Source organism: Babylonia areolata, chromosome 7 (genome assembly GCF_041734735.1).
Source record: "Babylonia areolata isolate BAREFJ2019XMU chromosome 7, ASM4173473v1, whole genome shotgun sequence".
NCBI lineage: Eukaryota > Metazoa > Mollusca > Gastropoda > Neogastropoda > Buccinidae > Babylonia > Babylonia areolata.
Window position 1 is genome coordinate 26766869 of NC_134882.1, and position 72089 is coordinate 26838957.

The following is a 72089-nucleotide window of genomic DNA, read 5'->3' on the forward strand; positions in this document are numbered from 1 at the left end:
TTATCTATTATTTATTCACCCTTTTTTCTTTTTTCTTTTTTTTCTCAAGGCCTGACTAAGCGCGTTGGGTTACGCTGCTGGTCAGGCATCTGCTTGGCAGATGTGGTGTAGCGTATATGGATTTGTCCGAATGCAGTGACGCCTCCTTGAGCTACTGAAACTGAAACTCTCTCTTTCAACCCAACCCTGGCATTTTCCTGACATGACAGATCCGCGTATGGGGAATAACACTGCAACAATGTCTACAACTTGTCCAATAACGTTTGCTTCCCTTTAATCGTGGTCCGTTTTTCGATCTCTCTCTCTCTCTCTCTCTCTCCTCTCTCTCTCTCTCTCTCTCTCTCTCTCTCTCTCTTGTTTTCTCAGTCATTTCTTCTGTCATTTCTTCTTAATATTTTATTCCACCCTGCCCGCTTTCAATGGCCAGATAAAATAGGCATTATTTGCATATTCTATTGCCACCAGATATCAAAATTAATCAGTTCATTGATTTACCCCCCACCACCCTTTCCGCTGTTTTCACCCCCCTCACCCCCCCCCCCACCCCCACCCCACCCCCACCCCACACCCCACCCCCAACACCCTTATGTCGTTCCGTCCCATCCTCAGATAATTCCCACGAACCTCATAAATAGATAACCTATTGTACGTCCGAGCTAATTCCTCACACCTTGGGGACAGGCCACACATGTCCATTACTCGCTCCAATTGTTCTTACTCTGTGTGTGGAGGGGGGGCTAGGGGGGGGGGGGGGGGGCTGTCTGTCTGTCTGCACGATTCAAATCGAGCATTATCCAGACACGACAGTCCCACGATCGATGGGAAATAACACCGCAACAATTTCTTCAGCTTATCCAAGTAACGGTTGCTTCCCCTTATTCGCGGCACCTTTTTCGTCTCTCGGTCGCGTGTTTGTGTGTGTGCCAGTGTGTGCCAGTGTGTGCAAGCGAGCATGCATGTGCATTGCAGTATCACACGTTCTCTCTGTCTCTCTGTCTCTGTCTCAGTGTCTGTCTCTCTCTCTATCTCTCTCTCACTTAGTCTCTCTCAATCACAGATCACTGAACCGGCTGCGCTTACAAGCACATGCACATAGATGAATGGGGTGTGTGCACTATTATAAATGCCATTCTAGTCAGAAACAAATGACTACTGACAGAAAGCTGATCGAGTGAACAGCTGACGATCAGCCTTCTCCCGGAACTGAGGAAGTTGATCAAGTTGATAAGATAAGCCGTTACATAAAATTATCAGTATATCTGCATTATATAATTGATTTTCCAATATAATCATGTGTATTAGACTATTTCAGCGCCTAGTTTGTACACTGGTGTTAGACAGCAAATTATTCTATCAGTGGTGTAAAAAAAAAAAATAATAATAATAAAGATGAGTTCTGTATGTGGCTTTGCCGGGGGTACATCAGTCACGGAGTCACGACTGGATCGCCACGGTCACAATGGTGACGCTCTAGTCCGACTAGATGTTCGTTATCTTTAAAGACAAAGTCAACAACAACAAAACTGACCTCGCCGCCCCGGGTCAGTAGTGGGGCGAGTTAAGCGACCTGCCCGACCCTTAAAGTTCACTGAGGGTTTGTCACGGAAGCTGTCAGTGGTCTTTCTCCGTCTCAAGTGGTGTGGTCGAGGCGCTGGTCCTAACGTCCCGTGGGGTTCAATTGTCCTAGTTGGCGGTCCGAGGGGGGTCCGCCTTCAGTTCGCTGCCAGTGTCCAGTCAGTCCCCACTAGTGGCCGTCGGCGCCGGCACGGTGCCGTGTGCTGGGCCGGGGGACTCGAAGTCCGCCGGATCGGCTGCCGCGGCCGCAGACGATGGTCGGTCCTCCGCGTCACTGGCTACTAGTGCCACGGTGCCGGCTCAGTGTTGTCCGGCCGGGGTCAGTGGCCAGGTGGAGTGGCCACTGAGGTGGACGGTCCTGGCTGGCGGCCCACACGGCACTGGCACGACCGTGACTCGGACGTCTCGACCGCTGACGTGACTGACGATCCGTCGGACGGAGGGGTGTGCTCGCTGCGTCAATCCAGGCTGTCAGTTGTTGGGTGGAGGAGGTCCTTGACAACAATAAGAACTTGAACAGCAATAATGATGATACTGTAATGATAATAACAATGATAATAATAATAATGAATAATAATAATAATAATAAAGATAATAATTTTTTAGTTTACTGCCGGCGTGGTCAAGAACGCAGATTCTTAGCTATGAAATACAATCAAAAGATTTGTTGCTATGAGATATAATACAAATGCAATTGTCACAGAGATGCCGAGTCAGTTGAAACGGAACGTGACTGACGTCTCTGCTCAATGAGCTTGAAGGCGCTCTGTTAATTATTGTGAGTTATCGACCCTGCACAACAAAGTCGTCTGCACGCTGCACAGATTGCCATCAGAACCAGAGCCTTCAGCACCGTACTTGGTACAATCAATATGGACAACATGAACAGGTTTTGGGCTGGGCTGCATAAGTGATCTTAACAGCGCTTTTCTTCAGCTTAACAGAAGATTGAAAAATCTTAATGGCAAACAAACTCAGCTACGTCAGTCCAGTCGGATGGCTCATCAAGTTGTGAAACCCACTGAGCGCTTCTTTCAGCATGAACAATGTCACACGGCAGTTGAAGACAACTGCAGTAATGTTACATGTACAACAGGTACAGAATTGTTGTTTTAACTGAAGTGGCAGCTCATGTGAGTCAGTGGGTTTTCTTTCTTGTATTTTTTAAATGAAGTGAAATAATGAAAACTGACTGACTGAAAAAGAGAGAAAACAAACAAACCGCAAGCACTTGATTCAGTCACCACCAGTGGGCATATACATAAACTTCGTACCCATTCTCACTCGTACATCCAGTCTCAGTCCAGTCCTAACTGTCCGAAACACTCAATGCCACGCCGCCGCAAGAGCTAGTCGCACACACACACACACACACACACACACACACACGCCACTGTGGCCACCAATACACAGACGAAATGAATGGGGATTCGATGCATGTGGTTACTTTTTCGCGTCATGCTTCTCACTGATTTTCCGTTCAAAGACAAAACCGTGGACGGGCCGGTGTGAAAATACTGAGCAACATTCCCGCTGATATATTACTGATTTTGTGTGTGTGTGTGTCAGTGTGTGTGTGTGTGTGTTGTTGTTGTTGTTGTTGTTTTACGGTTTTAAAAAAATGTTTATTACGATAGACGACTCTTACACACGTGCACCGTTCACCGGCTGAGTTTGTGTGTGTGTGGTCGCGGTGTGTGCGCTTGCCTGTGTACAGTACCCACGGTGTGTGTGTGCCCACGTTGGGTGTTGGTCAGTCATGTGTGTCAAATCGCTTGTGTCTGTGCCGTTTTGTCAGTCGTGTTACTGATTTGACCCCAGTTGCACAGTTGATGCCGCACTCCAACAACTGAATAGACAGGCCGCACTGACACTGTTAACTCGGATTGTGTGCCATTGACTGATCTCAGTCGCAAATCGGGCTGGAACTAAATGGCTTTCTCAGAACTGGTTGATTGTTTGGCCAGCCAAATTTTTTTAGTCAGTAGATTTTACGAATTTTCAGGCATCCTGGGCACTTGTTGAAGTGCATACCGCAACGATCACGTAGATACATGGGTTTTCCATTTTCCATCAAATCCATACAGAATAGCCAAAGTTCACTGTGTTACTCCGACCAGTCAGTGTCTGGAATACGTCGACGCAACAAACAGCTGAACATACGCAGCTTCAGACACTGTCCGGGCAACTTCAGAGACCACTTCAAATCAACCAAGACTGCACATAATCCCGTAAGGAGGATCGGTGGGGTGGAGTCGACGGATGGGAGAAGAAGACAATTGGGAAAAACCTTCTGAAAACAACAACAAAAACACCCAGTCACATTCACTCTTTATGAGCCAAGTAATTAACAAAGCAATACAGTAGTTGAAATTGCAGACAAACTAAATAAAATTCACCATGGGACAAGTGAGAGGATGACTTGATGTATAAAAATGAAACAGTGTTCGACACTGTGCTTCACACAGCAACACCGGGCCATCCTAAAAAAAAAAATTAAAAAAACCGAAACAAAAATACAACAAAAAAAAACAAAAAAACAAAAAATTTTAAAGAAAAAAAAAGTATGGCTGCCTCAGTAAATGGTGGGGTTAAAGAAAAACCGTTACATTGATTCATCATCAATGTTTGTTGAAAAAATTGTTTCACTTCGATCATGATTTTAATTAGTGATCAAGATTACATTGAAATGATCTCTGTCACCCTATCTTTTTCTCCATCACCAACCCTTCTACAGAGAGAGAGAGAGAGAGGGGGGGGGGGGTTATACAAAAACACATAGTAATGATTTGTAAAACATGATTGTCAACTGTGGAGATTGAATGTGGGGAGGAGCTGGTATTCAGTCACACATTGGCAACAACGTGCAGGCAGAGTGGAGGAGAAAACGGTAATAAAACAGTTCATACAGAAGGCAGATCAAGGATGCTTACAAATGTAATATAAGTGACATACAGTTCCTGAATTAAAGTAGCAAATAACGCGCGCGCGCGCGCACACACACACACACACACACGTGGTTACTGACAGCCACAGTGGGTTATTTAATGGTCTCATGAGAAAGAGAGTTTTACATATTGGGGGTAATCAGCTTCTCTTTTTGTTATATGTTGTTTAGATCGCAGAAGATCCAATAGGCACGTTTGTAATCCATGTCAGCGTTTGGTGGGTTTTGGAAACGAGAACATTCCCAGCATGCACACCCCTAAAAACAGAGTATGACTGCCTACATGACAGGGAAAATAAACAAAAAACGGTCATACACGTAAAATGTTACATGTCTGTCTGAGTGTGTATGTGTGCGTGCCTGAAATCTGATTGACACAGGAAACAAATGATGAGCACCTAGTGGCAGCCATCAGTCGGCTCTACCCAGGTAGGCAGCCTGTTGTGCAAATGACCCCATGTTTGTAAAGTGCTTAGAGCTTGGTCTCCGACCGAGGATAGGCGCTATATAAGTATTCATATCAAACAATCAAATGGGAGCAAAATGTGTCGTTTTGATCAAATGAAGACTTTTCACAAGTGCTCCATATTTCTCTCCCAGATGTAAGTAACATGTATACTGACTTGCCTTTGAACTAAAAACATCAGCATAACTATTCACCCCTGTGTTCATTCATCAATAGCCGTGAAATGCTGCACATATATTTAACACCTCACAATACAAAAAAGTCACGCCACACCAGACCACACCACACACCACATCATTCTACACACCGTAACACATGCTGAAATCTAGGGAAGAAACAAGCTTTCATTGTCTTCTGTGTATAACATTTTTCTGTCTTCAAACAAAACGAGGTATTTAGTCAAGTGTTTGTGAATGTATGTTGTTGTTGTTTTTGTTGTTGTTTTTTGCATGTGTAAATTTTGATAGACTCTAAAAGCATAGAGAAGGTAATCAGCTCTTTAACAGGGAAGCTGGACAGGACCTTCACGGTGACAGATGAACTGATATTCAGGGTATGGGGTTTTGTCATCACTGCTTTCCTTCATTTGTGTGCTTGGTCACATAAAGTTTTGTATTCTAGAGAGATGGGTTCTGCATGTGTGTGTGTGTGTGTGTGTGTGTGTGTGTGTGTGTGTGTTTAGGAAGTCATCCTGTTTTTAGTTTGTAGTTGTGTTTGCAGTTTTGCAAGTTATTAAAAACTGTAAAGATGTGTTGCATTTCATGGTCTTATTTTCAAAAGAAGTTGTTTTAAACCAATAGTTAAACTTAAAGTGAGAAGAAATAACACCCCTCCAAAGGAAGTCCTCACTGGTCTTCCTGTTAACAGAAAAGTGTATCCTCTTCTAATTACAGTTTTTATGAATGAATGATATATAAATGTGAAAAGAGTGGGGCATGAATATTAATAGAAGGTGTAAGCAGTCTGTTTATGGAGAATCGAGAGGCAATTTATATGAAATATATCTTAGTTTCAAAGAAAGCATATGGCTCTGTGCCAACACCAAAGATTATGATAATATTTGCAGGCTATGGTGTTGCATGGCAAATTACTGAAGATGGATACAGAGTTTTTTAATAGGTCACAGTGGGAAAGTCTTCAGTGGTACAAAGGATCCAGGCTATTATTTCTGGGTTGTTTTGTACACAAATTTTTTTTTCCTGTAGCATTTGATAGAGTCTCAAGGCCTGACCAGTCCGTTGGGTCCATGTAGGACAGTCATCTGTTTCCATCTTTTGATTTTCACAAAAGCAGGTGTGTGTATGGATCAGTATGCTGGCTTTCACTTCTCCTTGAAACTGAAACTGAAATTTACTACTCCATCAAGCGCAAATGATACATGTGATTTCATATCCCAGATGATAAGTATCATTCACAAGAGTTTCATGCAGTCAAGGTAAATAGTCAGAAACCAGGAACTGATATTCTGATATACAAGGATGTATGGTCACATATATTAAATTGTATTTTATCTTATAATATGATAATATCTGTCTTCAGTATCAGATGAGCAAAATGTCTGCATGAAGCATTCTGTGTGTGTGTGTGTCTGTGTCTCTGTGTGTGTGTGAGCGCATGTATGCACTTGTGGGTGTGTGTTTTTGCATGCACATGTGCGAACATTCCATATAGAAATTATTGCTTTAAGTTATCATTACTTTGCTCATAAAAATTGCAGTGATTTTTTTACTGTTTTTCTTTTGAACTGTGAACAGTGTCTCTTTTATAAGCATGATGCTTTTAAGTAACTATCGTGATAGATAATGGATTAAATTCTTATTGTGTTTCTTGCTAACAACCAAACAGCTCAAAGCACATTACAAAAAATACATGTAATAATTCTACAGGGGTGAGTGAGTGATTGAGTGTGTGTGTGTGTGTGTGTGTGTGTGTGTGTGTGTGTGCCCACACATGCGTGCACATTCATGTGTAAACTATTGTATATATAAAAGATATTAGTGTTCAGCTTTTTTTCTTTTTCTTTTTCTTTTTTTAATAGTCTCAATGTCATTTTAAATGTAAGAATTTTTCTTCAGATTTTATCTTTTTATTGAATGTGGTGACATCTCTTTTATGAGTCAAATGTTTTGAATTATTTAGGTTGTGACTATTTAGGGTTGAGTGGTTTGTGTGTATGTGTGTGTGTTTGTGTGTGTTGAGTTAGATTGTTTAACCTTTGTCCACTAAATGATAAGACACACACAGTGGAACAACAGTGTGTATGTTTGTGTGCATGTGTGAGAGGGGATATAATTCTATAGGCGCACTTGTGTGTGTAGCGGAGGACATGGGGGTGGGATGGCGTTGTGGTGGGGGTCAGTGTAAGTGAAGTTTTATGTGAGAATACCAGTGCTGAAAGCATTCTTTCTTTATGTTAATTTTGAAAATGCTTTTTTTGCTACATTTCTTCTTGTGTATTCTGATGATGAGTCTTTAGTGAGTTTAGTGTTATGTTGTTAACATCACATCAGGAAGGTTCAGTGACAATTTTCTAGTTTTGAAAGTGACTAATAATGACGTATTGTTATTGTCAGCATTGTTATTATGAAGAAAAACAACAACAGACTTACGTTTACCCATTGAAAAAGTGAACAAAACTAAAATTAACAAAATAAAATCTGGATCTTCATTAATGTTTTTCGAGTAATGACCACGTAAGTGAAAGGCAGTCGAAAATCAATTTTAGTTCGTCGTGCACGGTGAGAGAGATGTAGAAACAACGGAGCGAGAGACTGTCAAGCGCCTGTACACATTGGAGTTTTATGACCTCTGTGACGTCACACGATTTCCGCTTTCACAAATAGTCCGCAAAAACAAATAGTTCTAAAGGCCGATGTTTGCGCGAATTTGTCCATTTCATTGAAGTTTTAAAGTCACACGCATTATAAGGTAACAACATGACTTGACATTCCTTTGAAAATTCTTCACTTTACCATCATTTTTTTTGCGTACTAATATGTTTCACGATCTCAGGTTGTAAATACGGACTACTTTTAATGAAGGCTTGACACTAGGCAATATGTGCCCTGATACGAAATTTAAAATGGGATTTTTTCTTATGTGTACCAAAATATTTGGCTACATGGATCACTACAAGCTTTCTGATGTTTTGGAATCATAATTTATTTCTTCAATGGAGTGTTTGTGCGGTGAATTGATCTCAAATTAGGGATTCCACGATGTAGAACTCAACAGAACCAAACTGGGTTCTGAAACCTAGATTACGAAGTGGGACTCAAACAATTCATCAGTTTGAATTCTCCTCTTCTTATTGCTTTTTTGGTGACATTTCTTCACAGGTGCTAGAAAAATCAACATGTCTACATCGAGCAGGTAAGCGTTACCTCAAACGTTTCTGACATTTGGACAAGGTAGAGATGTCGAAGAAATCGGTTGGGGAATGGAGACTGGGACGTAACCTAGCGTGTGCGCATTCAGATTTCGCTGACGATTGTATCTCGAATAGAAATTGGAATACGTGTATCCCCTCGATTTTGTATTGATTTGTATTACATGAAAGAAAATCCGATCATGAAGTTGCTGATCCTTGTAAGGAATATCCCGACACTTGGTTATGGTTGGGACTATCATAGAAGCAGCGACCTCCCGTGTCGGTGACTGCCGTCATGTCTTCATGTCTGGCTATTTTTAGTCGACATCGGGTTACGATAACATGTCCGTCCTATTTTCCGAATCTCGAAGCATGTCAGGTAAAATTAATTTTCTTCTCTTAAGAAAACCCAAATTTTATTTAACTGGTTGTCAGTAAATGTGCTGCTGCTAAACAGGCATTTATCCGAAGGAACCGATCCACCATATTGTCACCTTAGCTCGTGCTTCTGAATGAGCCGAGTTGATGAAAATCACTACAGCAAGCCTGCGTTTTGCCTTGTCTTATAAGAGCTGATTACATAAAATAACCCCTGCGATTATTATCCATTTGGGCATGAAAATGAATATCTTCCAGTATGTTACACCAACAGTAATGTACATGTTAAATTCGTCTTTCTAGAGGTTGATACATCTTCATTGTTGAAATTGGCTCAAAGCCAAGTGGCAAGCAAAGAGAAAGTAAAGATTGGATCGGGCTTGGAGGAGAAAAATCACAGTAGCAGCATCACACACACACACACACACACACACACACACACACACACACACACACACACACATGCACACATTTGCATTTGTAGAAGCATAAGAGACATGTTGATGTTGATTTATAATTTCATGTGTCCACTATTTCTCAGACTTCTTCACCCTCCCTCTCCCTCCTCCATTTTCTTGATTCAAAATTTAGTGTGAGTGTGTTTGTGCATGTGTGGTGTACAATTATAAAACTATGTACAGTCAAGAAAATTTAACCCTTTGACCCCTATTGCATGGAACATAAAGTATCAACATACATGTATTAATCTTGAGTGGTGTCAAATTCATCTAGTATTTGGAACACACACACACACACACGCACACACACACACACACACACACACACACACGATTCATGCATTTTGTATCTATAGACAATATAGTTATTCTTCAGATGTATTTGCTTAAGTAATAAGATTATTAGAGAATTACAACTCCAGACATACCTATATTACTACCATTCATCACATAACATTCAATTCACCATGCATTATTCATTTCATTATCCATCATCTTTTTGTCATAAATAAGTCTGACAACTCTTTGCTTTCACCAGCACTTTATTTGCATGTATTCAAGCAATGACAAAAAGGGTCTTCAGTGTGTCTGAAACATAATGAAAAAGATGATGGATAATGAAATGAATAATGCATGGTGAATTGAATGTAATGTGATGAATGATAGTAATATAGGTATGTCTAGAGTTGTAATTCTCTAATTATAAGGTGTAAACTATTTCAGTCCTTACATATGTACTTGCCATGGTATAGTTAAAGTGACATGCCTGTACAAGACCCATTGGAATTTAGCTGCAAAATTTTAGATGTTAAGATCCATTGGAATACAGTTGCAACAATTTAGACAGAAAGAACACACACACACACACACACACACACACAACACAACACAACACAACACAACACCACACCACACCACACCACACCACACCACACCACACCACACCACACCACACCACACCACACCACACAACACAACACAACACAACACAACACAACACAACACAACACAACACAACACAACACAACACAACACAACACAACACAACACAACACAACACAACACAACACCACACCACACCACACCACACCACACCACACCACACCCAGGGAATATGAAATCTGAAACACAACACACTCATGCAAGCTGCTCTAAATGTGCAACGATGTTACACTGTTCATTAAAAAGAAAAAGAAAAATGAACATCAGTTGTTTTTAAGGGAAAGAGGGGTGTGTGTATATAAAGTGCTCAGAGCTATCTGTTTTCGTCTCCTTTGTTTTGTTTTCGTTGTGCTTTTTTCTTTCTTTTTTTTTTCTCTTTTTTGTTTTTGTTTGTTTGTTGCTTTTTTCCCCCCAACTTGAGATCACTTCCAGTTTAACATAAAATGTGTATCAATCATGCAAATAGCAGTGGGACTTCATCATGGATGTGAAAGATGTCAGAAATGATAGGATACTGTCTATCCTTAAAAAAAAAAGAAGAAAAAAAGAAAGAAGTCTAAATTACACCCCAAAGCTATGGCAGTTGCTAATTCAAATGTAGATGCAGGCAGGATGATGATGATATTGCATAGTGTGTATAATATCATTTGAAGAAAGGCGAGAATTGGGTTATGGATCTTGCTCACAATATCACCTGCTAATGTTTGCTTCCCTCAGGCAAAAATTGTGATATTGACTGAACAAAGCATTCACCTGAAGAACATTTTACATCTGGAGGGAACACAGTAATGTCTGTTCTTGTGCTAGAACTTGAGAATTAGATTAACAGTGTTGAAAACAGTGCAGATCTATACACTCTAGTCCAGTACAAGCAGAATATGGACTTGTCATCATGAAGTTAACAGAACAAAATTATATTCTTATAACTACCAAGTCGCATTCTTCTATAGAGAATTAATCTTTCTCCGTTGAAGAAATCTCTGTTTGAAAATTAGTGGAATAGAAACACTTCTGTTGGAGTGGTAACCATCCAGATCATTAAATAGTTACCCTGGACTTTATAAATGAACCCCTCAGGATAGCATATGATATCAATGGTCAGATAGTAACTTGAGTAAGAAGGTTTGAACAGTGTGCAACAATGAAAATGTTCTGTAAGTTGATGAACTTGTGAGTGTACATACTACATATAACAGCAAAGTGGAATAAAATTTATAGAGACTGGTGTAGTGGCCAAATGGTTAGACTTAGAGTACTGAAGTCTTGCCCAAGTTTCCTGAGTTTGATCCCCACTTTCAGTGCACCTGGTGGTTTGAGGGTGGAGATTTTTCAGATCTCCCAGGTCAACATGTGTGTGCAGACCTGCTTGTGCCTGAACCCTAAATGCAAGCAGAACATCAGATATGCATGTTAAAGATCTTGTAAGTAACCCATGTCAGTGTTTGGTGGGATATGGAAACAAGAAGATATCCAGTATGTTTACCCCTGAAAACCGTGTATGACTGCCTGCAAACCAGAGTAAAAATGGTCTGCAAAAGCCCACACATTCATGTATATAGTGAACAGCCCACAAACAAGAAAAACAAAGAGAGAGAATATGAAAGAATGAGAATAAAGAGTGGAGACTGACCATATTATGAAGAAATCTGCCTGGTTATGATTATGTATTTTGGACACAAACTGACAAAGCATATGTGTGAGCACAGTGCCAAAGTCTGTAGATGTGTAATACGTTGTGTACATGATCAGCATTCAAACCTCGATAGAGAAGTTTGCATAATGGCATGTCCAATAATTGTTTCTGTTTGTATAGAAGAAAATGTCGCATATCAATATCAATTATCATAATTATGTTTGTCGGTTTTGTCACTTTCTTACGTCTTGATCATTACTGAGAACTTGGGATGATCTATATTCTTTGGCTCTTCAGTGGATATTTTTAGAATGTGTACCCACCTATCCAGTAAATGGTAATTAAAATATGAGCGAAATGTTAAAAGAAATATATAATACAGTGCACACAATTGTCATGTGCAGTTCTCAGTAGAAGTTTATCAAAGCAAACAAACAGTATAACAGACTATTCAACAACATAAACACTGTCAATATCACAGCATTCAACTTTCAGGATACTAATGAAAGATAGGGTTAATGTATCTGTGGCACAACTTAAGATCTAATTTTGCTCTGTCTATCTTGCCAGATGTATGCCCTTACAGCCTTAGGCTGAGCTGTAGTTTCAGTTAATGTCATCATGATCATGTCAGTATTTCTATTTGCCTTTAATTTGCGAACAAATGCTCTTCGGCCTCTTGCGATGAAAGCATGAATTAAAATTTAAATACAGTTTGAGAATAAAGTGAGATGGGGAGCATGGTGAGAGTAAGGGGGTGATGATGTTTGAGAATACTTTGATTTATTTCACCTTAAGTTTTCAGTTCTTTGGAAGATCTGAACAGATACATGCAGGTGTACCCACTGTTCTTCTCCATCTCCACCTTTGCAATACTTTTGCGAATGTGGATACACAAACACTTCAACTTCAAGGATTTTTTTTCAATTTATTCTGTGTTTCAACACATAGGCATATATGCACACATTGTCTGTTGTAGAAAATACACAGTGCTTAACCTTTTCAGTGCCAGAGAATTTTGTTTAAAAAAGAAAAAGAAAAAGTGCTCTCTTACCATGGAATTTTGAGGTTTCAGGGGTAATGAATTATTTTTTTTTTAAATTCTGCCACAAAAAACAATAGGAGATACAGAATGAAAGTAAATCCTATAAGTTTATAATGACAGTTACAACACTTGTACTTTTTGTTGTCTTGGAAGTGTATTTTAATGTCCCAGTGACAACATACATGGGTTGGGTCAATACAAAATGTCAGTCACGTTCTCAGAGAGTGAGCTGTCAAGCTTTTCTTAAACTTAAGTGTCCCCCTCTGGAGGAAAAAGGGCTTTGATGATATTCCCTTCATCCTGGTTGTAACTGATCTGAAGTGTCTGTTTTGTCTCCTCTCTAAAGAAATTGTCTCCTCTCTAAAGAAATCAGTCAACTAATCAGTGACAAAAAGTGTTAACATTTTTTTTTTAATGTAAACACTTAATTCCTGTCTATCGTCTTGTCAACCCTAGGTTTTAAGAAAACCAAGAATGATTGGCTGTTGCCATTCCTGGCAGTTGATCACTGTGAAAAGACAATTTACCAACAGGTGCCACACCCCCTCACCTTGCCCTCTGTCTGACTTTTGACCTGTTGTCTCACAACACTCCCCTTTCTCTCCTCCCCCTGTTCTCAAATTATGTGAAAGTACTGAGCCTTCACTGTCAGTAATGGTCACTCATTCAGAAATTATGTCTGTTTGGATAGATGGACTGAAGAAAGTGTTGAAATTGAATGTTGCTGTCAGTTTTGTCAATGTTGTTGTCATCACCTTTGAGTTCGAACCAATCATACTTTAGTTTAAGATAAGACAGATCCCTCTCTCATCATCATACTCATACATAAGCATCATCACAGCTTGCAAAGTTGTGTCATTCTGCCGATTGGGACCACTGTCTTCCCTTTACAAAGTGTCTGACACCTTTTTGGCATGTGAGGCAACCCTCTTTACATGTGCGTTCCAACTAATCCAAGTGGTCCAGTTAGCAAATCATTATTGAGAAAAAAGGGTTCTTCCACCTGATGAATGCTCACTTAAATAACATGTTCATAATACAAAACACATTAAACTAACCATTCAGAGTTTGTTCATGTTCATTTTACCAAACCCAGATGAAGGAAAAACAGAAATACATGCAGCATGTCAGTGGACATCTTTTACTGGCTTTAAGCACTATCTTTTACTGGCTTTAAGCACTATCACAATATGACAGTGGCATCACTTTTTGCAGGACGTCAGCTGACATCTCATACTCATAGGCACCCAACTTATTAAAAAAAGAAAGAAAAAAAAAAAGAAAGAAAAGACACACACACACACACACACACACACACACACACACACACACACGTACAAACAGCTTGACTCTCATTTGCTTGCACACAAAATGACAATAGATTATACATTCCACTGTTTTTCTTTTCATTTCTTGCCTTTTCATGATATTGTTAGACACATAGATGTATTATATGATGTAACAGAAGAACTGATATATGATTCCTGTCAGTCTAAACACAACTTCATGATAAGTTGGTTAATATATTATTCTTAGAACTGTAATACACATTCTGCTTTTCTATCCTGACACTTTCTTGGTTGCTGTCACTTATCAGTAACTGTTTGACGTATTGATTAAAGATGAGTTTCTTGAACAATAATAGAGGATTAAGAAATATTAGTGTGCATCATCAGGAGACTCGGACTACTGAGTGATCATATATTGATAAGTGTAAAGTGGACTGAGAGTGGCACCTCAGCATATACATGTATTCAACAACTGAGGCTTGTCACTCTGATCAGCCATCATGTTTGTAGACTGTTTTAAGTGAAGATTGACCTTTTTTTTCAATATTTGGCATAAATTTGTTTGGCATGAGCCACGAACTGATGAAGAGATTGTAGAGTGAAAGAATTAGAATGGTCCATGCTGATGTGTGTGTGTGTGTGACATGACTTATAAAAGTTGCATGTTTTTTTTCCAGGCTTGAGATAGAACGGAGAAGGAACCAGGCCCAGAGGGAGCGAGCAAGTTTGGCTCAGGTGGCGAGGGACGGAGACAGCTTCCCCCGAGTACCTGTGTTGTTTCAACCTCCCGCAATGGTGTGAAATTTTCTTTTTGTTTTAATATTTTAATTATAAATTCATTTTCTTTAAAGGTATATTTTTTTTTTATAATTATAGCTACACTTAAGCTCATTGTTGTACTGTGTACATGATTTTAAGGACTTAGAAAATTTAGTTATTTGCCCATTTTCCTTTATTCACAAAACTGTTTTAGAACCTGGGGTGATAGTAATATTGCTGTACCTATCATTTAACACGAACTTCAAGCAGTGGAACAATAAATGAGAGCAAAACAGATTTAGCTTGTATTATGATTTATATGCATATTGTATTTTGTATGTAGATGTTTGACAGTTTGATTGGCAGTGTCTGAAACAATAATTCGCAATCAATATAAGAAAGGGGAAGGGGATGCTTAAGGCTCAAAAGGAAGAAGTGTGTGTTCAGGATGCGTGGTCTGCATAGCTTTGTAGTAACACAAGCATATTTAGGAAGCAAAAGTCCTGATACAGGCGAGGTGTTATAGTCTTCATACATTCTTGGGACAACAAAGAGATGCTTGTATTCTTAATCAGTTAATGTACATTCTTGGGACAACAAAGAGAAACTGTCCACCACTGAACAAACAAATTTGAACATCATGATTATGAAGAAAAACATTAAGAGACAGACAACTCTATTACGTAAGGATTTTACATGGATGCTTTATGATGTAAGATGATGTAACATAATGTATTTGTTATTACAATTTCTTTATCTCTTTTTTAAGATATATTTATTATGATTTATGATAACAGTTTGTTCCATGTAATTTTCAGGAAAACAGAGGTGAGGTTGTTGACGACACAACCCAGTTAATTGAATCATTGTTTGGTCCCTGGGCAAATGTGGAGTGGAAATCGGGAAATCCAGTTCTCAAACCGATTGCCAAAGTGAATAACCCCAATCAGAAAGCCAGAGAAGAGAACAATATCCCAGCTCATCAGAATCAAGAGAACTCCAGGGAAAATCGTGCTAACCACCATCGCAGCAATAGTGAGCAAAGAACTGAATTGGCAAACAAAAAACTGCCAGAGTCGAGTAGGAGGTCTACATCCAGTGTAGCTTCCCATTCTGGGAGCTCTCACTCTCACCATCATGCCTGGCGGTCATCAGAGAAACCCAGCCCCATCCAACCTCAGCACACTGGACCGGCCTCTTCAGCAGCCAAAGGCCCCAGCCTGGAACGAGAGCGTCATCACCCTGCAAGGGAGTTTCATGGGAGTGAAAAGCATAAGGGTGATAACCCCAGCTCACACCCTCACTCCAGTGACAGGAAGTCACGCTGGGAAACGGGCCACGTGTCACGTGGTCGCGGGCCCTCAACCCCACCCTGCTCCCCACCACCCAACCACTCTGCGCAGTGTTCCCCCTTACCTGATCGGACTCCCCCACCGTCCTCCACTCACACCCCACCTCCTCCACATCATCAGACCCCGCAGCCACCTCATGGAACCCCCCCACCTGTGCGACATACGCCACCACCTCCCAATCATCCTAGTCCACCACCTCCAGCAGAAGCAGAAGCACAGCGGATCTCTCCTCCCACCTCTCGCTCTTCTGTAACGAAAATCGACTCAAAAATGCACAGTGGAGATTCAAAGCCTAACTTATTTTTGGATATAAAGGTCAGTGGTACAAGTGGTGTACTTATAAGTTATACTATAGAAAATGATATTTCTTGATTTTTCTGTGTGTCTGTCTGTGTCTGTGTGTACATCTGTATGTGTGTCTGTATGTGTGTACCCTATAATTTGGGATATTTTGTTTTATATACCATAATGATGATTATGATAAGTGATAGGGTTGGTTAGGTATGTTTTAGACTGTTTGACATGGCTGTATTCTGATAACATCAAATCAGTCAGGCCCAAGAGATATAGACACCTGCAGTTTTGGTCAGGAAATTTGAGCAACACTCCCAAAGGCTCATCTGTGAAGTGGGTGACCCTTCATTTGGTGGTCCCAGTCTTCCCATTAGATCATATAGCAAATAGTACATTCAGTCGTGGGTAGGTGTCAGCACAAAAATCAAAACTGATGGGGGTCAAACTCAGGTCCACCAGGTTTTTGTCAATCCTCAACGCTCACAACTTAACCACAGTGGCTGATGGTATTTCACAGTTTGTTTTGCACTATTATTCTTATTGCATTGTGAGTGTGTACATGTGAAAGCTGTTGTCCTAGATCATTGTGAACAGTACAATAATCATATACAGTGCTTCTTCATCAGTGTTTTTGTTATGTTTTCATGGAACAGAATTAAAATATGTTGGGTTTGTGTTCAAACTATGTGAGAGAGAACATACAATATACTTTTGTTTAGTTCATGAATTCTCCTTGGCCCTTGGCTCTATACACTAAAAGTAGTTGCAAATTTTGTGCTGGAAATGGAATTTTCATCTATTCTGTTCTCATTGTTTCTGGAATTTTGCCTTTTCTTTTGGTCATCTTTTCCTTTCTCATTTGTTTTTTATTTGCTGGTCCTTTCACTTTTTTCCCTGCAGAAAATCTTTTTTGTGTGTGTATTTTTCTGGACCTATGAATTTGATATTTTATTGCGGGTATGTGTGTGTATTTTCTAATGCCTACGAAGTGCAAGTTGCTTGTTCCAAGTGGTTGGTGTTTTTTTTGTTGTTGAGAATGGCTGTTTTTAATAGATGATTAATTTTTGGGTGTTTTTTTTGTGCTCACATGTGTAAACAAATTGAGTCTTATCTTATAACCGGTGTTCGGTTGTTTCTTTATGTGTTTGGTGGAATCTTGACAGAAGATGAAAAACCAGATTTTGAGAAAAATCATAGGTCAACATCAAGGGCATGTTCTACTTCTAGCTTTTTGTGGTTTACAGGTAAAGTATCTATAGATACAAGTCTTGAGTGTGCTTTCCCTAATTTTCTTTTCAGGTTGTCTTTTCTGTTTCCAAAGGGAACAGCTGCTATTTTGGAAATAAATCTCTTCAACCCAGATAATGGCCATATAAGCAGTGGTGATGATAGAACCTGCCAGCAGGGTTGTATTTTAAAAGCCACATTGATATTCTCACAGTATATTTTGTTCATACCAGTGTTTTTTTATCAACATACTAGCAGCTACAAATATCTTTCTCAAGTGCTTAATGCCAATGCATAATAATTAATGTATAGTCAAAATAAAGCATTGTGTACATTTACAGAAGCATAAAAGAAAATAGAGATATAATGTTGACAGTTTACAGTTAGTTAGAAAGTTACTTGAGATATTGTTATGCTTCTGTATGTGACAAAAACAACAAGCAAACAAAAAAACAAAAACAAAAAAGAAAAAAAAAGGAAAAGGTAAAAGAATATAAAGGATCATGAAATGCAGGTGAGCAGATAATTAAGTGACTGAGAAATAAACAAAAAATTGATCCAGACAGATATTATCACTTGTCAAAACAAAAGAGAAGAAAAAAGAATATGACAAAAAAATGCAATCCTTAAAAGTAGGGAAAGTCACACCTATGCAGTGAATTAAGTCTGCTTCTGTTACTTAAAACCAGTGTGCAGAATGTAATCTCTAATTATGTCACTTAAAGGGTGCACACAGTTGCAGAAATGAACATGAAATCTTAGAATCTTAGAGAACTATCAGTTCTACTTCAGCTTTACTACTGCTACTACTGTAGTGCCATGTTTGTGTGCTTGATATTTTGGGTTGTGGCAACCCTTACCAATATGTATTGATAAGTGTTCAAATCAATTTCTGAAAATGATAATGTGCAACCAAACTTGCCAGTTCTTTAAGTTTGTGAATGTGAGTGTAAGCTGGACCTTTCAGTGTTGTCTGATCATGATGTCCTGTCCAAGCCACTGCCTTTGTTCTCTGTCTTATGCAGTTCCAGTCATTATTATTATTGTTATTACTATAAGTCTGACTATGAGCATTTATGCCTCATCTTGAAAATAAGCCCCAGGCATCAGTTTTATCATCAGCTTTATCAGCTGTAGATTTTTTTTGGTTTTTGTGGGTGATGTTACTATTATACTATTACTAATGTGTAGTATAAATATTCCTTTATTTTTTTGATTCACAAATTTTTGCAAGCATTGTTTGTGGAAATACTTACGCAGATTATAAATGACAGTGCAAAATGGTGTAAAATTGCTCTCCAATTCCAGTGACAATCTCCATCACTTCAAAGCCATGTGATGATGTGACTGATTGGTAATGAACAGCTAAGTCAGCAACAGTAGAGCTCAGTCTTTATTGAACCCAGCGTCCAAAAGCAGCAACCACATATGTTCAGTGCTATGTTAAAATCTTGAATATTAATAAATGGCTTTGGTTAGATATCAGATTGAAATTATCTTCTTTTTTTTCTAATGACATTATATTGGCAGGTTAATCAGAGAATCCCATTATGAGGCTAATTGTACAATGTTTTGTATAAGTGTTTGCAGGTGTGATATTTAAATCTAAGTTTCTGACACTAAAAAAGAGTTCACTACATATGATTTCATTAGTATGACATGTATAAGTAATGGCCATTGTCTAACTTTCTGTTCCAGAGAGAAGAGAGGGGCCAACTTGATGACATATTCAAAGTAAGTTCAGAATCCCAGCTTGACCTCTCTCTCTCTCTCTCTCTCTCTCTCTCTATGTGTGTGTATATATATATATATATATATATATATATATATATATATACACACACGCTTGTTTGTCTTGTGGACTTTGTATTTTATTTTTCCTCCCTCCACTTTTTCCTTCCTTCCAAAAAATGCTCTCCATCCCTCCTTGCTATTCTCTCTCTCTCTCTCTCTCTCTCTCTCTCTCTCTCTCTCTCTCTCTCTCTCTCTCTTGTCCTCTTTCATCTCTTCTTTCTTCTTCCTCTTCATCTGCCTGCTCTTCCCTCATCTGCATGTTCAGTTATATTCCTAAAGTGTCCTTTTTTTGGGTAGCAAGATAATCTAAGTGCAAAGGTTCAAATCCCACACTCACTGGTATTTTTCCTCCTCCACTAGACCTTGAGTGGTGGCCTGGATGCTAGTCATTCATACGAGATGATAAACTGATGTCCCATGTGCAGCATCCACTTACTGCATGTAAAAGAACTCACAGCAACAAAAGAGTTGTCCCTGGCAAAATTATGCAGAAGAATGCACTTTCATATAAAAACAAATACACCTGAAAAAAGGGGGGTTGGCACCCTTCAATGCTGTAACGCACCCCCTGAATTTCACACAGAGGAAATCTGTTGTGAGAAAAGAATAATACAGTACAATACTTTTCCTGCTTGTTCCCCACCCTCCCCACCCAAACCCCCTCTCCCTCCACTCCCTCGTTGAGTACTTGCCTCTGAGAATGAAAAAAAATCTACGGTCTGTCTTGATTTAATAGTTTATACCTTTACTTGTTGACCTGGTTTCTAAGTCAAGCTGAATTCATTGTTTTGTGATGATTCTAATGATGACTAGGTACAGCAATTTGTTAAATTTTGAAAAGAAAAAAGTTGGAATTGTCAATGTGTGAGGGTAAATAAGAATAACTAATAAGGAATAGCAGTTGATTGATGAGGGGTGGTGGTTCTGCTGTGAACAGGAGATGGCAGTGACCACGCCTCTCACTGCTCTGTCTGAAACTCCAGTCTTATGCAAGCCGGCCTCAGAGTTCAAGTTCGTCCCCAGAGATGCACAGGTCAGTTCTTCACGTGTGTTGTTGAAAGTTTTGTGTCAAACCTGTCCTGAACTTCTTAGTGTTCATTTTGTAAGTGCATAGTCTGTCATGCGTTTTCTCTTTCCCTCCTGTCAGTGCTGCATGTCCACCTGTTGTGTCTTCTCTTTCTTTCTTATAATGAAGCAGTTTAGTTTACAGGAAGAATCTCGCACCTCCAGCTGTGACATTGTCACATGGTACAGGGCTCTGAAATTGACAACTGTCTTGTTCAAGTATGGTGATCCTCAGATCAGCTGGCATCCCAGTAAAACTCTTGCCTTCTCACTTGGCTTGTTCAGAACCATGTCACAGTTTTATATTATGCGACAGATGTTTGAGTGGCTTTTTTTTTTCTTCTTTCTCCTCCTTACGTGTACTATCTGTAGCAGCCAGGTGTGTTGCTTTGTGCCTTGATATTGATAGTGACAGACACTTGCCACACATGCATTCACACATAGCCCTGACAGCTGTGGATGCCCATGCAAAGTGATACAGCCTGGTATAAATTTGGCTGAAATTATAATGCACTCTTGGCTCAGGCTTAGGCTGCAACTATCCTGTGAATAGAATATAGTTTAACTAGTGGTGGCAGAAGTTAGCATCCAGTTTACATGTTTTTAATTATAATACATATTTAATAACTGTCCAGGCCCAAATATATTGCATTTCATGACATACTGTCCACCCCTTGGTGTTACATTTAAAGACCAGCAAACAGCAGCAGGATAGACAAACTGTAGGTCTTGAAGTGTTAACATTTGATTTTGGAATATTAGTAAACACCAGTAAATTAGACTATACAATTTGCTTGTGGCTATTTGTTTAGTGTCCTGTCATGAAACGTGCCAGCTGACCCTCAAAAGCTGTTTTCAGGAGTGTCTTGATCACAGATGTCTGTACGAAGACATGGCAGGCCAACAAAGAAATGGCAAAATCCCTTTGACAAGTGACAAGTTACAATTATAATGATCACTATAAGTCTATTACATGATCTATGGAAATGGGTTCCTGTCATCCTGTGCTTGAGGAAAGAAAGACATTCTGTTTGATTGAAGCCTGTACTGCCAGCATTGTTGGATGCCATTGCAGATTGGCTCTGTTCTAAAACAGGAGGCTGGAAGTGACACCTGATGTTATTTCTGTTCTTCCTGCCCAGATATTGTTTCTTGACTCCAGCTAATGTTTTTATACTGTAGTGTTAGAGCTGCTAGCCATGCATGGCTGCATGCGCTGCTCAGAGAAGCAGTGAATCCTGATAACGCATGACTTTTCTCTTGGGCCTTATCCCTGGTTGTATACACCATACAGGGAATAGTCTGTAAGAGGGTGCAGGGTAGTAGTCTCTGAAGGTCTTTTACCTGTCAGTTAGAGTCTTCATTGATAATCACAGACACAGAGCCAGAATCTAAGTAAATCTCCTAACAGCAAAGTAAACCAGCAGTCATTGCAGTTATTACCACACATGGCACATACACATCCATGCACAGGCAATGAATGCACAGCTGGTGAAGATGAGTCCCCACTGATGAGTCATACTTAACACTGACCAGAAATCTTGAGGGATTTGATTGTCCATGCCTCTCTGCCTGTGCTGTAGAACACAACAACAAAAATATTTTGACGTCAAACACACAGAAAGGGAAAGGTAACAGAATGCATGAATGGCATGAAATTTGCTGGCAGTCATATTTTAGCTTGGTTTCACCACACATCATTGTCAGGCTGTGGTATGTCTTTGTGTGACACAAGACATATATAACATAAACTGTCATACAATGATGCAGGCACTCTTTGTGTAATGAAGGGAAAGGGTTGGGAGTTCCAAGTCTTAGTATGTTTAATGGACACCTGTTTTTAATTTAAACTTTATGCACATTGTAAAACAGTATGCTTCTCTTCTAGACTTCAGGGGGGTTTCAAGCAAAATTGTTGTTTCTCATTGAAACCTTAAAATCATAATGTTCAAAAGATGTAACTGGAGAAATGTACACAACTGAAGAAAAAATGTGTACGTAGATTTTGCAGTGGAAGCATGCGTCCAGAGCAAACGTGTGCATGCGCGCACACACACACACACACACGCGCACACAGAGATGTACATGCGTGTATACATATTGTCACTCACAGATGCAAACATATGCACACATGTGCATACATACACAATTCCCAAATTTGTTGCTGGCAATGTTGAACTAAAAGGAGATGATTATATCACAGTATTGAATGTACAGAATTTTGTTTTACAAGGGTGTTGGATTGTTGTGATGAAAATTTATTCAGTTTGATTGTCATAGGGTGGAGCAATTAGGAAACACATGTTTTAAATGATTTGTCAGTCTGTGTCTGACATCAGTCTTGTGTACTATATCTAAATGCTGAGGACTATGCATTCAAATCAATAGGTAAAAAATGTACACACACTGCCTCAGGGAAAGACATGGAACAACAAAAGATCACACACTCTGGGTATGTTGTTCATATTAGTCACAATGACATTTTCAGACATGCAACTTCAATCCCCCACCAACTGCATCCACCCCTTTCCCCTCCCCCAGCTGTCTTGATGAGACTCATTTCTGCTTGAATCCTCAGAAGCAGTGACTGTATTGGGGGAGGGGTTGTGTTAGGGGTTGGGGTGGGGGATGCTGAGTATGCAGGTAGTATGCACCTTTTAGTTTTACAAGACTGACAGTGTGTTGATAGTGTCTTATGTGAGGGTGTGTGTGTGTGTGGAGGGGGTCAGGGGGTGGGGGCAGAGGGGATGTTGTGCTGATGAAGTGTAGGAGAGAAGGCCCAGAAAGCTAGGGAAGGGAGGAATGTGCGTAACGGCACCTGTTTGTCATTGTCAGTGAATGTCTTGCCACACAGTCTGACACAACCATGCCATTTGGGCCCACCACACTTCTGCTGCCTCTGACGCAAGTGTGTAGTCAGTCTACTGCCTGCCTGCCTTACTCTTTGAAAAGTTTGCACATCATCGTGATCATGCTCATGTGTTCAAACCCACTGAGAAACAGAATATCTCATGCTGGTGTGCACTTTTGAGGCTGTTGATTTGAAATGATATTCATGCATCACATGCATGCATGTTCATATTGAGATTCACCCCACACTCTCTCCCCTCCATCCCCCCTCTCACACTCTCTCAGAATATAACTTATACTGTTATAGACATGTAGCAACAATAAGAACTGCAGAGAGATTTACTTAGAAGTAGATTTTTTTCTGGCTTTAGCTCCTGGCTTTGAATCATGGAATAAATAAGAGTGTGTGTGTGTGTGTGTAAAAGTGAGTTTGTGTACCAGCTATTGCATGCATCTTGAAGTGATTGTTCAAGTTAGTGCTCATCATAACAGCAGGGAAACACATCAAGTCAGTGCACAGTATTTTTGGTCAAAGTAAAAAAAAAAAAATTAAAAAAAAACCCCCACCAAACTACTGCATATCTGTGATTATCCGGTGGAGCCTGGTGTCTCAGCCCCCCTCCCCCTCCGCCACCTCCCCTCCTGTCTGGCCCCACATAACACGGACTCACAAAGTGAAGAGAGGTGCCAACACTTGGCAGTCTGTGTGTGTGTGTGCCAGAACACACCTCAGCAGGTTTGGAGGGAGGATTTCCCCCCTCACCTGACATAAGCCGCTGCCCCCCACCCCCACCCTTATCCCCCCATTCCCACCCCATGCTATGGTCGCTATGGCATTTGATATACTAGCCCATGAAAGGAGAGAGTCAGTGGGGCAGTGAGACCAGACCTCGTTGGATGTTTCTGCCTGTCTGCTGTGTTAGATCAGCTTTTGTTGGTTCTGCTGTCGTTTACCTCCATCCTACCTTGTTCCATATTCAGCATTTCATACCACAGATTAATTTGATTAGCTGTTTCACACTGTGCTAGAAGGCCACAGTTGGAGAAGGTCTGTGTGTGTATGCTGTTCATTTTTCTCCCTCGGATGTCCAGGGGGACAGTCAGCAGATTAAAGTTTGCCCATCACTCTCCCCAACTCCACTACCACCACCCATACCCTTCTGCCCCTTTCTGGCCTGGTCTCCTGAGGACAAAGTAAGACAGAAGAATGGGTCCCCATCAGCAGGGAAATATGGCTTGATAATCAGTGTAATTGACACTGCGCGCACCAACACACACAGACACATACACTCTCTCTCTCACTCTCTCTCCCCCCTCTCTCTCTTTCCCTCTCTCCCCCCTCTCTCTCTTTCCCTCTCTCTCTCCTCTCTCCCCCCCCCCCCCCCCCCCCCCCCCCCCCCCCCCGTCTCTTAACCCCCCCTCTCTCTTTCTGTATCCCCCCCCCCCCTTCCCCAACTATTTTCATTCTTTATCAGTGAACTTGCTTTTGAGGTAGCAAAAAAAGAAGAAAAAAGGGAAGACATTGCAGTGGCATATAGTTCATTCCAGGTGCTGTTGAAATATTCTGTTATTGTTTGCTAATAGTGTTATTCTTATATCAGGCAGGGTTGTAGGGTTAGATTTGACTGTAAATCTGGACAAATTGATGGTTTTTTTAAAGAGAGGACATCTTTCACATTATGAAAAATGGTTTCAAGGAAGTTGCGTGGGTGAAGTAACAAATTCATATGATTATTTTGGTCTGCTTACAACTGAGTTGAGTCTTAGGAGTGCATAGATCAATGGAAAGGGGTTGATACAAATTTTAAGATTGTTAAAAAAAAAAAAAAAAAAAAACCAACTGTATATTTTTTTCTATATTCAAGAAACTATTTGACTCACAAAGTGAAACAATTCTAACATTTCTAGCAGAAGTCTGGGGATTGTAAGATAATAATTTAAATAAAGAAATTGAAAAAGTTTGTATCACTTTCAGTGTCATTGCATTCATCCAATAAAATGTCACATGATGAAACTGGTCATTATCAGTTTTGTATAAAACCAAAGATCAAATGTATCAAATACTGGCTTAGATTAATACAGCTCCCATTGACAAGAATATGTAGGCAAGCTTATGAAATGATGCTAAATCAGTTAGATTCTGGAAAAGAAAAGGAGCTTTTTTGTGAAGAATGTTTTAACCACACATGTTTAGATTAGGATTGTCTGTATGTGTCAGGGTGTTGGCTGTGAACAAACATTTCTTGCATATTTTAAGAACAGGTTCATCAACTCAAGATTGGCATGACCTCATTGAAATGTTGGTTTACCTCCTCTTAGAGCATTTTTTAGATGGAAAAATATATTAAAGTGATTGAGAAATAATAAATGGCAGAGAACCAGTTTGGCTCAATTCAGAATAAGAAATGTGAACAAAAAGTGATTCTCTGCTGACATGTCCACATGGTCCCCTTGTCCTATGTGGGGTGCAATTTTCTTTTTATATGTAACTCTGACAAGGGTATTCACAAGAAATGTAAAATTTTAACAAAGAAACTTCAAAGAACAAGTATTCTACTCATACATGACAAACTCTGAAAATGGGGATTAGATTGCAAGCCAGATGCGTCTCCATTGCATGGTATTGTCAGGAAAAGCAATTAGTTATGAAAGCCATATAGTTATTAGATATAATTACTGCGACCCAGAATCTTTGACATGCATGTGTGATCTTCTGCATGTGTATACACCCAAATCGAGTTCAGGCACTAGCAGATCTGCATATATGTTGACCTGGGAGATCAGAAAATTTTCCACCCATTACCCACCAGGCACCATTAACAAGATTCGAACCCGGGACCATCACATTGAAAGTCCAACGCTTTAACCACTCAGCTGTTGCGCCATGAGATATATAGCAATGCACCAACCTCAAAATTCAACAATGGTATTACACCAAACAATATTACAACAATGTGTATCACACAAACAAAAACATGCACTTAGACTTGACCTGGATCTTTCCTGATGTATATTGGGAATAATATCGGATTAAGACAGCTTTCTATATAAATGTGACAGAAAAAATGATTTCACACCAGTCTGCCGTCATGTGGGGAGCATGAAAACAGGACGAGATTAAATTTTGTTTTTTGTGATGCAACCTTTTTGGTCACATGGAATGTCCTACAATTCAGAATCTCGGCAGTCAGTATTTACTTAAGTATTACAAAACATGACCCAGCTTCCACAAATATGCAACATTGATGTCTGTTAGTACTAAGAAAAAGTTGCTGAATGTTACTTTATTTAATGTTTGTTCAACTGTTCATATGTTTGTGTTATCAGCCATTTGTATGCATCATCTCATTGAAATTGGCTTTTCTCACATTATATATCTATCCACTTCTGCCTTGAATCTTGAACATGTTTTTGAAAGTTTTGTATTTAACCATTTTATCCTGCTGTTTGAACTGTATTGTTGAAAGTATTTTCACTTTGCTCTATGCCAGTTATTTTTTAACCAGAGTACAGGAATTGTTGCTTGTAACTACTTCAAAGATAGATGCCACAAAGCAACTTGCCAGCTACGCTAGTGGCTGGCAGTTCACTTTCCAACGAGAGATTCACTTTTGTTGTTTTTGTGTTGTTATGTTGATGATGAAAATTAGGCCCCACACTTATAATAAAAGATATTGACAGCTGAAAGATGATGTGAATGCATGGGGGGAGTCAGTTGGAAATGAATCCTGAGTCCAAGGTATTCAGAAAGCTTCAACATTTGTTGGTGTGCAGGTGGACCAAGATCTGAAGCCAAAACCTTCGTTGCCTGGTAAGTGACACACAGCGTCTTAAGTTTTTTGGTATTTTTCCATTTCTTCTGATTTCATCTGGGGAAAAGATAATGGCCTGTATTGTTCACATTTTTACCAGGAATATGAAAAAAGGTTGTGAGTTAGTTCTTCTAAAGGATTCAGGTTGAAAGAGACATCATATGTCTAAAAGTTGTGTTTCTGTAGACTGGTTTCTTTCAGGAACAGATTTTAAAGCTATAGATTTTAAAGCTATTTGAGTTTATAACTATAAGTGCAAATTTCAAAGATACGTTGAAAACGACAGCTTTCAGCAGTTTGAATGTTTGGGAACACATTTTGTAGTTACTTGAGTTAATGAATGCAGATTTTAAAGATCTATTGAAAACAACAACAGTTTAAATTTTCAGTAAACTTTTATATGTTTGTAAATGCTTTGGAGTATCTTTACAAATTTATAAGTTTATTCATGTGTTCTACTGTTAATGACTGATGCACAGTCATGAACTGTATTAAAATGAAGAAAGAGATATGATCAGCATACTATTTGTCACAGAACCCGAGTATGCCATGACAAAGACGGAAGCAGAACCCACCATTGCATGGTATGTAAATTAGTCTGGTCTTGATGACTTGTTGTTCAGTCAAATGCTGTCCTTAGCCCATTTTTCATTGTGTCTCAGCTAATCCTATGGAAACACCAGTTTTTTTGTTGTAGTAGTTATGTACTTTTTCTTTTTTCCAGATTACTTTAGTTTTTTTTCCGGATTACTTCAGTTTCATTGTAAAATGCAGGTTCCTAGATGTTGAGGTCAAGTCAGTATCGGACAATTGTGCTAAGAGTGTCAGTTTTGGGAAACAGTCAGAACTTTTTTGGACACTGATATGTACACTTGAACAATAATTTAGAAACAAAAACAAACAAAATAAATAAACGAATAAATAAAAAGAAAGTAAGAAAATACAGCCTATAGCATGTTATGTGGAGACATTCCATGTTTAGACAGTTTTGTTTACTGCATTTCAGACCATCATTCATAAAAATGGATTGGCGATGTGGTAGATATTTATCTTTTATTTTTATGCAGAAGCCATGAGGGCTTTGCCTCTTATTCAACATTTTTATGGAGTAGCTGTGTTGGGGGGGGGGGGGGGTGTGCATGTGTATTTGCATGATGTGCTTTTAATTGATTTTTTCACCCAGTTTCCTTTTTTTTTCTTTTCTTTTTTCAAAAATGCAACAGACAGAAAAATTAAATAAATGCCCAAACATCACTTCATTAAAATGTCATTGCACCAGCAACTAAAAAGGAACCAGTTTCATCAGGGGAGGGAAAAAGACAAAAATTGTTTTGTCTTTTCTTCGTTTGCAGCATTCCAGCAGATTTGGAAGCAGATTTGGCAGTTAGTGATGACAGTGATATTGAGGTAAATCTCTCTCTCTCTCTCTGTCTCTCTCTCTCTCTCTCTCTCTCTCTCTCTCTCTCTCTCTCTCTCTCTGTTTCTCTTTTGATCCCTTTCTCCCTTTGTCCCCTCACCCTTTTGTTTTTGTTTTTTCGAATTGCCCCATCTGATTCTGTGTAGTTTCTAAATTTCATTTGTTATGTTTTTATGTTAGTAGTTTATATGCATTAGCATGAAACGGTTACGCCATCAATGTGAGTGTTCCCTTATTGTATGGATTTCCACATTGGCATTTTGCCAACATATGTTGTTGTTTTTTGTTTTTTTACTTTGTTCGGTATTAAGACAATTTCAGTTAAGCTGTCCATGGACTAAGTAACACAAATCAGTTACTCCCCATGTTTTTCCTGTTTCTTGAGTATGTAAAACTTATCATTAACTATTTCATTAACTAAGACCCACAAAAGCCTATGGTCATTTGGAAAGATGGAATAAATTTTGACTTTTTTCTTTTTGTTTTTGTTTTTTGATAATAATCATACAGAAAATGAACTTTGTTCATTGTAATTGATCAGTTTATTTGAGTGTCCTCTCCATCACCCACCCTTACTGAGACAGTCCAGTGTTGTGTCTTTATCTTTGGAGTATCTGTTTCTGTTTCTTTGCTTCAGGATGTCACGCCAGAGGATGATAAAAAGAACCAAGAAAGGGCTACAAACTTGGAGTGAGTTTGTTTACTTCTCAGTGTCTCTCTCTCTCTCAGTTCTGTCTATTGTGTAAGTGTCCATCTGTCTTCCCTGTTTGTCTGTGTGTATTTGCGTACATGTGTGGCTTTCTTTCTGTCTATCTGTCTGTATCTCTCCCTGTTTCTCTCCTTATGTAGACCTGTAATCAAGCACTTACTGGTGCAGTGAGAAGACAGAATTCAACACTGGTATAAAGACATGATCGTGAAGGAGGAGGATGGGATAGAGAGGATGTGTACATGTGCATTTTTTGTTTATAGCAGCTGCCGGGTTGGATGGAGGGCAGGTCAAATCAATATTTGTCGTTTTTCTGTTTTACCTGCTCTGCCTGTCCCCCTTTTTCACTGTCACGCCACCATTCAGTCATTGCCAATGTGCTGCTTGCTTTATGACCTTCTGGAACGTCAGGGTACGCCATCAGGATCACTTTTCAGAAATATATTAGTTTTGACCTCAGTTTTCCTGGGCAAAGCAGAAAGAAAGTCATTATTATTCCATTCATAAATGGGGGTGCGTGTGTGTATATGTGTGTGTGTCTGTGTCGGGGGTTATGTGCCCATTCACTTTACTTAATTTTAAAGGGTAGGAAGGTGTTGTTGCACAGTCATAGCATTGTTTTGACACATCATCATGGACAGGCTTCACAACAGCCTTTTCTGGCATTCTTATGGCCCAGCATGCAAGTCAAAAGTGGATTAATGGGAGGGGTAGTGGTGGTCATGACAGTGATGGTGGTGAACATGACAGGAATCCAGTCATAGTACAGGGAAGGCAAGAGATTGGTGTATCAGATTTTCTTTTCCTATGTTACTTGGACCTTGTGATACTCCTGGCCAGGAAATGGAGTTATCAGTAGACACAAGGTGACTAAAAGTGTCACTTGGTGCCAGACAAACTTACCTGCCTGAATATCAGAATTGAATCTTGTAGGTTACAAAGCAGTAGACAATTAGGAAGCAACCTCACCAGCACTCCCAGTGAGTTACAATAGTCTAGATGAGAAAGGATTAAGAAAAGACAGGGTCTTGGTTGCTTCTTCTGTAAGAAGTGAATGAATTGAAGAGATACATTAGAGCTCTAAGGTAGGCTGATTGGCAGGTTTTTGCAACATGCTGTTTCAGGGAAAGATTGCTGTCAATAACACCAAGGTCACAGACACAGTCAGAAAACTTCTTAGTCAGCCAATGGGAGTGAAGTAGGAATAGGAACTGAAAGGGAAGTGGTTTGAGACTATTTAAAGAAAGGGTTGGCTTCACTCAGTTTCATCACAATTCAAGTTTGTTGTTTGACATCCAATTTTCAATGTCAGAAAAAGAAGCCTGTAAAGATGATGAGAGCAAAGGATAGTCTGCAGGAGCAGCAGATTGTTGTAGCTGTTGTTGTCTAGAGAATCTCACTGTGAGACTATATATACTCTTTTTTTCTCTCTCTCTCTTTTTTAAAGTTTGGGGATTAATGTTGCTTTTCCAGGGTTGAAGTTAACAACGCATCCAGTGATGACTCTAGCAGTTCAGACAGCAGCTCAGCTTCAGAGTCGGAGTCATCAAGTTCTGACTCAGAAGAAGAAAATGGAGAAGACGACCCCAAGGGAGATATGCCTGCTGAGAAAGAGAAGACCAAACCTGTGTCTGTGGCTAGCACACCCCCTGACAAGGTAATCTGGCCTTTGTGTTTAGTATTATGTAAGTTATTTAATCCTCTGGTGAAAAATTGATTGAAAGGTCAGTATCAGTTTTGTCCTAGTGGTGGGGGTGGGCATGGGATTAATATGGCCTTTTCTGGTTGGGGTGATAGTAAATAAAGATAAATGAATGACGACAGACAGGTATCAAAATTTCTGAAATAGTTAGCTTACCACTTCAGTACTAACACACCAAAGTCAGTTAAAAAAAAAAGTTGTATAAGTAGTTTACCACTGGTCTACCCCCAGATTGGGAAGAATTTCTATCTGATCATTAGCAAAAAAAAATGTTTTGCAGATTCTGTTTTGAGTTGCAGTTTCAAGACAGTGTGACACTCCATTCTTTGTCCACCTAGTATATTGAAAAAAAAGAAGAGATTAACTGGAATACATTTGCTGAACACTTGAGTTGATGGCATGAGTTACAACTTTTTGTACCCTGAATGTTTGCATGTGTATGACCGTATCTGTATGTATTGTAAAATTCACTGGTTCTTCACATGTAGCATTTATAATTTTCACTTACAATTAGAAAATTGTGAAAAACTAAGTCATGATTCTGTGCACAATATTAACAGAATATTAAAAGGAAAATTTATGTGAAGTTGTTTATTTTGTAGAAATCAAATGGAAGCTGGGGACTCAGCCAGTTCATCACCAAGTCCTCCCCAGCATCAGTCCTGAACACCACACAGGCATCTACAGAAGTGTCTGCAAGCAAGGGTGGGAGCAGCCAGGAAAAGATCAAGACCTCTCCTAGAAAGATGGCGGAAATTGGTCCTTGTGATAGCATGCCGTTCTTTGTACATGATGAATCTGACCCCATTCCACGCAACAGTGAGAAGTCCAGTGCTTCACCAGACACAGTTAGCACTCCCAGCAGCCACACCAGTTCCTTAGATGCAGGCAAAGTCAGTCAGAATAAGACAAGGAGAGACAGCAACAGTGACAGCTCTGTCAATGCCAAAGCACACCCTGCACCCAAAGTAGAGGTGAGCAAGGTTTGTGAGCGCCCTAAGGTCACCTCTGGTGAAGGTAATGGTGCTGGCAATCCTGCTGCAGACAGTGCAGAACCAGCAAAAAGTTCCAACCAGCAGAACAGTCAGCGAAGGACTAGCAACAGTGGGGGTCCAGCAAAGGCCTCAAAAAAATGCTCTGTCGTTTGTTCTCCCAGTGAAGAGGATAACTCGGTGCCACAAACAAAACCGGTGTTAGGTAAGCGTGATGTACCAGAGCAGCAACCTGTGGATGGTGCAGGGGGAGAGACAGTGGCTGACAGTATACTCCTGTCCTCTTCTGCATGCAGCAAAAAGATTGTTGCTGCCGGTAAAACTAAAACACCCAGTTCAAGTATCGCCAAGGGAGCCACAAAAAGTTCCACTAAAAAGAACTTGTCTTCAAAGGGGAGTGGGGAAGACAGGAAGTCAAGTTCCAAGCATACTGTCAATACAGACATTAGTAGTCTTGTGGATGATGTGCGTGTTGAGACTTCCTTGCATGGGAAGATGCTCTCCCCGATAAGACCAAGTGCTCAGGTTGATAAGAGTGACGCTTTGGCCAAGGAACTTCCAGTACCTACATTGACCTGTGGTAAACCATCTATCATCGTACGTTTGCAGCCTTGTCTTTTGTTAAGGACACCAGCTCCAACCAAAAAGAACAAAAAAGCAATTGCTGCTGCCACCAAGTTGACGCCAAATGCATCACCTCCAAACAGCATGTCTGAACGTGGGAGAGGTGATAATAAACAGACAGATAGCTCTGGTATTCAGCTGTGTGTCAAAAGTGCCAGTGAAAAGACAGGCGGTGCTGGTAGTGTGAAAAAACGCTTATCTGATTCAGTGGATTCATCACCACCACCTCCTGCCAAAAAGAAGAAGGCAGATGCTGAAGACCGTGCCAGCTCAAAAAAGGCGCCAAGTCATATCAGTAATAAGTCTCCAGAACTGTGAGTATTGATGTGACAGTGCATGTCTGTTGTTTTCTGACTTCCTGTCTTGATGACTCTTTCATCCACTTTCATCTTTTGGATTTTTGACTCACTTGTGTAAAGAAAGTGAGTCTGTGTTTTAACCTGGTGTTCGGTTGTCTGTGTGTGTGTGTCCGTGGTAAACTTTAACATTGACATTTTCTGTGCAAATACTTTGTCAGTTGACACCAAATTAATTAGGCATAAAAATTCAGTTCTTTCCAGTCATCTTATTTAAAACAATATTGCACCTCTGGGATGGGCACAAAAAAAAAGAAAATGAAGCCTAATTATATGCAAACTGCATTTACTGTTATATTTATATTTTTTGTATTCTCTAAACTTGGCACTTTGATCTAATATTCTGACCCAACAACAAGAGCAGTTATTATTATCGTTTTTTTGTTCAAACAGGAACTTCTTTTGCTAAGCATGGAAGTTTTATTTATTTTGCAAACGTTTTGGTGCAGGTAGTAAAAAAAGGGAACTTACTCTGTAATTAATGCTAGGGGACTTAATTTGCTTTAAACTGCTCTTTCTCTCCTTAAATATTACATTTTGAAATTATACTCAGTACATAAAAAGCTTGGATTTTTTTTTTTAAGTGTATCACAAATGAGTCTTGAAGGTCTTGCCTCTCTTGTTCATGTTGTGAGTGGCTCTTACTGTGACTGGAGACAGTTTGTGCTGTTTTGTCGATCTTTCCTTTAGTGTTAGTTCATACAGTCAGCATACAAACTTAAACTGTATTTCAAACCCAACAAATCCACCATGCACATACACATCCAACCAGATAAGAAGAGAGAGAGAGAGAAAAGAAACAGGACACTTATACAGAATCAGTGGCATAATATATAATTTTCATTCTGGCAGGCTTAGAGATTCAAGAATAAGGAATATCTTGTGGATGAAAATAGTTATATATTGTCTGAAATCAGAAATGTTCAATGTTGAAGTATGTCTGTATGCAGAATAAAACTTTTTGATGTTCAGATAGTAAGCAAACTTTAACCATGGATGGTTTGTTTGGGTCAAGGGGTGGGTTGCATGAGCAAAGTTAGCATCGCTAAATTTGCTCATTGGTATGAACGTTCCCAAATCCATGGTTTATTCCGTATGCTTATGAACATTTTAACGTCTAAGCGAACTTAGCACTGCAAAAATCACCTCTTGCAACCTGGCCCTGGAGTATAAACTTTGGCTTGAGAGTCTTTTTTTTTTTTTTTTTTTTTTTTTTAATGAAATAGATTATTTTGTGGAAAAAGTCAATCAAAACATGAACAGAAGCTAAGGTATACCTTGAATTTTTGCACAAGTTATTGAAGACATGAGACGTGAGTACTTAATTTATGTCTCTTAGAAATTTGCAGGGTCTTTGATGCGCACTTCACATGTAACGGGCTTGTCATGAAACTATGTTGCTTAATCAGTTAATGCTATTCAACAGAAACAGCTCACTGATTACATATTACTCAGGTGCAAGACAAGACATATAACGTATTTTCATGATAAAACAAGTCTTAAGAAAAGGTGGTGGCATCTTTGGTTGAGAATTCCTGATCTTATTGTCTTGCATATTATTATTATTAGTAGTAGTAGTAGTAAAATGCAGGGTTTCACCTGAAAATTCAGAAAGCTTAGTTCTATCCCTGGGAAAATTTTCTTTCTTTATTTCATTTTTTTCCTTTTCTGTTTTTTACTTTACAAATTCAGGTACACTTTCATTTGAATTTTTTTTTAATAGATTGAAAAAACAACAACAAAATGTATACACCTACTGACCTAGTGTGGATTGTTACTGACAAGTTTTGCAGAACTGAAAATGAAATATTACTTGAACACATCTTTAAAAAGTGATATCTAATAACTTAGTATATCTGAAACTTAGAGAACCTCATTTTACTGGCTTGATCAGTTGATATGGACTGGACATGACATATTTTGCTTTCGGCTTCTGTGCATAGATGACAGTTAGTGGCTTTTGACCTCGTATATATGTGTGTGTATATATGTGTGTGTGCATGTGTGTGTGTGTGTGTGTTGACTTCCACGTGTTTGCTGTTTATCTGTTTGGAGTGCCTGTTTAAACATAGTAAGGGCACCACCTGCCCAACTGATTATAAATAATGGTAATATTTTTTTCAAAAACATAATGAATTTTCAGACTGTTGTATGTTTTATTTTGTTTGTTTTTTCAGTACAAATTGTGATTTTCTTTAAAACCTGAACTGGAAAACAAGAATATATACAATAGTTTAGGAAGAAACTGTTAATCCCCATAGGTCTTCTGTTCTTCTCACCTGTGTCTCTTACTCTTAGAAATTTGCAGGGTCTTTGATGCACACTTCTCATGTAATGGGCTAGTCTAAAAGAAGCCTTTGCTGCTGATTGCAGTATTTGAAAATATGGGAAAAGATGCTTTGTTGTGAACTTAATCAGCGTCATTGAAAATCTGTTTTATTTTGTCAGAAAAATGAAAAGTTTTTCCTTCTTTTTTTTCCCCATTTCAAATATGTTTATTGATTGTCTTTATAAAAACACTTTTAATATATAATAATATTTTAAACATATACACGATAGGTTTATATCAAATGGTATTTCATATTTAGTGCATGTGGTATGTAAGCAGATTGTATTTAAAACTTTTAAAGATATATATTTGTGATACCACATCATATTTTTGTAATTATTGATCATAATATACACCTGTAATGTTTTGTGTCAACAATTCATCAGTACCAAAATCAGATAGAGTTGATACTGCAGTTTTGTGTAATTGTAATGAGTGACTTGTGTAAGCAAAGGATCCTTAGCTTTATAAATCTGTAAATCCAGTCTTATCCTACTGGAGACATAGAAGTTATGTTGATATATTTTTGTTTTTACTCTGATTTTAGACATGACTTCATTGACTGCGTTTAAAAGCATTTTAAGTGGACACAAACAGCCATTTTGATGGTCACATAGGGGAGATTTATTTATTGACTGTATTGAGGGTCGGGAACATGAATGATATAACCCCCATAATACTGTTTAATGAATCTGTAATCTCACCAGTAAGAGGAAACATTAATGAATCTGTAATCTCCCCAGTAAGAGGAAACATTAAATAACAATATGTTTTTTTTCTAATATGTCTTGCTGGTAGTGGTAACATTGCCATACAAATGGACATAATTGATAAGGTCACTAGGATACATTATGATTTATATATTTTAGTATTTATAAAAACAAATTTTAAATGTCACATAGTCATAATAGTGTACTGAAAGTTGTTGTTTATTTATGAGGTTATTCACTAAAGCAGGTTAATGAAGAAGAAAAAACATCATGATGACAGATGTGACCATCTTGTTGGGTATATATTTATGTTTTTGTTGGTGTCTTTTTCTTCGTTTTTTTTAATTTGGGGTTAATATCATTCATCTTTTTCATAGTATGAAATTAAAATACAGTGGAGCCAGTTTCTGTGTACATGTATATATAAAATCATAACATGACAATGAAGCATAATGATTTTTTTAGCATAAATCTAAAATGTGAGACATGTACATAATGACATTGTAAATGCTATACATTAAAAAAAATAATTTTGAACAGATGTGTCAACAGATAGTTTGTTGTTTTAGAAACTACTCACTAATCACATAATATGAAAAGTTCTTTTTTTTTTATTCTTGAATTAGATTGCTTACTTGTTTTAGCAGTAACTAAGCAATTCAGATGTTATTAGTCTATATCCAGTGTCATGGGTTCTAGAGTCAGGTGTATCTTTTGTCTTTTGATTAAAAGGACAAAGACCCACAATACAACTTTTTGCCACTAGAAAAGTTTTAATATATTGGAATGCATGCACTGTATGTAAAACTTTACAAGCTTGCTATCATTTTAACCATTTTATAATGACTGTAATTGTAAAGTACAGTGAGTAGTAATTTCGTATTTTATTAGTCTTACCATTTCAAATTCAGTCAAGTCTATAGAAAGTAGAACTCAGTGCAAAACCCGTTGTTGAAACAGTAACGGGGTAGCACACCCAGAAGAGTTGCCAGTGAAGAAGGCAGGCTTGAAACGGAAGGCTCAGAGACGCAGCAGTGCCGGCAGCAACAGCAGCCGGTCCAGCCAGAAGACTGGACCACTGACAAAGAAAGTCAAGAAGACAGAACAGGTTGAAGAAAAGGTAGGTTACCTATACCTTGTAAATAATACACACTACATTCACTTTGAGCTATTTTACTTTTAAAGGTAATGAGTTATGTTTTTAGAATGAAGATAAGACAACATGGATTTCTATGCCATAAAATTTTAGAAGATATGTTTCTGATTTCTGTGTATGGCTTTGGGGTATATATACATTGTGTACATGAAATAACTTTTATAAGTTTCAATTTCAGTTTTTGTTTTAAAGATGCTATTTGCTTTGGTTTGACTTTGAACAGAGTAAAATTTATGTATGAATATGATGAAAAAATGGTGATCTACATTCTTGTGCTCTTTCTTTTTTCTTTTTTCTTTTTTTTTTCTTTTTTTTTTGTGGCCTTAGAAGAATGTTATTTTATATATATATATATATATATATATAGAGAGAGAGAGAGAGAGAGAGAGAGAGAGATATTGATATGTATTGATATGTATATCTGTCCTATTATTTCACCTGTTCAGATGTAACATTTACATTTTTCAGAGCTGTATATCTTTAGTTAAACTTTCATGTAAGCAGTGTATCTTTTATTATATGAATTACTTAACCCTGAATAAACATGATAAGTGGTTTTTGTTTTTGTTTATTTGTTTTTTTGATTAAAGAAAAGGGGATCCAGAAAAGGTCTTTCTGACCAAAATCATCAGTTCTCATCTATGTAGCAGTTAATTCATTGAGGGGGTATATAACTATAAGCTGGCACTCAGATCCTGATACTGTGATAGTGATGGTTTTGAAGTTTAGCCTTTTGCTGTTTTGAAAAAAAAAATTTCAAAAACAAAAGTTTTTTTTATACAATTTTGTGATTAAATAAAGACCTGTATGAACCATGCAGCACAAGTAACAGGGCAATGAGTGTGTTGTTGTTGTGCCGTGTCTTGCAGGCAGCAAATGGCGTGGAAGGAAAACAGGTCAGCAAGGAGGACCTTCCCTTTGACTCCTACAAACAACCTGATGTAAAGAGTCCTAAGCCGGCTGCCACACCTATACCCCCTCCTCCACTCCAGCCTGAAGGCATCGATAATGACTACTCTCTTGCAGCCGCCCTCGAAAAGTCAGTCACCATTCATGTTTGTTTGTTTTTTTCTTTGTTTGCTTTTTAACAGCTTGGTTACGTAAAAGGACTTCTGTTATGTGTTGTTTTTATTTTGTTTCAAAAGATGCTTTTGTTTCAACATTAATATATTTTTTTTAGATTTCATGCAGTATAAACAGTATACCCACTTTCTGAAAATCTGTGTTGAAAATTTCCTCTTTTATTTATTCTGTCTTTGTTTCTGGACATTTCTTTTAATCTCTGTTGTCTTTTCCTTTCTTTCTGTTTGGTTAGCTGGGCCATTAGTAACAATGATGAATGGTAAATGAAGCTGTAGAATGAGTCATAGTTTTGAAAACAATACCATATCCCACAGAAATAATTTTATGTGATGATAAATATTTTTTTAATGTTGAATGTATTATCTGTTATAAATGTTGGATATTGACAAACTGTGCAGACTGTTTTGAAGAGAGTGACTTATATATTAATATAAATCTTTGTTGCAGAATGGAGACTCAGGAGTTTTACGTGACAAGGGCTAAAGACCTCAAACATGTGGCAGATAAAAAGGTAAGTTACTAAATATGTGCTGGACATTTTGTCCACAGGAAAAGATAGTTTCTTGGAAAATTCATCTTGGTGTTATTTAAAGGGAAAATTAATTTTGGTGTAATTTAAAGAGAAATTCAAAATAACAGTTTTGTTTGATTCACAGATCAGAATTAATTGTGGAAAACGTTTTTAGAAGTTAAATTTTATTTGACAAGTTTTCATTTGTGAATATGCATATTATTTGTTTGAACTGGATATTTGCAGGGAAAGAACAGATTTTATCATTTTTGTTGTTTTTAGTTCATAGGTCTGTATTGATGTGCATATCATTGTGAATTGTTCTCGTTATAGATGTTAATTGGTTCAGTGAAATGTTTAATTCTGACAGGCTTACATGTTACACAATAACCCATCATTCTGGAAATTCTGTTCTGATAGTGATTTGTTCACATGGCAGGGTGCAGTGATGTTTGTTCAGTAGTTTTCCTTTGAGTTCAGGGAAACAGCGTGGTGTGGTGACCGATGATATGGTCAGGGTGTTACCTGTTGTGGATGTCTTGAGTCTGGTGCTCTTTCATCATGTTTCAGTAGGTCTGACTTTGTCGAGTGTGAGCAGCAGATAGTAGTAAATACATTGTTGTATCATGCAAAGTATGTGCAGTACTAAACAGTGAACACATTGAAATGGTATGCATAGTATGAGCAGCGCATAGCAGTGAACAATTAAAATATGCAGAATGTGACATGGATGTGGTGTATGTGTGGTTGCAGCAAGACAAGCCGAGCAAGCTGATTCCCTACATTCGCTCCGTTTTGTATTTCATCATGTGGGCACACTCATGTGAGGAGCACTTGACGCATCCAGCAGAATTTCCCAATTTCATCGAAACTTTATCGCTGACAAAGTAAGTGATCTCTATGGGCTGGGTTATCAGCTGACCATTAGTGTGTGCATACTGGTTGGTTTTATTTGGTAGCATTTCGTTTTCTTTGTGGTATCGGTGTTATTATACAGTCTTCTTGAAAAGTTAAGAGACCTCTTTTTCACACAACCATCAAACTAAGGTGTATAAACCAGACATTTTACTTTGGTTTATCGGTGTTAGTTTAAGATTGGGTCAAGGGGTGCTTAACTTTTTGTGAAGTTTCAATAAAGATATTTAATTTGTTCTGTGGTCTGCCATTAAAGAAAACACCTGATGGCATTGAATGTAATTGCCTGCACTGTGATGTGTTCTGATATCTGAGCCATTGCATACTAAACCATTTTTTAAATGACGCATTTGCTTGCATATTTATTGGAAACATCTTTTGATTGTTCTTTTTTTTTTCTATCTGTCCATGTTCTTTTAGTGGCATTACTCTCACACCACTTGCCCCCGCCACACTGGCAGAAAAACACACATAAATTGCCTTGTCAGGACCCACAGACATTGGCCAGGAGATGCCACCTTCCCACATGAAAGGGGACAAAACATACAGGTCCTGACTGACTGACTTCAGGAGCCCAGTATGTGTTTGTCTGCATTCATCACATGTTAAGTCCTTGCCAGATTGTACAAATGACCTCGCTCCAAAAAGGCACACACACTCACACAAAGAACCGAAAATGTATCTGTATTAATCAGTGGGACTTGTGAAGTTATAATGAGTGCTTATCTGATTCACAGCCACATCTACAGAATTAGGAACAGCATTCTTTCGGATCGCACTCCCACTGACAAAGAGAGGATATTATCCATATTGATGTGAGTACCCTTGCTTATTACTCTGGGTGTGGGTGATGAAAAAAAAAAAAGAAAGAATATCCATAAAGAATATCATCTGAAGTGTTTGGGGGGGGGGGGGGGAAATAAAGAGTTGATTTGAGGTGCTACTGTGTATTTTTGTATTTGGCATGAGATTGTGTATGACTGGTCAGTTCACATGGATTAAAGTAGTGAATGATTAGACAGATGCTGAAAGTTGTCTTTTTATCAACTGTAAGTTAAAAGAAACGATTCCCTGTTCCTTCCTCCCTGTTCCCTCCTCTGTCTGTCTTACTGTTCTGGAGCATGACAATAGTTCTAATGACAGAACCTTTTGATAATGCAAGAATGTATAAAAGAGCTTAACCTTTTAGTGTATTACACTGTTTGTGTGAACTTATCTCGCAAAGGATGACTGAATTGGTGATGTCTTACCTTGAAGAATGGATTTCAGATTACGCATCCAGGCCCTCTTGTCCCTGAAGATGTATAACATGCGCCGACTTGAAGCGATGAAGCTGAAGAAAGTGATAGAATCAGAATCTAACAACAAGGTCAGTATCTCAATGTGTTGTATTGGTGGGAACTCTGCATTTCAGGTCAGCTACCATGGCCGACAGTATACAAGAATAGTTAGAAGTGTGACATAGTAATCACTTACTTTTAGTTAAAATTGGAAATACTTACTGGTAATATGGAAGTTACAATGTCTTGTACTTACTGTGAACTCACCAATTTTTACATACAATTCCAAGTACCCACATTTAACTTCATCATTTGTCTACACTGATAGATTGTGTGTGGATTACTCCATTTGAAATGATGAATACCACGTTTTGTTATTTAATGTCTTTGACTTGTTCTCCATCTGTCTGTCCCTGTCACACACACACGTATGCAAGCACGCCCACGCACACACACACACACACACACAAAATAAATCTCTTCTTTGTTCGTGGGCTGCAACTTCCACGTTCACTCGTATGCACACTAGTGGGCTTTTATGTGTATGACCCGTTTTTACCCCGCCATTCAGGCAGCCATACTCTGCTTTCGGGGATGTGCATGCTGGGTATGTTCTTGTTTACATAACCCACCAAACACTGACATGGATTACAGGATCTTTAACATGTGTATTTGATCTTCTACTTTTGTATATACACGAGGGAGGTTCAGGCTTGTTAACCTTGGAAAATCTCCACCCTTTACCCACCAGGCACCGTTAAGAAGATTTGAACGCAGGACCCTCAGATTGAAAGTCCAACGCTTTAACCACTCAGCTATTGTGCATGTCATAAAAATAGATAAATAAATAACAAAAAACACCAAGAACACAACACAACACACACACACACGCACGCACACACATGCGCACATGTACACACAGAATGGCTCGTGGAGGGTTCAGGGGGTGTTCGGCGTTGCAGGGCTCCTCCGTGAAGATGTTGGGGCATGCTCCCTCCCCCCACCAAAACCACTGGAACAAGAACAGCACGGGCACTCCTTCCCCAATGTCTCCTACCCCCTCACCTGCCTGCAGCATTGGGTCTGTGGAATCACAGGTCCGTGGAGAGCCCGGATTTGTCAGGGCATCCTCTCTCTCTCTCTCTCTCTCTCTCTCTCTCTCTCTCTCTCTCTCATATGGGTGAGCAGACTTCACATTTAAACCTGTGTCCATGTCTCGCTCCCTGTGTGTGTGTGTCTTTGTCTCTGTCTCTCTCACTCTCTTTCTGTCTCTTCACTCTCTGTCTCTGTATCTGTCTATCTCTCACTCTCCCCCCCCCCCCCCCCCCCCCCTCACACTTCCCCTCCTCATTACACCCACACCTCCCATTCTGAGTCCCCCATTACACAGCCACACCCGGGTTCATCTGTTGCGGTCCCAGCACTTTCAGTCCACAGGGAACCATCAGTTAATATTAGGTTACCAGGAGGCCACATACCAGAGGAAACCCTGCACCGTTGCTAAGTCACTGTGGTGCTTTACAGTAGTGCCTGTTCTAATTAAACATTGTTAGGACACCACCTTCTAAGCCCCCGACTGACAACAATAATGGCTTAGTCACAAAGCTAGACCGAGCGTGCGTTTCCCCCCCGAATGGAGACCGCCACCACATCCCTCCAGCTACAGACCCCAATGAATCTGTGGACACTGAAGACTTTGACAGGACTCAACCCAACCATTTTTAGTGGAGGGGTAACAAAACAGCTCATCATGAAAGCAGGGCATGAAAGGCCACATAATCTTGACTTTTTATATTGATGATGAAGAAGGAGGAAGAGGATGACAATGATGATGACGATGCTGCTATGGAGGCCCATTTAGGTTTGGAACGATGTGATAAGGCTGTAGGCTGTGCTCTATGCTTCCTCTCATAATGACATACCGGCTTTAACCAGGCGGCTGGCCTGAGAGATACAGACACTTGCAGTATTGGTCAGGAAATAGATCAACACACGCATAGATGCATCCATGAAGTGGATGATAACTCAACAGTTTGGTCCCAGTCTTCCCATTGACACCCATAGCACACTTAACTCTGGGTAGGAGCCAGCCACAAAACTTATACTTCTTACTCTGTGAAGAACTATATTCTATCTAATATGATCTACACTTATGATTTTTTTTTAACTTGATTTAGATTTGGTATTTCAGGATGCAATGTGTACAGGTACCACCATAAAAATGCAAATATTTCAGTTATGTTGTGTTGGAAGCACCATAAAAATGCAAATATTTCAGTTATGTTGTGTTGGAAACAACTTAAGGTGAAGTGAATTTTGTGTTGAATGATGTGCATTTGAAACTTATTCCTGAAAAGTATTAGGAATATTCATGTTTGATTAGATTTTCTTTATTCATTGCATCTACTGATGATGATATTATTCATAACTTGGTATGGTACCCATATAAATCTTTAATTTCAGAGAGCTGGTATTATCTTTATTTATTTCCTTATCAAGTTGTGAAAACAGTTGTTTAGACACAAACAGTTGTGGTGACATTTGCCAATTTTGTTTCGGCCCCTTGTTCATATGAAGCTGTGGCTTTAAGTGAGTAAATTATCTCAGTATCTTTACTCACCATTCCCCACCTTCCCAAACACTCTCCTTGTTGTGCGGGTCAGAGTGTAGTAATACAGATGTGTGCCACTTGCCTGTGCAGGGAAGCTGTGAGCATCCTGGGAATAAGCTGTCCAATGGAGTGATGAGTAATGGGACAATAACATCACCGGGAACTATCGCTGTGGCCTCACGCATGCACAGTGCCACGCAGAAGTTCCTGACCATCGTCAACCCATTCGTCCAAAGCTTTGATACATTTATGAACACCAAAGCTGAAATCGAGGCACACAAAAGCCTGAAAGGTTAGTGTGAAGAAATGTGGCAGTGTAGCCATGTTGTGTGGTTTGTGAGCAAGGGAGGATGGGGTGGAGGGTGTTCCCACACAGTATACCACAGCCCTTGTGCATACAAACCACAAGCCTTTATTTTTAGAGATGGAATAAGTTCTGTGTATCATGTTTGGTAATGTTTTTTTAATACTGGCTTTCATGAAAATGTAAATGTAGGTCAGTTGTTGATTCACAGTATTAAAAAAAAATTTGGATATGTTTGCATGATTCTGAGAAAATTCTTCAATGCTGGGATATTTACAATGTGTTTACACTGTTGTATGTTATCTTTGGGTCTGGTTTGTATTTGCTCAAGGTAATCACACAACGATATGTGATTGTTATGAAGCAAGTGCTTTCATGACCCATTGTGCTGAAAATTGAATTACTGATTAAATCAGAACAGTGTTGCTGAATTTCTATAGTTTGTACTTGAGTGACATGCTTCCATGTTCCTATGACAGTGAGAGATAAAACAACTCTCAGTCAGTTGCAGTGGAAGTACAGAATGGTCTGGGTTGGTTTGTTTCAGATTTCTTTGGGTCAATAGATCAGCGCTGTGGCATGCTGGCCTTCGAAAGCAACTTACGGCACCTTGTGGTATACGTCTACTGGGCCTTAAAGGAACTGGGCCCTTATCCTTCCTCATAGCCCTGGCACACCCTCGTCTCCCACCCCTGCCATCCCTCCAGCTGTGACTACGGCTCCAGTCTGTGGGTGTGATGGAGGCCAGACTAACACTGCTTTACTGCCATAACCTTGTGCACATTCCGGGGTGGGGACAGGGAATGGGACAGACCACGGAAATGAAGGGGGAGGGCAGTGCTCTCTGTGTGACTTCACAACATGACCCAGAGCTGCTGCCTGTGTGATGGCACCATGGGGTGAGGAGACAGGTGCCGCTTCCAGTTATGTGCAATAGAAGCAGAGTGGTGTGGTGTGGTCAATCAGCCAGGAGGGGACCATGCTGCGCACTGGCCAGGCCAACCCTGTGCACTCTTTCTGCTACAACCTGTGCCTGACAACTGCTATTCTCTTGGTGCAAAGGCTGCAAGCTTCTCTGGAGATGGGCCTGCAGCTGCCTACAACTACACACAAACTCACACCTTCCTCTACTGTCAGGGTCCGTGGCTAAGTGGCTTTTTCATGTGTTGTGCCTACATCCATGACTCCAAAACAATTGCTAATGTATTGTGACATAAGTGTGGGCTGGAAATGATGGATGGACTAAGGTGGGGTGGCTTCTGGAAAGCTTTGTTAAGGTCACAGACAGCAGACTGTTCCGGCAATCCGGGCCTCCCCAAAGAAGCTGTGGAGTGTGTTGATGTGAAAGAGAAAGGAAAGCTTTATTCATGGCAGGGAGTGTCAGGCCATCATCGCCACATTGCAGACATTGTGTGAATTGGCCGTCTCAGTGCTACGCAATACACAGCTGTTGGCTTCTTTGTTTTCCAGGGCGCTGAGAGTGTACAGTGTGTGTGTGTGTGTGTACAACTGTCTTGTCAGTTTGTATCAGATCATCTCTCTTCTGTCAGAATAAAAATCTCAATCAACACTCTTCCAATTCTCCATTTATCAAATGATCTGAAGGTGATTGGGGTAGATTTCATTGAAACAAGACTTTGTACATGTGGAACATTGATGGTGCAAGGAGTATTGTAAGCATGCAAGAACATTGGGTATAGATAATGTGTTGTCGGAAAACTGAGTGACTTCAATTGTCCATGCCTCTAAAATGCAGCTACAGCCTAATCCCAAGCAGTCTATGTCTGGACACATTTTCAGACATGGATGTTGGCAAGCAAGTAGTCACTGTTTGTTATATCATTACTGACAAAATGTTGAAAATTGGGATAGGGAGCTATACTGTGTCTTATTTCCATTAAATAAATGCTTAAAAAAGAAAAGAAAAAGTGGATGTATGGGGGAAGTTGATGGGGAAGGTGAGGGGGAGAGAATAACCTGTTGGTCATATGGATATGGCAAGACATATTCAAAAACAACTAATTTTGGGCATGATTAATAATGGTGCTTTCCTTCTGGCTTTGAGTAGCATCTTTTTTGTTAGCAGGGTATGTGCTCCACAGTATTCTTGTTTGTTTTGTTGTTGTTTTCCTGTCATTCCTATGCCTCTCTGTTCTGTAGCTATTGTGGGCAGGCAGTCACAGGTGTCGGCACCACCATGTTAGCAAGTCAAGGGGGCAGTGAAGGACAGTGTTATACTGTCCTGATCCCTGCGTCAGTGTGTTGATGACTCCACGTGTGGACGGACCTGTACCACTTGGCCTTGATAGGACTGGTGGGGAGAGAAGAGGGGGTGGGTGGGAAGCATTGAAGGTACCGTAAAGTTCGGTCTATTGAGCACACTGGTATATAAGCCGCACCCACTAAATTTTGGAAAAAATTGAACTTTATACATACATAAGCCGCACGGGCTTATAAGCCGCACTTATTTCCGGTACCGGAACACATACTGATACTACAGAAAAGTTGTTGATACTGTAGGTTATGAAATACACACAAGCGGGAAACAACACAAAGAAAAGCAAGCGAAAATACTGCTAGTGCCACAAAAAAATAATAAATAAACACAACGAAAATAAGATCCATAATTTAGGGATAGTCACATTTATTCAACGTCATCCTGCTCACTGAATCCACTAAAATCTTTGTCTTCAGTGTCTGAGTTGAAGAGAACCAGCACAGCTTCCTCTGCCATCTTGTCACTGACTTCAGCCTCGCTTTCACTTCATGAAATTCAAAAGGTGGAGGTTGCTGCTGGTTCGTCGCTTGCACTGTCATCTGCTAGGTCAATCGCCTTCAATTTGAAGGCTGCATCATAGACATAACATCGCGTTTTCGGCATGATGAGGGTGTACGCTTGAGCAGAGTAGAACTGAATGCTGATCTGAAGGCTTTAATGTGTGCGGATTTGATTTATAAAACGTGAACAGTTAGCACACTATCTTGAAGCTTATCCAAAAATTCATGGACAGAAATCATGATTTTGGTGAGTTGAAGGGCAGCTAAGAGTAGACAAGAACGTGACACTCCTGGGATCGTTAAAATCCACAAATAAGCCACATCATTGTATAAGCCGCAGAGGTTGAAGCAGTGGTAAAAAGTTGCGGCTTATAGACTGAACTTTACAGTAGTTTAGACAGGGTTTTTCCCTCCCGTACCAAGTTACATGTGGTGAATATAAGCAGCAAGGTAGCACAGTATGTTGTTTGTTCAGACAGGGTGTGAGGATCAAAGTTGAATGAATGTCAGCAAGAAGTTTCAAATAAGATTAAGACTGATGGGTCAGAAAAAGAATGTGAACCAGGGAATATTGTTGACTGAAAGAGATGTGAGTGAGGTGGAATTTGATTGACCAGAATATGTGGTGAATTAGTTTCAGTAATGTATTAGGGAGTGCTGAATGCCAAGTGAATTTGAATATAACCAGAAAACGACAAAAGTGAGAAAGTGACCAGACAGGCTGGACAGAAGTATGAAAGTGACCAGACACTAGACAGGACAGAAGTGTGAAAGTGACTAGCCAGGACAGAAGTGTGAAAGTGCCAGACAGACTGGACAGAAGTGTGCAAGTGACCAGACACTAGACAGGACAGAAGTGTGAAAGTGACTAGCCAGGACAGAAGTGTGAAAGTGCCAGACAGACTGGACAGAAGTGTGCAAGTGACCAGACACTAGACAGGACAGAAGTGTGAAAGTGGCTAGGCAGACATGACAGAAGTGTGAAAGTGCCAGACAGACAGGACAGAAGTGTGACAGTGACCAGACAAACACTGAGACAGGGCAAAATTGTGAAAGTGACCAAGCAGACATGACAGAAGTGTGAAAGTAACCAGACAGGGCAGCAGTGTCTGACCAGGTTGTAACTGAGAAAGAACAGATGTGTGAAAGTGACAAGAGAACATTGACGGATGTGAAATTGACAGCCAGAAAGGACAGGGATGTGAAAATGACCTGAATGAAGTGATAGTGACTTTTTTTTTCTTTTTTTTTTACCACAGAGAATAAAATCCTTACGATAAAAAGTCCCGAAGTTGAAACTTCAGACACTGATAATCAAGATAAGCACCTGAACACAATGGGAAAAACAAATTTACACAAGATTAGGGATGGGGAACATAGTTTTAAGCTATCAGCAGAGTGAAGTTCTATATACTGTGTGTGTGTTGCAAAAGGGTGTACATGTGTGTGCTGTGGAGCAAAGTGTATTGTAGGGCATGTCTCTGTGCTCTATGGAATGAACTGTGTGCATACAGAGACCATAGTTTTGTTCTTTTTTTTTTCCCCAATAATGTCCAATCTGATGGTGGTGCTGAAACTTGGTATAGGACTAAGTGATGTGAGCATTGTCATTTAGAAGTAATATGGCATTGCGGAGTCCAGTAACTTGTGGCAGTGCAGTGGCACTGCTACTAACTTACACAAGTTTGCCATGCATTGTGATGGACGGAGATTTGTTGAATGATGTGGGTAAATGGGTTATATATATGCAACAGGGAACATTGTTAACACAGATCACGTACAAGGTGAATTAGAGCTCTGTGCTGTTTCACAGATTGTTTTGAAAATAAGATTGAAGCAGTATTTTAGAATGTGAGGTAATGCTCATGGCATACATGTTTTTTCACTTTGCATTTTATTTACTTACGATCATGTTGACATGTCAGGGTTTGGGTGTGAGTTCAGTATCTGTTTGCTATTTTTACCCCTTTTTTATTTAGATATGTATGAGTTGTTCCATTCTCTGTTAACACAAGATCGTTTGATATTGATTACTTTACATTTGGGTCAGGCATGCTACACTCTTACACAAACATTACATTTACTACAGGTACTCAACGACAGTGTACATTTTATTGTGAATTACTTTAGAGACAAATTTGTATTGATTGTAAAACAAGGAGGAGGAGAAAGAAAAGCATAGAACAAGTTGATTGATGTTGACTGTGTTATGCAGGAAGGCTGTGATTGGAACACGTTGCGTGGGTCCATATTGTTGTGATGTGCATGCTAGTATGCAGGATGTTTTAACCCCACCTTCCTACTCCTTTTCCTGTTCTTCTCTTGCCCCTCCCCTGCTCCCTTCGTTCCCCACCTCCACTCCTCCCCAAATGCCCCCCTGCCCCCTACACCCCACCCCCCCTCCCCAAACACCCACTCCAAGTGACTGGTCTAAGGGGAGACGTAGGACACATGAAGTAACTTATTGCCTGTTGTTCACCTCAACTGCCACTTTACTGTTTTTCATACCATTATTTATCAGTATATAACACTGCCTGTTTCGCTCCTTGCCTGTCTGTCTGCCCAGTGGGCTGCTGACTCCCTGCTCCATGTTCTCTTTCCGCTGTATCTCCTCCCCAATCCCAGCCCCAGCCACCTCACCTGTCTCCCAGCTCTTCTCTTTGCCCTAGTTCCCTCCCCATTACCCCCACCCTGTTTCCCAACCACTCCTTCCTGTACAGAATATGTTTCTTAGATTTGTAGGGTGTTGGGGTGAACATACGTAATAGGGTATTTACAGTTACAAAGAACTACTATTGATTGGTCATTTCAGTCAAGAGTCATTCAGTTAGCCAGCAACTGAGAAAATAGAATATTCATGATAAAATGATCGACAAGAAGTGTTAACGATTTTAACAGACAAGAACCAAAATACATAAAGCATGTAACTTTGCAACAACAACAACAACAAAAATCAATAAAACACAAGAAGTAACAATCTTTAAGTTATTTTACAAACTGATCACAAGATAATGCAAATGAACACAAGAAAACCCAAGTGTAAAGGAAGAACTTGAACTTTCTTTTATAAAGAAAGTATTTTTATGTGCTATTTTCTTCAAGTGGACTTGTATATAAAGGCAGTGAAAGGAAATGTGGAGAATGTCATGCACATTGACCAAGGAGACATGGTAACACACAGAAATAGAATGAAACATCTGTTGGTGTTAATTGATGATTATGATGTCATAATCATGACACACATGAAATAGAATGAAATGTCTAATGTGGTGACAACAACATTCAGAGACATACAGACCTAACTGGTGGATGATGCTAAATAGCTGTCAGTCATTACCTAGTTAGGTTCAAGACTGCCAGCAGTACACTGTCCGGTTTGTTATCAATCATGTCTGGTTAAGTCCTGGATGATCTGCAGTATTGTGTGATACCAGTCAAGCCTGGTCAGGTCTTATACTGTCAGCAGTACACTACTGTCTCCACTACTGGTTACTGGCTACTGCCTTGTTGGATCCTGGGCTGTTGGCAGTACAGCTGGCTGTCAGTCACACCTGGTTAGGTTCTAGGTTGTTGGCAGTACAGCCGGCTGTCAGTCACACCTGGTTAGATCCTGGGCTGTTAGCAGTACATTGTACTGCTGGCTGTCAGTCACACCTGGTTAGGTGCTAGACTGTTGGCAGTACTTTGCACTGCTAACTACCGGTTACCTGGTTAGGTCCGAGGCGGTCTGCAGTATACTGCATTGCTGGCTTCAGGTCTTCACCTGATCAGATCTTAGGTTGTAGGCAGAACAGTCATCGTCAAATTAGGTTCTAGGCTGTCGGTAGTACTCTGCACTGCAGTCAGTCACTGACCCCAGCTTTTAGACTTAGAGGGTCATGAACAGGGCTCCCAATTCCATGCGAGTCCAGGGAAATGACCGCCTTTGCTTCAAAGGAAGTATATTTTTTATCAGTAGAGGAGGGGAAAATTTGACATGGATTCTGTGCTGAACAGCTCAGAATTTGTATTTCAGAAGTTTTGTGATAAAGTTTTTCAAGTCATTAGAATATACATCATTTTTCGGGCTACAAGGTGTTGTGGATTATAGGGTATATCCCCAGATATTTTAAATGAAAGCCTGTTTCATCCATCAAATGATATCGAAGGTGCTTCAGAAAAAAGATGGGCAATATTTTTTCTTTAAAGTGACACAACCCAATTTTTGGATGCATCAAACCAAAAATTTGTTTGCATGAGGCAGGTTCTCATGATACAGTCAAACTGAAAGCAGGTTCACATGGTTGTCAAACTGGAAGTAGGTTCACATGGTATGATTAAACTGTAAAAAGGTTCACATGAGACAGCCAAACCATAGGTAGGTATTCTTAATACAGTTAACCAAAAGCAGGTGTACATAATTATTACACCTAAAGGTTCATATGGTCTGATGAAACTGAAAGTAGGTTCACATGATGCAGCCAAACCAAAAGTTGGTTCTCATGATACAATCAAACCAAAACCATGTTCACATGACTCAAACTGAAGGTAGGTTCTTATGACGTAATCAAATCGAAAACAGTTTCTCACGATACAGTCAAACCAAAAGTAAGTTCTCATTATTGTGTCAGATGTTCAGAAACACTGATCAGCACAGATTTTAGATGCATTTTAGGATTGTATTTGTAGATGTCTAAATTTGTAGATGAATGTCAAAATTAAGTTGACTATAAAATAGGCACTTTGCAAAAAGTACCATTTGTGGTCCCAACAATTCAGCAAGGACATTTCAGGACAGAATGTTGAGAAAATTAGTGTCTCTTTAAGTTTTTTTTATGCTGTTGGGGTGAGATGGAGGAGTGTGCCCCACACCTTTACACTCACTATTTATTTTTTCTGTGATGCTTCTAAATTGGCATTTTTGTTGTCTGTCAAAGCTGACTGTGTCCCTAATTCCAGCATAGAGAACGCCAATCATCGATCACTGTCTGAGGCCTGGCTGCTGTCTCCTTTAGTTAAACAATCTCATGTACGTGTGTACATATTTTTGCTGTCTTCAATTGAATGAGTATAACCATATATTGCTTCAGAAAGAATGTCTCTTAAAACTTTTTTTTTTTTAATATGCTATGAGAAATTCTGTTTCTTGTGATGGCCATGAAGTCATTGTGCGATCTATTTTAAGTCATGATGAAATGTGGACTTACAAATTGCTTCAATTTGCTTTGTTTTTGTTTTTTTGTGTATGTGTGTATATCTTGTGTTGATGTCTCCGTGCAAATGACTGCCTGTTCCCTCCACTACCCCCGCCCCTGTCAGGGCTAACAGAAATAAATACAGACACTTGTCAGACATATATTATGTGTCACATGGCCTTTGTCCTTCCACCGCTTTCCACCCTCTATCCCAGGCTTCCCTGTGCCTGGCTGGCTGTCTGCCTGTCTTTCTGCCATGCTGGTTTGTGTGATAATGCTTCCACTTATTTCAGAGAGAGTGGGTGGTGTGTGAATGTCTGGAATCTTAGCAGGGGTGGCTGATACAACTTTAATACACACACACACACACACACACACACACACATACATGTATTTATATTTATATATATATATATATATATATATACATGTATGTGTGTTTGTGTGTGTATGTATATGCAGTGCTCTGTTCAACAGAATTCTGTTGTCAAAAAGAATTGGAATAAAACTTGTTTCTGAGAAAGCTGTAAAAGCATGCTGTTGAATGTATTTATAATATACCACTTGTTCACTTGTTGGTCATTGTCACTGGTTAGTAGCATCAGTTAATGTTTTTTAACACTCATCACTGATTGTCATCAAACTGTTAAAGAGATTTTTTTTTAAATGTGCATTAAAAAATCTTTCACCATCCCCATGTTTTCTTTCACAGTTGTGGGTTCACCCATTGTATTTATTAAGGCGCAGGGCTGGGTAGCACAAGCAATCTGGGCATGCTGAGTTTTCCTTAGTCTATGGAATTAACTTAGGCTTAGGAAAGTTCTCTCAACATTAAGCAATCCCAGTGCTACTGAGATTGCTCATGCAACACAGACCAGGGTTCGTGGTCAGGTTGAACACTTCCCTTCTTATTCCACAGCACATGCACGCGCGCGCACACACGCACACACACATAAACACACACACACACACACTGAAGACTATATATCAGAGTACTTGATTCAAATGAACTTGTTCTTGTGCTGAACCTTCAGAAACTGATATATCTGTAACACCTTCCCGGTTGATAATTCTTTTGCTAGAAGTTGAACAAATGAAAGAAGCTTAACATGTTTAACCATGCATCAAATCGTTTGATAGCACACATCCTTTGAAAACAAAGGTAAAGGCCTTCCCTTTCAGCTATTAAAGTGTTGAAAATTACTACTAAAGCTGTAGCGTTTGGACTCCCATCAGTATACAAAGTGAGTCTATATATTAACCTGTATGTATGTCCATGATAAATATAAACTTTGGCGTTTTCTCAGCGACCGCAAGTGTTAGAGCCATCAAAACAGAAGGATAACTGACAAATATTGATAAAACCTAACTTACCATCACCTTTTTTTCCAAGATGCTGAGCACTACTCCAAAAGTCATACTTAAAATATTTCAAGAATCATTGTAATTTTCATATTTCCGTAAAACTTGTCATCAGTTACTCTTACAGTACACAAATGCCATTATTTACTTTTAACTACAGGCAAGGTCAACAAAATGCATTAACAAAACAAAAAAACAACAACACTTTTTTGAAAAATTGGTACAGCAGCAGACATTTCAATGATAGTAATTCACAATTTCATTGTTCAAAAAAGCAATTTTCTTTCTTTAAGTGTCATGGTTTAAGCGCCACCAAATAAATATTAGCAAATGATAACCAGATAAACCACACTTCTAATCAAGGTTCAACCATTGACAGATATGAGCAACTGTTTTTACCAGAGAATTTTGTAAAAAGGTGATCTACCCTTGCAAGAGAATTTTGAGGATTCTGGGGAAACAAATTTCTAAAATTTATTGCGCTAAAACAATAGAAGATAGAGAATGAAAGTAAGTGTTTTTGTGAAGGAAATTGAATGTGGATTTTAAACCCAGACTTTTTTTCCCCAGATATCTTAAATCTAAATAGCTATTCAGGTATTTCAAATCAAGGTTATAATTTTTTTTTCCTTTTAAAAAGGTCTATTCTACCACCACAGGATGACACCCACAGCTGGAAACACCACATTTATTGTCTGATTATACCTGTAAAAGGAAATAAAACGGCTTATAAGTTTATGAGAACAATCATAATGCTTCTAGTCATGTAAGTGAATAACTGTCCCTGCAAGATGTATGTGGGTTCGGTCAAGATAAGAAGTCAATCATGTTCTCAGAAAGTGAGCCGTCAAGCTTTTCTTATACGTAAGAGTGTCCCCAATTAGAGGAGAAAGCACTTTGATGATATTCCCTTCCTCCTGATTGTAACTGAGCCAATAACGTGTCTTCAGTGCATCCAGTCTGCGTCCTCGATAAAGAAATCGTTCAACTGATAAGTGACAGAACGTACAAAACACATGATTCCCATCTGTCGTCTGTCAACCCTGAGTTTTATGAAAACCGTGAATGATTCTTGTCATTCCCGGCAGTTGATCACTGTGAAAAGACAGTTCACTGACAGGTCGATGCCAGACCTACCTACCTGCTCTCTGTCTGGCCTTCAACCTATTGTCTTACACTACTCCTCTATCTCTCCTTCCTCTCTTCCCAAATTACATATAGTACCATGTCTTCACTGTCAGTAATGATCACACACTCAGAAATGATGTCTGATTGCACAGATGGATGGAGACAGAGTCGAACATTGCTGTTTCATCACTGTTGTCATCACCTTCGAGTTCTAACGAATCATAAGACAAGATCCATCTCTGATCGTTATACACAATCATCTGCACAGCTTGTGCACCCCATTGTGCATTGTGCTCACTACTGACACTGGCATTGTTGAAGGAACCTGACCAGTGCCAGGTGAAGGAGATAAGGTGCAAAGGTGATGGCAGGCAGGTGACAGTAGTCAATGATAAACTCGCCAGTCATACCACTGCTTTGTCAGCAGCTGGATTTGGGTTCAAGATTGTGTAACAGTAATTTGGAGGTTCATTAGCAGCAACTTTTACGTTTACTGATGGTAACTTTTACATTCTTTAACAATGACTTTTAATTCATCAATTGTAACATTCAGGGTAACGTTTATAGGTCCAACATAGTTGGAAATAAACAATAGCCACATGTTAAGCAGCAGTACATCTTATGAATCATTATACTCCAAGGACTTTGTAATAGCTCATGAGGAGTCAGGTCTTCATGTAAACTGCAAAGTAAAACAACAAAGATATTTTTATCACAAGTGTAGTTTAATTTACTCCCTTCTGTCCCAGATCTACTTGCTGTATTTAACCCTTGTCATTAACACAGTCAGGCAGAGTCCCAGTAGCATAGTTGGTTTGTGAGATGACGCTGCTGACTGCAGAGACCAGACGTGAAAAAAATCACAAAGCAACAGCAGAAAAGAAAGACTGAAAGAATAGTAATCTTAAAGAAAATCATTATGGTTCACTGTGAAACATTGAAGAAAAAGAAGGCCAATTATACTTAGCACACAAGAATGGCAGCACACTGAAGCAAACTAGGGATAATATTGCTGACACAGCTAAAGGCTGGATTAGATTTTCTCAGGCAAGAAGTGTTTTATGAGACAGCCGCTGGTGTTAAATTTATGCAGCTGTATTCAATTCATATAATCCGCAGCAAGAGGGTTTTTTTTGTTTTGTTTTTCTTTTGTAACTCTCATAGGAATCAATAGTGACAAGGGCAAGAATGGCTTTCTCTTCTCACAGGAATCAGAATCGTGCTGACAAAACACACCAGACCTAGTTACTGACATCAGATGTTGGTAGCCATGGTGTTAGATGACTTTTTTGGGGAAAGTCTGATATATCCCAGTACTGCATTTTTGTCTGCATATGTTCATACCACTGTGGGAAGGTCTGTCTGGTAAGGAATCACAAATGACTTGTTGAAAGAAAACAGTCTCTCTCGGTATTTCTTTATTTTTCATTAACATTGCATGGGGATATGTCCCTTGTTTTCTAATCAGATGTTGTTAGGGAGTTTGTTTTTTGTTGTTCTTTGGTGTGTGTGTGTGTGTGTGTGTTTTGTTGTTGTTGTTTTGTGTGTGTGTGTGTTTCAGTTTACATTTATATTGAATTTACTGATTATACTTCGTTTTAACTGAGATATTGGAGGACATGTAGTTCTGTTATATCTGAATATTGATGTACATATATGTGTGGCACATGCAGTGAACTGACAGAGAAGTTTGGGCATCAGGTATGGATGTCACACATTGTCAGTGTTCTCAGAATCAGGACAAATGGGACACAGATGTGTGTTAGTATTCCAGTCCTCAGTGGTCATGTGTGTCAGACAAATGATGCCTGTCAGAATTCATGTGGTTGATGGCATGTCTTGCATCAGAACACTCACCACCTGCATCACCTTTTCATAGGTGTTGGCTGTGTGCATAAAGAGTCTGCTAGAATGTTATGTTCTGAACCATGGTAGATATCCTTTTCTTACACTTTTCACACACATATGCATGCACACACTCACAGACACATTCATAGAGACACACATACACACATACACATACACACACACACACACACACACACACACACACACTTGAACTGTCCATTCAGTTGAATTGAGAACAGAATAAAGAAGACTGTTGTCAGTTAGCTGTGGGATGAAGATGAGGAGAACAGTTAGTTGTTCATGCTGTTGTCAAGTGAAAGTGTTGTGCACACAGGAGTCAGTAGATCCCTAGCACTTTATCACTGAAGGGAGAGAGACACAGACTTCTGCAATCAAAAGCTTGTTGTTTGGTGTCTGGGAGAGTATCGATTTGGAGCAGGTGTCAAGTCATGCACACTGATGCATATATATATATACACACTACACCACATCTGCTGTGAAATAAATAGGTAAATAAAAAGCAGATGCCTGACCTACGCATACCCACCATCCTGGTCAGGCTTGAGTGCTTACCTTTGGTTTGTGTACAACATTTACATGACATGAAATAGAATGATTAGCAAAATAACGGAACAAGTAAAAACTTAGATATTAAATGAAAGATATATTGAAGGCAAGTGATTGACAAAAGAACAACAAATAGGATGCAAAAAAAAAATGAACAGGATGCTTATCACTACTGATACAGTGCGAAGACTTAATGAAAATAAATGATATTTTATTTTATATCGCACTATAATTCAAACATGAGCAAGCTAGAAGGGCTTTACAAACCTAAAATGAAACAAGAAGGCACATAAAAAGTAGTAGAAACATAAAACAGAATAATTAATGTTATAAAAACACAATGCACAAAACCCACAAAGCAACACAAACACACATATACACACATGATTTAATGGCTGAGATAATAACAATTTTCACTTAAAATACATACATGTAAAAAGGAGCATCATTGTAATTTGCATGCCATAGATTCTGTAAAAATTGTAAAGTAAAGTTTTGTATAGGAAAGGTAAAAGGGGTAAAAATCAGCAGTCATTCTCCCTTTCAAACCACACCACCACCATATATCTACCCACCCCCATTCTCTCTGCTCACACATCACACACACTCACATTGCCTTGGGCCTGTTTGACTTAAAAACTTTTGGAAGTGAAAGACAAGATTTGAAGTTGTGGGTAAGGTTTGTCAACATTGTGCACACTTTGGTCCTTTGTTCAGGAGAAATCTCTCCCACAAAATATCAGACATTGTTTCATCTTTCAAATCTGATCTAAGAAGTTAATTGCTCAAACAATGTTTCAAACTTTTTACCTCTTTCCCCCCTAGACAATCCTTGTGTATGTGTGTGTGTGTGTTGTGTGTGTGTGTGTGTGTGTGTGTCAACTTCTGTGTGTGAGGGGATTGAGGTGGAAGAAGTGTGTGTGTGTGTGTGTGTGTGTGTGTGTGTGTTGAGAGAGATGTTTCACTGTTTTAGAATACTACTTTTAGTGTGGTTGTACATTTTAACATTATTTTGTTGTTGTTTTGTTTTTTGTTCTTTTTTCTTTTTATTCCTATTACTTATTCAAGCCAGATGTATTGTTCAATATGCTTTGAGGGGCAGGGTAAGCACTACATAAATGTACAATGTTGGTGTCATACTGTCTGGCCAATTCCTGATGTTGATTCTCCTATTCCTGATTGGCATATCATTAAACTTGTAAAATGTTCACCACTGTTAACACAACATGACAGCAAAGAGGCATTTTCAGTGCCTGTGAGGGTGGTTACATTTTGGCAACTTGAGACTTGTCACAGGGGGTGGGGGAGCTGTTTTCAACTTGTACCATAACTTATTCTGTTCGTTCATCATTTCTCTTCTTTTATATAGTTTTTTCCAACAGTTTTCATGGGATTTTTTTTACACACACACTCATGTATAACACACACACACACACACACACACACACACACACACACACACACTTACTAATACACACAGTGTCTTTGTTATAAAGCCTTATCATGAAGAGAAATGAGTACCACCAATCATTCTTGGTGTGAGTTGAAAACTGTCGACATTTATTAAAGAAATAGCCCTGTGTGCTCGGCTGGACTATGAGCATCAAGAACATGAACAATTTATAAAAGATAGCCTTATTCTTTTCTTCTTTTTTTTCCCCAATATTGTTGCTGCTTGTGTCTTTGAGAATGTTTCCAATGTTATCATGGAGCATATTGCGTTGTCAGAGCCTTATCTTGCCAGTCAAATCAGCCATGAAATGGCCCCTGTGTTCAGTCATCTGGACTATAAGCAGTATGATATGCCAATGGAGAAAGTTTATATTCATCAAAACAACAACAAAAAACACTGTGGGTTGTAAAATAAAAATAAAATGAAATTAAAAGAATCACTTTTGATGAGATGTCTAAAGTTTCAGACCATTGGTTTGTCTTCAGGAACTTTCCAGCTAACACAGTCCCTGAAGACAAACCTATGGTCTGAAATGTTGGATGCCTCTTATCAAAAGTATATTTAAAAAAAAAAATTTTTTTTACAACCCACAGTTTTTGATGCAGATTTTTTTTGTGGTTTTTTGTTGTTGTTGTTTTTTTTCAATATAAACTTTCTCTGTTTACAGTTTTTATAGACAAAATATAAGAAATAACGCAGACAGTTGCAAGGAAACGGATGAAGGACAAAGATAAACTTAAGGGACAACATGAAACTGATGCTTACATCCACATTCTAGACTTGCTGTTTCACACACACACACACACACACTCGCCACACACACACACACACACACACACACACAGTGTGAATTGTGAATGCTGCTAACATGTGTTAACAAAGAGAACAAAATGGATACGTGATCATGGTGCAAGGTGTGGTTTGTCAAAGTGTGTGTTGTGTGGATTCTCTTGTTATCCTGTGGTGTTATCCCTTTGTATATTACTGTGGTGTTATCCTGTGGTGTTATCCCTTTGTATATTACTGTGGTGTTATCCTGTGGTGTTATCCCTTTGTATATTACTGTGGTGTTACCGGAGAGAAGAAAAGAGAGATAAACCACTCGCGGCAGGCCCCTTCTTACTGTCTGTAACAGTGCTGAAGCTGTTTTGGGGCACACACGCAGTGCGGAAGGGTGGGGGTAAATCACCCTCTCCTTCCCCACCTGAAGGAAACTGGTCGGTTCTGACGGTTCAGCTGCAGTAAAGCGAAAGTTAAGTTATGCCTGGAATTTCCCACGTGTAGTAAGATTCGCTGTATACAATGAAAACCGATTCATTTTTGCTTGGTTTTTAGCACGTTTGCATCTGCTTGAATGTAGATAATATAAAAAGAAAATAAAGCAGCTCCCCCCACCACCAACTCCCCCCCCCCCCCACCCCCCCCAGCGCAATGTTGCACATGAGAGAGACAGTTATAAATTATTGAACTGCGTTTTCGTAACGCTACTTTTTCTTCACACTTTCTGGTTTAAATCACCATTTCTTCAACAACAACAAAATATATATATATATATATATCAAAACATAAAACACATATTCAGCTCTGTCTCTCTTCTAACATGTGCATGTGCGTGGCTGAGAAGTAAAGGACAGTAATTTTGTGTCCCTATCAGTTAAACAGACAGGGAAAAAAACTGAACCCTGTTGTGGCACTGTAAGTGATGAATTCCAAAAACAGGTTCCTACAGCACTCTAGGAGATGAAGTCTAGATGGAAACAGAAGACAACATAAAAATTCTAGTGGTGAGTCAGTTTCAAAAGTTTTCTGTTCTGTCGCCCAGACATTGACGCAAATCTCTTGTTGTCTTTGAGGATGAAATAAATGGGGATTGTCACAAACAGCTGCAGGACAAAATCAGGCATAGAATCACATTGTCCAGCAGGGCATGTTAGGTCACGGTCATCAAAATCCTTCTCCATTCGAAGCACCAGTCTTGCCCGACATCTGTCCATGTTCAGTAACTGTTCGGCAGATTTCTTAAATGTTGCTTCCAGTTTTTCCACCTTGGATACAAGAAATGTGCTTGGAATAACAAGTCCCTGGTCTACAAACTGTTTTTCCTTCAGAAAGATTTCTTTCTCTGTCCCTTGCAGAGATCCTGTTAGGAGCCTGTTGCACTCCTTACAAACTTTGCCCTGTATTTTTTTTGCAATGTACCCTGACACATAAGTTAATACATTCTGCTCCTTGATGTTTAGTTCTTCTCTCGGGAAGCAGAACGCCAGATTTAGAAGAGCTGCATGATCTCCTGTCTGAATGGCTGCAGTTAGGGGCTGCACACCGGGCGCTGTTGTCTTTTTTCTTTTTGTCCATTGTTGACGACATTGCTTCTTCTCTCCGCTGTGACTCAATGCCGCGCTTTCCTTTAGTTTGGGCGGGGCAAAGGCAGCTCATGAATAATGAATGTGTGTCGCGGCGCAGGCTGCCTGGCTTCAGCAATTTCTGCAAGTGGTTTATCTCTCTTTTCTAATCTCTGGTGTTACCCTGTGGTGTTATCCCATTGTATATTACTGTTGTGTTACCCTGTGGTGTTATCCTACAGTGGTATTGTTTGGTGTTACCCTGTGGTGTTATCCTACAGTGGTATTGTTTGGTGTTACCCTGTGGTGTTACCCTGTAGTGGTATTGCTTGGTGTTTCCCTGTGGTGTTATCCTGTAGTGGTATTGTTTGGTGTTACCCTGTGGTGTTATCCTACAGTGGTATTGTTTGGTGTTACCCTGTAGTGGTATTGTTTAGTGTTACACAGTGGTGTTACCCTGTAGCGGTATTGTTTGGTGTTACCCTGTGGTGTTATCCTGTAGTGGTATTGTTTAGTGTTACCCAGTGGTGTTATCCTACAGTGGTATTGTTTGGTGTTACCTTGTGGTGGTATTGTTTAGTGTTACCCAGTGGTGTTATCCAACAGTGCTATTGTTTGGTGTTACCCTGTGGTGTTACCCTGTAGTGGTATTGTTTGGTGTTGCCCTGTGGTGTTATCCTACAGTGCTATTGTTTGGTGTTACCCTGTGGTGTTACCCTGTAGTGGTATTGTTTGGTGTTGCCCTGTGGTGTTATCCAACAGTGCTATTGTTTGGTGTTACCCTGTGGTGTTACCCTGTAGTGGTATTGTTTGGTGTTGCCCTGTGGTGTTATCCAACAGTGCTATTGTTTGGTGTTACCCTGTGGTGTTACCCTGTAGTGGTATTGTTTGGTGTTGCCCTGTGGTGTTATCCAACAGTGCTATTGTTTGGTGTTACCCTGTGGTGTTACCCTGTAGCGGTATTGTTTGGTGTTGCCCTGTGGTGTTTCCCTATCATGATATCCTGTGGTGTTATCTGGTTTTATCCTGTGAAGTGGTGTTATCCTGTGAAGTGATGTTATCCTTTGGAGGTAATCTGTGCTGTTACTCTGTGCTGTTATCATGTGGTGCTATCTTGTGGTTTTATCTTGTAGTTCTTGTCCTGTGACATGGTGTATCATTTGATGTGGTGGTATCCTATGACATGGTGTTACCCTGTGGTAATATTTTCTACAGTGTTAGCCTGTGGTGTTATCTTGTGGTGGTATTCTGTGAGGTGTTGGTATCTTGTTGTGGTATCCTTTGGTGACCACATTTGCTTGTAATCCTGTAGTGTTATCGTGTGCTGTTATCCTGTGACGTGGTGGTTTCCTGTGCTGCTATCCTGTGATGGTAATCTGTGGCAATATCCTGTGGTGTTACCCTGTATCCTGTGGTGGTAATCTGTGGCAATATCTTGTGGTGTTACCCTGTATCCTGTGGTGTTATCCTGTGGTGGTAATCTGTGGCAATATCCTGTGGTGTTACCCTGTATCCTGTGGTGTTATCCTGTGGTGGTAGTCTGTGGCAATATCCTGTGGTGTTATCCTGTATCCTGTGGTGTTATCCTAAGGTGTTACCCTGTTGTGTTGCACCGTGGTGTTACCCTGTGGTGTTTCCTGTGGTGTTATGCTGTGGCATGGTGTTATCTGGTGGTGGTATCCTGTGGTTGTATCTTGCAGCATTACCCTGTGCGTGGTGTTTCCTGTGGTGTTATGCTGTGGCATGGTGTTATCTGGTGGTGGTATCCTGTGGTTGTATCTTGCAGCATTACCCTGTGCGTGGTGTTTCCTGTGGTGTTATGCTGTGGCATGGTGTTATCTGGTGGTGGTATCCTGTGGTTGTATCTTGCAGCATTACCCTGTGGTGTTTCCTGTGGTGTTATGCTGTGGCATGGTGTTATCTGGTGGTGGTATCCTGTGGTTGTATCTTGCAGCATTACCCTGTGGTGTTTCCTGTGGTGTTATGCTGTGGCATGGTGTTATCTGGTGGTGGTATCCTGTGGTTGTATCTTGCAGCATTACCCTGTGGTATTTCCTGTGGTGTTATGCTGTGGCATGGTGTTATCTGGTGGTGGTATCCTGTGGTTGTATCTTGCAGCATTACCCTGTGCGTGGTGTTTCCTGTGGTGTTATGCTGTGGCATGGTGTTATCTGGTGGTGGTATCCTGTGGTTGTATCTTGCAGCATTACCCTGTGGTATTTCCTGTGGTGTTATGCTGTGGCATGGTGTTATCTGGTGGTGGTATCCTGTGGTTGTATCTTGCAGCATTACCCTGTGCGTGGTGTTTCCTGTGGTGTTATGCTGTGGCATGGTGTTATCTGGTGGTGGTATCCTGTGGTTGTATCTTGCAGCATTACCCTGTGGTGTTTCCTGTGGTGTTATGCTGTGGCATGGTGTTATCTGGTGGTGGTATCCTGTGGTTGTATCTTGCAGCATTACCCTGTGCGTGGTGTTTCCTGTGGTGTTATGCTGTGGCATGGTGTTATCTGGTGGTGGTATCCTGTGGTTGTATCTTGCAGCATTACCCTGTCGTGTAACCCTGTGTTATTTTCATAAGAAAAAAGTATGTGTACATCATCAGCACTCCATACTACATTTTTGCTGTTGATTATCTACCTTATCTACCTTATGTTCCTTTGTTGTGTTTTTATGTACCTGCACAACTTGATTATGGAGCATCCTTTTTTTTATGCTGAATGAACAAATGTGCTTGCATAGCCTGAAGATGTTGCCTGTTCTGCTTCATTTTACGTCTTGAAGTTGTGCTCTAGTCTGAAGTGGATTACATTCACTGACTTTTTAAAAATTCATTGCTTTGTGTAGAGAAAGTTCTTGTGTTGTGTACATAGGCGGTCATGTATTTTGGTTTCGTTTAGGGGACTTGGGAACACACCAGGTGTTCCCCAGCCTGAAAACTGTTGATACATTGATGATAATTAGGATACATTTTCATGATGATGTTTCCTGTTTTTGTATTACACCGGACCTTTTTCTAATGTAACCTCCCATTTATTTTCCCTATGCAGCAACATTGGAGCGAAAAAATCATGCGGACTGAATGAGAGAGGGATGGAGGAAGGGAGGGAGAGGGAGAGGAAAGGAGGGAGAGGAAGGGAGGGAGAGGGAGAAGCAGAGTGAGAGCACTGCCTGCAGCATTAACTCATTCCACTCCAGGTATGAGTTAACTCACACCATGATTAGTTCCCCTGTTGACCTTGTACGAGTATTCTCGTACCAACACACTATTCTGATTTCGTTAGTTTTGCTTGGTACTGTTGGCATTTTAAACTGAGCTGTTTATGGATGCCAGGAGCATGGATACAAAGCTTTGTTTGACTGATTGAATTAACAATTCTCCATCGATTTTCACCGTTTGGGTGAAGAGCCCAATCTTTTACTGCAGTGGTCTTATATTGTGTTGGTAGCAGGAATGTAGCTGTGGGGTGAAATGAATTAAGTATCTGAACCATTACATGGTGTCTCAGTTTCTCCTAGAAAGCATTATGGCGTGCAGGTCTGTCCATACAGACTACACCACATCTGCTAAGTCATGAGAAGTACTCCAGGGGAGTGTGGGAGGCGAGGGGTGTTGTATTGTGTTGTGGATGTTCAGGTGTAAAATAGTCCTGACCACACAGCAGGTGTATAAATAGGTCAGGCCCTTAGGTCAGGCTAAGTCTATTGGATGACAAAGGATAATGTCGTCTTACCATTTCATTTTTGTATCCCCCACACACACCCCCTTTCTCTCTCTCTCTCTCTCTCTCTCTCTCTCTCTCTCTCTCTCTCTCTCTGTGTGTTTCTGTCTGTCTCTGTCTCTCTCTTCTCTCTCTCCCTCTCTCTTACACACACACACATGAACAAACACACACAGACACAGACACACACACACACACACACACACACAGAGGGAGAAGCCATGTCAGTTAATTCATGAAGGTCCACATCCTGATACAATACATCCCTTTTCACACACCTCTCCCCCTCCTTGACAAAAATGAAACATCAAGCTGCCGAAACATCAATGCCTTTGTTGCTTTATGATAATTATCATTGTCACTTTGACTCTCAGCAAATGACTGAATAGTTCTTCAGTTTTATTGTCATTAATAATGACTAAGATAAAGCTTGTTGCATCCAGATTGAATTTATTGCTCGGAAGTAATGAAAAAAACAGAAACCCCTAAAACAAAAACAAAACTTTACAGCAGCTTGCTTAAGTTGTTGGTGCTACACTGAACACCTAGATGTATCAGAATGGCTTTTGATAAGGAAGACACAGACTGAAGAAGCTCTTGCATCAACCTGTGAACACCACATCAGTGTCTGCAGATAAGGGGGTATGAAGGGAAAAGCGGGTGACATAATTGTCAATGAAACAAGATAAAGCAGTGCCGGGGTCGTGTGTCTTGGGATGTCTCATAAACATGCCATCTTCTTTTATCTTCATTCCCTGATAATGAGTGGTGTCACTTGGGAAGTTGTACATTGATTTATTTTCACTCACTGATGATGTTTGATATAACGGAATTTTGTTGATTTGCACACACAGCAATAATAGACCCTGTGGCCTGCTCTGTGTGTGTGTGTGTGTGTGTGTGTGTGTGTGTGTGTAATCAGCTCTCCCTACAAATGAAATATCCCCATCAACGCCTTCATCCATTTCCTACAAACTGTCTGAATGGGACAGATTTGTTGTACGTTACACACAGCCAGCTGCACACTAACATTCTGATAACTGTTATGAGCACAGCACCAATGTCAGTAATATGCACTACAGTAGAGACTGGCCATACAAGTATGATATTCAAATTAGTTTTGTTTTTGGTAACATGGGAAAGTTGATGCGTTTAGTGTCAGAAGACAAGACAATGTATGAATTTCAGTGATGAGAGAAGTCATTAATTATATTCTTGGAGAAAAAAAAAGTCGATGCTGTAATCCTCAAAGATTAGAACAAGATGTCATATAGGCCTTACAAATCTGGTCAGTGGTACACTCCTCATACAAAAAGGGATGATCAGATCTATTTCCCTGTAACCAATATTGCTGAGAGCAGACAAGCACACTGGTTGTGAATATGGAAACTTGTTCTCATGAGGAGTGAACAGGCACAATCATGGTAAAACATCCAGATACAGATGATTTATTTATTGGGAGCTAGTCCCTAGGAAAGGGCGCCAATTAATGGTGAAACAGGAAGACCAGAGAAACCATGTTAAATGTTCCTGTGTCAACAAGCCAGAGCATGTGTGTGAAGCTCTCCTTGGGTGCTTTTCTGACTTGGGGGTTTCTGTCTGACATCCTGTTCTGTCCTTTTGTTCTGTGTATTTGTGAGCTTGGCAAGCATTTAAAATAACCTTTTTAATTCAGTTTTTGTTTCTTTCTTTCTTTTACCTTACGGTTGAATTGTCTTTGTGGTTATTTCATTAACCATTTTGTTTGTAACTTTCAAGGCCCGACCATCATATTAGGTTTATGCATTGGTCAGGCATTGGCTCTGTTTGTTTGTTGTTGTTGTTTTTTATGTCTGTTGTTCAGCAGATGTGGTGTAGCTTGTATGGATCTGTCCACATGGTTTGACACCCCCTTGAAACTGAAACTAGATAGTGTACTATACTATTTTGGACTTAAAAAAAGGAGACCAGTGTGAACTCTTTGATGGAGAAGACGCCACACCTTTCATGCTGGTGGTTCAGTAGCCACACTCTTTGTTCAGCAGCACATGTGAATTTTAAGTATGACTTGCACATGGAATAAGGTGCCAGGTTGTTTAAAATATTTTCTTTATCACAAACTCATGTCCTTTTTGCACTGACCTGAACAGTGCATTAGGTTTATACAATGGTCGGGCATCTGCTTCTTTCCCGTTTTTTACTGAAAGCAGCTGTGATGCAGCATAGATGTATCGGTCTGCTTGCTTTTACACCGCCTTGAAACTGAAACTGAACTGCACAGATTTAAAGATCATAATGTGTTTCACTAGCCATTGACTATAATAATTCTATGACACGAACTAGTGATGCAGAATGCAGTCACTGTCTGTGAGCACAAGAACTGTCACAGGCGATTGATGCAGGAGAAGGGTAGCACCCCATGTGCCATTGTGTAACAGATTATTAAGGAGCAAGTTCAGCTTTTTGGATGTATGTGACGAATGGGTGTCTGCATGTGCCATTCGTTAACGAGTCAGCATTCAGTCTCAGAGGCAGCAGGGGTGGGCACAAAACCTGTGTGGTTAAAGCACTGGAGTTCACTTCTTGTTCTGGTGCCTGTTGGGTTGATTTGTCAGGATATCCTGTGAATGCAAACAAAAGAAAATTTGGTCATTCACGTAAAGCCCATTAGGAGGTCTGTGCAAGTGAATGTGGGGGCTGCAGCCCCGAAGACAAAGAAAAACAGACGAGGCAGCAGAGTGTGAAACAGGTGTTGTAGAGTTTCTAGTTTTTATGACACCAGCCTTTACACCTCATCGGGTTGTTGTTTTGGGGAAAACAACACCTATATCAGCATTGTGCTGGTGATATCATTGATTGAAAAGTGGATCCTGTGTTCAGACATATGTTGTCAACTTCATTAAATTAGGTGTCTGCCATCACCAGAATGTATGGCGGGTCATTCACCACGATTCTTTCCTTGCATGTGTTGTTTTTGTTATCATCACCAAAAAAAGGTTTTGATATTGTTTGATGATTTATGACAAGAATGTTATTTGATGATATCCATGTATTAATGAAATGTGGGGGTCATGTGTCAAGCATTTTCCTGTGCGATTATTGAAGAGAATGGATCCTATAATTGATGATATTTTGTTTTTATAACTGTTGTGTAGGGCTAGGGGAATGAACCCAACAGAAATATGTTACCATTCAAGTGCTGAGAAAAATAGATCGTACTGAAGCATTGTATTTGTAGTTGCAAAAAAAGTGAATGGTGCATTAACACACTGTCTTGATTTAAAGGGTGAAGTTGTATTTGAAAACAAAAATAATGACTGTGCGCCCTAAGATCGAGTCCTTCCGCATGTACTAAATTTTCAGTTGATTTGCCCTTGAAGCAACATAAGGAAGAATATATATGTAATACATATACATGATTATATTAAGATACCATTATCATATATATATATATATATATATATATATATATATATATATATATATATATATATATATATATATATATATATATATATATAACCATGTAAGAGTCCTTCCACATGTATTTAAATTTGATCTGCTCTTGAAACAACTTAAGGTGAATGTGTACATACATATACCTTGTATTTTTTATAGGAACTTTTTTATTATCTTATTATGAATGAAACATAGGAAGTTGAGCCCAATGAATGCAATAACCATCCAAAATTCGACAACGTCCAGTGTATGACTGGAGAAGTCAGCTTTTGAGCAGCAAATTGAGAGCATTTAACACAACTGCCAAGCCTGTCTGACACCCCCAAGCTGTTTGCTCCAGTGGTGATGGACATTGTTCGATGTTGAGTGATACTGTACCTTTTGACATGTTGACATGACCACTTAAATTGGTATTAATATGACCAGTAACACAGATGTTGACATGATCATGACACAGGTGCCAACATGACCCAACACCAGTATTGACATTACTGGTGACACAGGTACATGGCCACTGAGATAGTTTTGACATGACCAGTGAGTGACAAGTGCTGATAAGACCACTGAGACGGGTTGTGTTGACTAACCACTGACACAGGAGATGACATGATCAGTGACACAGGTCTTGACATGACCACTGACACGTGTTGATGTGACCAGTGACACTGTTGACGTGACCACTGACACATTGTTGACATGACCACTGACACATGTTGATATGACCAGCGACATTGTTGACATGACCAGTGACAGTGTTGACATTACTGGTTACACAATGTTGACCTGATCTGTGACATGTGTGTCAACATGACCAGTGACGCAGGTGTTTACATTACCACCGACACAGTGTTGACATGACCTGTGACACAATGTTGACATGACCCGTGACCTATGTGTTGACATGACCAGTGACGTATGTGTTGACATGTCCAGTGACACAATGTTGATATGACCAGTGACGCAATGTTGACATAACCAGTGATATGTGTTAGCATGACTAGTGACACAATGTTGATATGACCTGTGACATGTGTTAGCATGACTTGTGACACAATGTTGACATGACCAGTGACATAAGTGTTGGCATTACTGGTGACATAATGTTGACATGACCAGTGACGTAGGTGTTGACATGACCAGTGACATAATGTTGACCTCACCAGTGACATGTGTTGACATGACCACTGACACAGTGTTGACATGACCAGTGGCATAGGTATGACCAGTGACATAAATGTCGACGTGACCAGTGACATAGATGTTGACATGACCCGTGACGTAGGTGTTGACAAGACCCATGACCCGTGACACAGTGTTGACATGACCAGTGACACAGTGCTGACCAGTGACACTATGTTGTCATGACCAGTGACACAGGTGTTGATAGGTGTTGACATTTCTACTGACACTGGTGTAGACATTACCACAAGTGTTGAAGTGACCAGTGACACATATGTTTGCAAGACCGGTGAAGAGGCTTGACATGACCAGTGACACAGGTGTCAATGTGACTGGTGACACAGGTGTTGTGTCGTCATGACTACTGAGACAGGTGTTGACATGACCAGTGATACAGATGTTGGCATGATCATGACACAGGTGTCAACATGACCAAGCACCAGTGATGACATTACCAGTGACACAGGTGTTGACATGACCACTGAGAAAAGGGTTGACATGACCAGTGAGTGACACATGTGCTGATATGACCACTGAGAGGGGTTGTGTTGACATGACCAGTGAGTGACACATGTGTTGACATGACCACTGAGAGGTGTTGTGTTGACATGACCAGTGAGTGACACATGTGTTGACATGACCACTGAGAGGGGTTGTGTTGACATGACCAGTGAGTGACACATGTGTTGACATGACCACTGAGAGGGGTTGTGTTGACATGACCAGTGACGCATGTGTTGACATGACCAGTGACGTTGACACCAGTGATACAGGTGTTGACAGGACTACTGACACAGGTGTTGACACAACTACTGACATGGGTGTTGACGTGACAAATGACAGATGTGTTTATACGACCAATGACATGTGTTGACATAACTACTGACACAAGTGTTGACATGACCATTGACACAGGTGTTGAGACAATTACTGACACAGATGTTGATATGACCAATGACAGCGGTGTTGACATGACCACTGACACAGGTGTCAATGTGATTACTGACACAGATGTTGACACGACCACTGATACATGTGTTAACATGATCGCCAACACATGTGTTGAATCAACCACTGACACATGTTTTGACATGACCAGTGACACAGGTGTTGACTTATCATGGCACAAGTGAAGGCAGTCATCAGTGGGATCAATATGTAGTTACAGAGAGACAGAAGAGGAAGATCAGGAGCAAACTGGCCAATTAATATGAGGAAAGGTGTTGAAAGCAAAGCTCTGAACACGGTCACTGTGTCTTCAGATCATGAAAAGCCCGTGTCAGTTTCAGTGCCATGTGACTGTTGTATTCCCTGATACGACAGTGACGGCATCAATGATAAAATCAGCTCAAACCAGTGGAAACATGCCTTTCTTCTTACCAGGAGCTCTGTGTTCACAGTGGTCGACTTAAAGATTCGCAAATATTGCTGAACTGCTGTTATTGTATCAAGTGATTGTTCTGTGTTGTGTTTATATGTATATATATATAATACATGTCCATTGATGCATTGAAAGTGAACACGACTTCTCTCTGTTTCCTAAACTGGCTCGCTCAAACACAAACAAACAAACAAAAATTGTATATATGTAATAATCAAGTGTCTGTTAGTTTGCTGAACTGCCTACCATTTGAATTCCCCCGCCCCTGGAAAACGGACTATGGCTGCCTACATGGCGGGGTAAAAACGGTCATACATGAAAAAGCCCACTCATGTGCGTATGAGTGAACGTGGGAGTTGCAGCCCACTAACGAAGAAGAAGAGAATCCCCCCCCCCCACCCCCACCCCCCAATCACCCCTTCCCAGTGCTTTAACATGTCTTGCTCATTCCAACTCGGTGTCAGTTGTTGGAGTCCAAGTGTCTGGAGGCAGTCTCCTAGTGGTGCTGTCAGGGTGTTTTTTTTTTGTTTGTTTGTTTTTTTGTTGTTGTTTTTTGTTGTTGTTGTTGTTGTTTTTGTCATGTGGATTAAATTCATTGGAATGAATTGTTGAAACCAATACCGATGGCTACATCACTGTTGGAACCAACTTGTCTGGGTTGTTGTTCACCCCCTGTCCTGTTTCCCCAGGTATTGTTCGTGGACGTATTCACCCTTTTGCATGCGCTGCATTCAACAAAACTGTATCCCAGGCAATATTTTTCTACTCTGTGTGTATGTGTGTGTGTGTGTGCATTTATGTGTGTGTGTGTGTGTGTGTGTGTGTGTGTGTGTGTGTGTGTGTGTGTATCTAAGTGACCCCCATCATTTTGACCAAAAAACGTTTGACAGTAAAGTATTGGTTTACTTTCTTACTGAGATGATGCATCCAATAGCTGAGTGGTCCTTCAGCCAAAATAACTCAGTGCTCAATAGTGGTACTGAGCTGCGATTATTGCGTATACACACACACGCGCGCGCGCGCGCGCACAAACACACACATACACACACACACACTCACACACACACACACACACACACACACACACACACACACACACACTGTATATATGTATGTTTCCCTGGACAAAGTGAATATTGTAGTATGATATCCAATTTATCACTGTGACTGTGTTTGTGACATCATACAAACATACACAAGGGACAATGTTCAGTGATTTTCAAACAAAATATGTGTCAAGACATGTACAAACATCCCTTCTAAGATCAGCACATCCTGACGTCTCTGAGCTTGCCTGTGTCCGCTATGATTTGTTTCTCCTTGATTTAGAAATATGTTTTGTATGTGAATTTCAAATGTGTGTAGATCACTTTGATATTACATCTGGGAAAAAAGAGAGAACATGTATCGCTGTTTTTGAAAGAGCTGCACTGGCTCCTGTGAAATTCCCTTGTGAATACAAAGGTGGGGCTGTCGCCTATCACTATTTTGATGGGTTACTTCTGCTGTATCAGTCTGCTTCACTTACCACATACCTTTCTTCTTGTGTTCTTGTTCTTCCAGATAAAAGCTCTTTAAACATGCAAAACTTGCAAATGTACAATAGTTTCACTGCCCCCAAAATATGGAACTCACTGCTATCCAGTCTCCTCCATAACACTCCAGCTCAGAGTGAATTTAAAATCAATCTCAAAGTGTATTTATTTCTGCAAAGCATTTCCTTAGCTATGCTACAAGCTGTGTATGTGTGTGGATGGCGTGTGTG

At 39.8% G+C, this 72089-nt stretch overlaps 1 protein-coding gene across 1 annotated transcript; it reads left to right on the forward strand.

Moving 5' to 3' along the window:
* Nucleotides 1-8030: 8030 nt before the first annotated feature.
* LOC143283928 (uncharacterized) lies at nucleotides 8031-52432 on the forward strand. Its single transcript, XM_076590369.1, has 20 exons — nucleotides 8031-8360; nucleotides 14781-14898; nucleotides 15681-16529; nucleotides 19434-19469; nucleotides 20467-20562; nucleotides 27219-27255; nucleotides 27792-27840; nucleotides 28609-28663; nucleotides 29311-29363; nucleotides 30856-31039; nucleotides 31687-33014; nucleotides 37056-37215; nucleotides 38121-38290; nucleotides 38782-38845; nucleotides 39599-39732; nucleotides 40498-40575; nucleotides 41030-41129; nucleotides 42003-42137; nucleotides 43742-43943; nucleotides 44503-52432. Exons 1-20 carry the CDS (start codon nucleotides 8344-8346, stop codon nucleotides 44619-44621), a joined length of 3984 nt encoding a protein of 1327 aa, XP_076446484.1. The 5' UTR covers nucleotides 8031-8343; the 3' UTR covers nucleotides 44622-52432.
* Nucleotides 52433-72089: the final 19657 nt, after the last annotated feature.

What these genes read in the sequence shown, in the direction of transcription:
- LOC143283928 (XM_076590369.1), top strand. An exon ending in GCCAAAACCTTCGTTGCCTG is followed by an intron (nt 27,256 to 27,791) that starts GTAAGTGACACA and finishes TATTTGTCACAG; the next exon opens with AACCCGAGTATGCCATGACA. An exon ending in AATCAGAATCTAACAACAAG is followed by an intron (nt 41,130 to 42,002) that starts GTCAGTATCTCA and finishes TCGGCGTTGCAG; the next exon opens with GGCTCCTCCGTGAAGATGTT.